General features: G+C 26.1%; 3 protein-coding genes, 1 long non-coding RNA gene and 2 pseudogenes across 4 annotated transcripts; 3 read left to right on the top strand and 3 right to left on the bottom strand.

Moving 5' to 3' along the window:
• The first annotated feature begins 25,722 nt into the window (after window positions 1–25,722).
• On the top strand, window positions 25,723–32,590 carry LOC132926094 (uncharacterized; annotated as a pseudogene).
• Window positions 32,591–41,056: 8,466 nt separating this feature from the next.
• Window positions 41,057–43,226, bottom strand: LOC132926085 (uncharacterized; the record flags this gene model as incomplete). Its single annotated transcript, XM_060990433.1, has 5 exons — window positions 41,057–41,470; window positions 41,562–41,721; window positions 41,805–42,049; window positions 42,118–42,201; window positions 43,115–43,226. Coding segments are annotated over 5 exons (771 nt in total), but the record flags the coding sequence as incomplete, so codon positions are not given.
• On the bottom strand, window positions 43,128–47,694 carry LOC132918145 (uncharacterized; annotated as a pseudogene).
• Window positions 47,695–47,858: 164 nt separating this feature from the next.
• LOC132926063 (uncharacterized) lies at window positions 47,859–53,365 on the top strand. Its single transcript, XM_060990412.1, is given in 11 exon segments — window positions 47,859–47,975; window positions 48,042–48,108; window positions 50,549–50,780; window positions 50,925–51,080; window positions 51,178–51,285; window positions 51,358–51,459; window positions 51,525–51,629; window positions 52,403–52,674; window positions 52,804–52,942; window positions 52,945–52,962; window positions 53,067–53,365. Coding segments are annotated over 9 exon segments (1,218 nt in total). The 5' UTR covers window positions 47,859–47,975; window positions 48,042–48,108; window positions 50,549–50,584; the 3' UTR covers window positions 53,189–53,365.
• Window positions 48,601–49,197, top strand: LOC132926074 (uncharacterized). Its single transcript, XM_060990423.1, has one exon. It carries the CDS (start codon window positions 48,601–48,603, stop codon window positions 49,195–49,197), a length of 597 nt encoding a protein of 198 aa, XP_060846406.1.
• Window positions 53,366–65,742: 12,377 nt separating the features above from the next.
• Window positions 65,743–67,902, bottom strand: LOC132918717 (uncharacterized). The gene is made up of 3 exons (XR_009660536.1): window positions 67,037–67,902; window positions 66,367–66,602; window positions 65,743–65,886 (listed from the first exon to the last, which is right to left on the bottom strand). It is a non-coding gene; the product is annotated as an uncharacterized LOC132918717 (long non-coding RNA).
• Window positions 67,903–72,089: the final 4,187 nt, after the last annotated feature.

The following is a 72,089-nucleotide window of genomic DNA, read 5'->3' as shown; positions in this document are numbered from 1 at the left end:
AAAATATAAGGATATTTACGGCATTATCATGGAAATATGGAGGATTTTAATGAATTATATGGATATTTACGGCATTTTAATAGAATTATGGAGGATTATAATGAAATATAAGGATATTTATGGCGTTTTAATAGAAATATGGAGGAATTTTAACTATTTTATAAATATTTACCCTTATTTAATGGGAATACGGAGGAATTTTAATTATTTTTAATGAAATATATGTATTTTTACTGCTTTCAATGGAAATATGGAGGAATTTTATGGGTTTTTCTAAGAAATTTGTGGATAATTATGGCTTTTAATGGAAATATGCAGGATTTTAATGGATTAAATGGATATTTACGGCATTTTATTAGAAATATGGAGGAATTTAATGAAATATATGGATATTTACTTTATTTTATGGAAATATGGAGGAATTTTAACTATTATATAAAAATTACCATTATTATAAGGGAATGTTATGGATATTTACCGTTATATTATGGGAATATGGAGGAGTTTTAATTGTTTTTAATGAAATCTATATATTTATTACGGCTTTTAATGGAAATATGGAGGAATTTTAAAAATTTATATTTTATTTTATAAATATTTACCTTTATTTAATGAGATTACGTAGGAATTTTAATTATTTTTAATGAAATATATGTTTTTTTACCGTTTTTTAATAGAAATATGGAGGATTTTAATGAATTATATGAATATTTACGGCATTTTAATAGATATATGGAGGATTATAATGAAATATAAGGATATTTACGGTATTTTAATGGAAATATGGAGGATTTTAATGAATTATATGGATATTTACGGCATTTTAATGGAAATATGGAGGATTTTAATGAATTATATGGATATTTACGGCATTTTAATAGAAATATGGTGGAATTTTAACTATTTTATAAATATTTACCGTTATTATAAGGGAATACGGTTGAGTTTTAACTGTTTTACAGCTTTTAATGGGAATACGGAGGTATTTTAATTATTTTTAATGAAATATTTGTATTTTTACCGTATTTTAACGGAAATATGGGAATTATATGAATATTTACGGCTTTTTAATAGATATATGGTGGATTATAATGAAATATAAGGATATTTACGGCATTTTAATGGAAATATGGAGGAATTTTAACGGTTTTACAGCTATTGATGGAAATATGGAAGAATTATATAGGTTTTTCTCAGAAATTTTTGAATATTTACGGCTTTTTATGGAAATATGGAGGAATTTTAACTATTTTATAGATATTTACCCTTATTTAATGGGAATACGTAGGAATTTTATATTATTTTTAATGAAATATATGTATTTTTACTGTTTTTTAAAGGAAATATGGAGGAATTTTAAAAATGTTATGGATATATGGATATTTACCGCTATATTATGGGAATATGGAGGAGTTTTAATTGTTTATAATGAAATCTATATATTTATTCCGGCTTTTAATGGAAATATGGAGGATTTTAATGAATTTTCTGGATATTTACGGCATTTTAATGGATATATGAAGAAATTTTAATTGTTTTTAATGAAATGTATGTATTTATTACGGCTTTTAATGGAAATATGGAGGATTTTAATGAATTTTATGGATATTTACGGCATTTTAGTAGATATTTGGAAGAATTTTAATAAAATATAAGGATATTTACGGCATTATCATGGAAATATGGAGGATTTTAATGAATTATATGGATATTTACGGCATTTTAATAGAATTATGGAGGATTATAATGAAATATAAGGATATTTATGGCGTTTTAATAGAAATATGGAGGAATTTTAACTATTTAATAAATATTTACCCTTATTTAATGGGAATATGGAGGAATTTTATGGGTTTTTCTAAGAAATTTGTGGATAATTATGGCTTTTAATGGAAATATGCAGGATTTTAATGGATTAAATGGATATTTACGGCATTTTATTAGAAATATGGAGGAATTTAATGAAATATATGGATATTTACTTTATTTTATGGAAATATGGAGGAATTTTAACTATTATATAAAAATTACCATTATTATAAGGGAATGTTATGGATATTTACCGTTATATTATGGGAATATGGAGGAGTTTTAATTGTTTTTAATGAAATCTATATATTTATTACGGCTTTTAATGGAAATATGGAGGAATTTTAACTATTTTATAAATATTTACCTTTATTTAATGAGATTACGTAGGAATTTTAATTATTTTTAATGAAATATATGTTTTTTTACCGTTTTTTAATAGAAATATGCAGGATTTTAATGAATTATATGAATATTTACGGCATTTTAATAGATATATGGAGGATTATAATGAAATATAAGGATATTTACGGTATTTTAATGGAAATATGGAGGATTTTAATGAATTATATGGATATTTACGGCATTTTAATAGAAATATGGAGGATTATAATGAAATATAAGGATATTTACGGCATTTTAATAGAAATATGGAGAAATTTTAACCATTTTATAAATATTTATTGTTATTTAATGGGAAAACGGAGGAATTTTAACTATTTTATAAATATTTACCCTTATTTAATGGGAATACAGAGGAATTTTAATTATTTTATAAATATTTACCTTTATTTAATGAGAATACGTAGGAATTTTATATTATTAAAATAAAAAATGAAATGTATGTATTTATTCCGGCTTTTAATGGAAATATGGAGGATTTTAATGAATTTTATGGATATTTACGGCAATTTAATGGATATATGAAGGATCTTAATGAATTTCATGGATATTTATGGCATTTTAATGGATATATGAAGAAATTTTAATTGTTTTTAATGAAATGTATGTATTTATTACGGCTTTTAATGGAAATATGGAGGATTTTAATGAATTTTATGGATATTTACGGCATTTTAGTAGATATTTGGAAGAATTTTAATAAAATATAAGGATATTTACGGCATTATCATGGAAATATGGAGGATTTTAATGAATTATATGGATATTTACGGCATTTTAATAGAATTATGGAGGATTATAATGAAATATAAGGATATTTATGGCGTTTTAATAGAAATATGGAGGAATTTTAACTATTTTATAAATATTTACCCTTATTTAATGGGAATACGGAGGAATTTTAATTATTTTTAATGAAATATATGTATTTTTACTGCTTTCAATGGAAATATGGAGGAATTTTATGGGTTTTTCTAAGAAATTTGTGGATAATTATGGCTTTTAATGGAAATATGCAGGATTTTAATGGATTAAATGGATATTTACGGCATTTTATTAGAAATATGGAGGAATTTAATGAAATATATGGATATTTACTTTATTTTATGGAAATATGGAGGAATTTTAACTATTATATAAAAATTACCATTATTATAAGGGAATGTTATGGATATTTACCGTTATATTATGGGAATATGGAGGAGTTTTAATTGTTTTTAATGAAATCTATATATTTATTACGGCTTTTAATGGAAATATGGAGGAATTTTAAAAATTTATATTTTATTTTATAAATATTTACCTTTATTTAATGAGATTACGTAGGAATTTTAATTATTTTTAATGAAATATATGTTTTTTTTACCGTTTTTTAATAGAAATATGGAGGATTTTAATGAATTATATGAATATTTACGGCATTTTAATAGATATATGGAGGATTATAATGAAATATAAGGATATTTACGGTATTTTAATGGAAATATGGAGGATTTTAATGAATTATATGGATATTTACGGCATTTTAATAGAAATATGGAGGATTATAATGAAATATAAGGATATTTACGGCATTTTAATAGAAATATGGAGGAATTTTAACCATTTTATAAATAATTATTGTTATTTAATGGGAAAACGGAGGAATTTTAACTATTTTATAAATATTTACCCTTATTTAATGGGAATACAGAGGAATTTTAATTATTTTATAAATATTTACCTTTATTTAATGAGAATACGTAGGAATTTTATATTATTAAAATAAAAAATGAAATGTATGTATTTATTCCGGCTTTTAATGGAAATATGGAGGATTTTAATGAATTTTATGGATATTTACGGCAATTTAATGGATATATGAAGGATCTTAATGAATTTCATGGATATTTATGGCATTTTAATGGATATATGAAGAAATTTTAATTGTTTTTAATGAAATGTATGTATTTATTACGGCTTTTAATGGAAATATGGAGGATTTTAATGAATTTTATGGATATTTACGGCATTTTAGTAGATATTTGGAAGAATTTTAATAAAATATAAGGATATTTACGGCATTATCATGGAAATATGGAGGATTTTAATGAATTATATGGATATTTACGGCATTTTAATAGAATTATGGAGGATTATAATGAAATATAAGGATATTTATGGCGTTTTAATAGAAATATGGAGGAATTTTAACTATTTTATAAATATTTACCCTTATTTAATGGGAATACGGAGGAATTTTAATTATTTTTAATGAAATATATGTATTTTTACTGCTTTCAATGGAAATATGGAGGAATTTTATGGGTTTTTCTAAGAAATTTGTGGATAATTATGGCTTTTAATGGAAATATGCAGGATTTTAATGGATTAAATGGATATTTACGGCATTTTATTAGAAATATGGAGGAATTTAATGAAATATATGGATATTTACTTTATTTTATGGAAATATGGAGGAATTTTAACTATTATATAAAAATTACCATTATTATAAGGGAATGTTATGGATATTTACCGTTATATTATGGGAATATGGAGGAGTTTTAATTGTTTTTAATGAAATCTATATATTTATTACGGCTTTTAATGGAAATATGGAGGAATTTTAAAAATTTATATTTTATTTTATAAATATTTACCTTTATTTAATGAGATTACGTAGGAATTTTAATTATTTTTAATGAAATATATGTTTTTTTACCGTTTTTTAATAGAAATATGGAGGATTTTAATGAATTATATGAATATTTACGGCATTTTAATAGATATATGGAGGATTATAATGAAATATAAGGATATTTACGGTATTTTAATGGAAATATGGAGGATTTTAATGAATTATATGGATATTTACGGCATTTTAATAGAAATATGGAGGATTATAATGAAATATAAGGATATTTACGGCATTTTAATAGAAATATGGAGGAATTTTAACCATTTTATAAATAATTATTGTTATTTAATGGGAAAACGGAGGAATTTTAACTATTTTATAAATATTTACCCTTATTTAATGGGAATACAGAGGAATTTTAATTATTTTATAAATATTTACCTTTATTTAATGAGAATACGTAGGAATTTTATATTATTAAAATAAAAAATGAAATGTATGTATTTATTCCGGCTTTTAATGGAAATATGGAGGATTTTAATGAATTTTATGGATATTTACGGCAATTTAATGGATATATGAAGGATCTTAATGAATTTCATGGATATTTATGGCATTTTAATGGATATATGAAGAAATTTTAATTGTTTTTAATGAAATGTATGTATTTATTACGGCTTTTAATGGAAATATGGAGGATTTTAATGAATTTTATGGATATTTACGGCATTTTAGTAGATATTTGGAAGAATTTTAATAAAATATAAGGATATTTACGGCATTATCATGGAAATATGGAGGATTTTAATGAATTATATGGATATTTACGGCATTTTAATAGAATTATGGAGGATTATAATGAAATATAAGGATATTTATGGCGTTTTAATAGAAATATGGAGGAATTTTAACTATTTTATAAATATTTACCCTTATTTAATGGGAATACGGAGGAATTTTAATTATTTTTAATGAAATATATGTATTTTTACTGCTTTCAATGGAAATATGGAGGAATTTTATGGGTTTTTCTAAGAAATTTGTGGATAATTATGGCTTTTAATGGAAATATGCAGGATTTTAATGGATTAAATGGATATTTACGGCATTTTATTAGAAATATGGAGGAATTTAATGAAATATATGGATATTTACTTTATTTTATGGAAATATGGAGGAATTTTAACTATTATATAAAAATTACCATTATTATAAGGGAATGTTATGGATATTTACCGTTATATTATGGGAATATGGAGGAGTTTTAATTGTTTTTAATGAAATCTATATATTTATTACGGCTTTTAATGGAAATATGGAGGAATTTTAACTATTTTATAAATATTTACCTTTATTTAATGAGATTACGTAGGAATTTTAATTATTTTTAATGAAATATATGTTTTTTTTACCGTTTTTTAATAGAAATATGGAGGATTTTAATGAATTATATGAATATTTACGGCATTTTAATAGATATATGGAGGATTATAATGAAATATAAGGATATTTACGGTATTTTAATGGAAATATGGAGGATTTTAATGAATTATATGGATATTTACGGCATTTTAATAGAAATATGGAGGATTATAATGAAATATAAGGATATTTACGGCATTTTAATAGAAATATGGAGGAATTTTAACCATTTTATAAATATTTATTGTTATTTAATGGGAAAACGGAGGAATTTTAACTATTTTATAAATATTTACCCTTATTTAATGGGAATACAGAGGAATTTTAATTATTTTATAAATATTTACCTTTATTTAATGAGAATACGTAGGAATTTTATATTATTAAAATAAAAAATGAAATGTATGTATTTATTCCGGCTTTTAATGGAAATATGGAGGATTTTAATGAATTTTATGGATATTTACGGCAATTTAATGGATATATGAAGGATCTTAATGAATTTCATGGATATTTATGGCATTTTAATGGATATATGAAGAAATTTTAATTGTTTTTAATGAAATGTATGTATTTATTACGGCTTTTAATGGAAATATGGAGGATTTTAATGAATTTTATGGATATTTACGGCATTTTAGTAGATATTTGGAAGAATTTTAATAAAATATAAGGATATTTACGGCATTATCATGGAAATATGGAGGATTTTAATGAATTATATGGATATTTACGGCATTTTAATAGAATTATGGAGGATTATAATGAAATATAAGGATATTTATGGCGTTTTAATAGAAATATGGAGGAATTTTAACTATTTTATAAATATTTACCCTTATTTAATGGGAATACGGAGGAATTTTAATTATTTTTAATGAAATATATGTATTTTTACTGCTTTCAATGGAAATATGGAGGAATTTTATGGGTTTTTCTAAGAAATTTGTGGATAATTATGGCTTTTAATGGAAATATGCAGGATTTTAATGGATTAAATGGATATTTACGGCATTTTATTAGAAATATGGAGGAATTTAATGAAATATATGGATATTTACTTTATTTTATGGAAATATGGAGGAATTTTAACTATTATATAAAAATTACCATTATTATAAGGGAATGTTATGGATATTTACCGTTATATTATGGGAATATGGAGGAGTTTTAATTGTTTTTAATGAAATCTATATATTTATTACGGCTTTTAATGGAAATATGGAGGAATTTTAAAAATTTATATTTTATTTTATAAATATTTACCTTTATTTAATGAGATTACGTAGGAATTTTAATTATTTTTAATGAAATATATGTTTTTTTACCGTTTTTTAATAGAAATATGGAGGATTTTAATGAATTATATGAATATTTACGGCATTTTAATAGATATATGGAGGATTATAATGAAATATAAGGATATTTACGGTATTTTAATGGAAATATGGAGGATTTTAATGAATTATATGGATATTTACGGCATTTTAATAGAAATATGGAGGATTATAATGAAATATAAGGATATTTACGGCATTTTAATAGAAATATGGAGGAATTTTAACCATTTTATAAATAATTATTGTTATTTAATGGGAAAACGGAGGAATTTTAACTATTTTATAAATATTTACCCTTATTTAATGGGAATACAGAGGAATTTTAATTATTTTATAAATATTTACCTTTATTTAATGAGAATACGTAGGAATTTTATATTATTAAAATAAAAAATGAAATGTATGTATTTATTCCGGCTTTTAATGGAAATATGGAGGATTTTAATGAATTTTATGGATATTTACGGCAATTTAATGGATATATGAAGGATCTTAATGAATTTCATGGATATTTATGGCATTTTAATGGATATATGAAGAAATTTTAATTGTTTTTAATGAAATGTATGTATTTATTACGGCTTTTAATGGAAATATGGAGGATTTTAATGAATTTTATGGATATTTACGGCATTTTAGTAGATATTTGGAAGAATTTTAATAAAATATAAGGATATTTACGGCATTATCATGGAAATATGGAGGATTTTAATGAATTATATGGATATTTACGGCATTTTAATAGAATTATGGAGGATTATAATGAAATATAAGGATATTTATGGCGTTTTAATAGAAATATGGAGGAATTTTAACTATTTTATAAATATTTACCCTTATTTAATGGGAATACGGAGGAATTTTAATTATTTTTAATGAAATATATGTATTTTTACTGCTTTCAATGGAAATATGGAGGAATTTTATGGGTTTTTCTAAGAAATTTGTGGATATTTATGGCTTTTAATGGAAATATGCAGGATTTTAATGGATTAAATGGATATTTACGGCATTTTATTAGAAATATGGAGGAATTTAATGAAATATATGGATATTTACTTTATTTTATGGAAATATGGAGGAATTTTAACTATTATATAAAAATTACCATTATTATAAGGGAATGTTATGGATATTTACCGATATATTATGGGAATATGGAGGAGTTTTAATTGTTTTTAATGAAATCTATATATTTATTACGGCTTTTAATGGAAATATGGAGGAATTTTAACAATTTTATAAATATTTACCTTTATTTAATGAGATTACGTAGGAATTTTAATTATTTTTAATGAAATATATGTTTTTTTTACCGTTTTTTAATAGAAATATGGAGGATTTTAATGAATTATATGAATATTTACGGCATTTTAATAGATATATGGAGGATTATAATGAAATATAAGGATATTTACGGTATTTTAATGGAAATATGGAGGATTTTAATGAATTATATGGATATTTACGGCATTTTAATAGAAATATGGAGGATTATAATGAAATATAAGGATATTTACGGCATTTTAATAGAAATATGGAGGAATTTTAACCATTTTATAAATATTTATTGTTATTTAATGGGAAAACGGAGGAATTTTAACTATTTTATAAATATTTACCCTTATTTAATGGGAATACAGAGGAATTTTAATTATTTTATAAATATTTACCTTTATTTAATGAGAATACGTAGGAATTTTATATTATTAAAATAAAAAATGAAATGTATGTATTTATTCCGGCTTTTAATGGAAATATGGAGGATTTTAATGAATTTTATGGATATTTACGGCAATTTAATGGATATATGAAGGATCTTAATGAATTTCATGGATATTTATGGCATTTTAATGGAAATATGGAGGAATTTTAACGGTTTTACAGCTATTGATGGAAATATGGAAGAATTATATAGGTTTTTCTCAGAAATTTTTGAATATTTACGGCTTTTTATGGAATTATGGAGGAATTTTAACTATTTTATAGATATTTACCCTTATTTAATGGGAATACGTAGGAATTTTAATTATTTTTAATGAAATATATGTATTTTTACTGTTTTTTAAAGGAAATATGGAGGAATTTTAAAAATGTTATGGATATTTACCGCTATATTATGGGAATATGGAGGAGTTTTAATTGTTTATAATGAAATCTATATATTTATTCCGGCTTTTAATGGAAATATGGAGGATTTTAATGAATTTTATGGATATTTACGGCATTTTAATGGATATATGAAGAAATTTTAATTGTTTTTAATGAAATCTATATATTTATTACGGCTTTTAATGGAAATATGGAGGATTTTAATGAATTTTATGGATATTTACGGCATTTTAATGGATATTTGGAGGAATTTTAATAAAACATAAGGATATTTACGGCATTATCATGGAAACATGGAGGATTTTAGTGAATTATATGGATATTTACGGCATTTTAATAGAAATATGGAGGAATTTAATGAATTATATGGATATTTACGGCATTTTAATAGAAATAAGGATGATTTTAATGAATTATATGGATATTTACGGCATTTTAATAGAAATATGGAGGATTATAATGAAATATAAGGATATTTACGGCATTTTAATAGAAATAAGGAGGATTTTAATGAATTATATGGATATTTACGGCATTTTAATAGAAATATGGAGGAATTTAATGAATTATATGGATATTTACTTTATTTTATGGAAATATGGAGGAATTTTAACTATTATATAAATATTTACCGTTATTATAAAGGAATACGGTTGAGTTTTAACGGTTTTATAGCTTTTAATGGGAATACGGAGGAATTTTAATTATTTTTAATGAAATATTTGTATTTTTACCGTATTTAAACGGAAATATGGAGGATTTTTATGAATTTTATGGATATTTACGGCATTTTAATAGAAATATGGAGGATTTTAATGAATTATATGGATATTTACAGCATTTTAATAGAAATATGGAGGATTTTTATGAATTTTATGGATATTTACGGCATTTTAATGGAAATACGGAGGAATTTTAATTATTATTAATGAAATATATGTATTTTTACTGCTTTTAATGGAAATATGGAGGAATTTTAACTATTATATAAATATTTACCGTTATTATAAGGGAATACGGTTGATTTTTAACGGTTTTACAGCTTTTAATGGGAATACGGAGGAATTTAATGAATTTTATGGATATTTATTGCATTTTAATGGAAATATGGAGGAATTTTAACTATTTTATAAATATTTACTGTTATTATAAGGGAATACGGTTGATTTTTAATGGTTTTACAGCTTTTAATGGGAATACGGAGGAATTTTAATTGTTTTTAATAAACTTTATGTAATTTTACCTTTTTTTAATGGAAATATGGAGGATTTTAATGAATTTTATGGATATTTACGGCATTTTAATGGATATATGAAGGAATTTTAATTGTTTTTAATGAAATGTATGTATTTATTCCGGCTTTTAATGGAAATATGGAGGATTTTAATGAATTTTATGGATATTTACGGCATTTTAATGGATATATGAAGGAATTTTAATTGTTTTTAATGAAATGTATGTATTTATTACAGCTTTTAATGGAAATATGGAGGATTTTAATGAATTTTATGGATATTTACGGCATTTTAGTAGATATTTGGAAGAATTTTAATAAAATATAAGGATATTTACTGCATTATCATTGAAATATGGAGGATTTTAATGAATTATATGGATATTTACGGCATTTTAATGGAAATATGGAGGATTTTAATGAATTATATGGATATTTACGGCATTTTAATAGAAATATGGTGGAATTTTAACTATTTTATAAATATTTACCGTTATTATAAGGGAATACGGTTGAGTTTTAACGGTTTTACAGCTTTTAATGGGAATACGAAGGAATTTAATGAATTTTATGGATATTTATTGCATTTTAATGGAAATATGGAGAAATTTTAACTATTTTATAAATATTTACCGTTATTAAAAGGGAATATGGTGGAGTTTTAACTGTTTTACAGCTTTTAATGGAAAAATGGAGGGTTTTAATGAAATATAAAGATTTATTACGGCATTATCATGAAAATATGGAGGTATTTTAATAATGTTATGGATATTTACCGCTATATTATGGGAATATGGAGGATTTTTAATTGTTTTTAAAGAAATGTATGTATTTATTACGGCTTTAGAAGGATATATGGAGTATTTTTATGATATATAAGGATATTTACGGCATTTTAATGGAAATATGGAGGATTTTAATGAATTATATGGATTTTTACGGCATTTTAATAGAAATAAGGAGGAATTTTAACCATTTTATAAATATTTATTGTTATTTAATGGGAAAACGGAGGAATTTTAACTATTGTATATATATTTACTGTTATTATAAGGGAATACGGTTGAGTTTTAACTGTTTTACAGCTTTTAATGGGAATACGGAGGTATTTTAATTATTTTTAATGAAATATTTGTATTTTTACCGTATTTTAACGGAAATATGGGAATTATATGAATATTTACGGCTTTTTAATAGATATATGGTGGATTATAATGAAATATAAGGATATTTACGGCATTTTAATGGAAATATGGAGGAATTTTAACGGTTTTACAGCTATTGATGGAAATATGGAAGAATTATATAGGTTTTTCTCAGAAATTTTTGAATATTTACGGCTTTTTATGGAAATATGGAGGAATTTTAACTATTTTATAGATATTTACCCTTATTTAATGGGAATACGTAGGAATTTTATATTATTTTTAATGAAATATATGTATTTTTACTGTTTTTTAAAGGAAATATGGAGGAATTTTAAAAATGTTATGGATATATGGATATTTACCGCTATATTATGGGAATATGGAGGAGTTTTAATTGTTTATAATGAAATCTATATATTTATTCCGGCTTTTAATGGAAATATGGAGGATTTTAATGAATTTTATGGATATTTACGGCATTTTAATGGATATATGAAGAAATTTTAATTGTTTTTAATGAAATGTATGTATTTATTACGGCTTTTAATGGAAATATGGAGGATTTTAATGAATTTTATGGATATTTACGGCATTTTAGTAGATATTTGGAAGAATTTTAATAAAATATAAGGATATTTACGGCATTATCATGGAAATATGGAGGATTTTAATGAATTATATGGATATTTACTTTATTTTATGGAAATATGGAGGAATTTTAACAATTATATAAAAATTACCATTATTATAAGGGAATATTATGGATATTTACCGTTATATTATGGGAATATGGAGGAGTTTTAATTGTTTTTAATGAAATCTATTTATTTATTACGGCTTTTTAATGGAAATATGGAGGAATTTTAACTATTTTATAAATATTTACCCTTATTTAATGGGAATACGGAGGAATTTTAATTATTTTTAATGAAATATATGTATTTTTACTGCTTTCAATGGAAATATGGAGGAATTTTATGGGTTTTTCTAAGAAATTTGTGGATAATTATGGCTTTTAATGGAAATATGCAGGATTTTAATGGATTAAATGGATATTTACGGCATTTTATTAGAAATATGGAGGAATTTAATGAAATATATGGATATTTACTTTATTTTATGGAAATATGGAGGAATTTTAACTATTATATAAAAATTACCATTATTATAAGGGAATGTTATGGATATTTACCGTTATATTATGGGAATATGGAGGAGTTTTAATTGTTTTTAATGAAATCTATATATTTATTACGGCTTTTAATAGAAATATGGAGGAATTTTAAAAATTTATATTTTATTTTATAAATATTTACCTTTATTTAATGAGATTACGTAGGAATTTTAATTATTTTTAATGAAATATATGTTTTTTTACCGTTTTTTAATAGAAATATGGAGGATTTTAATGAATTATATGAATATTTACGGCATTTTAATAGATATATGGAGGATTATAATGAAATATAAGGATATTTACGGTATTTTAATGGAAATATGGAGGATTTTAATGAATTATATGGATATTTACGGCATTTTAATAGAAATATGGAGGATTATAATGAAATATAAGGATATTTACGGCATTTTAATAGAAATATGGAGGAATTTTAACCATTTTATAAATATTTACCGTTATTATAAGGGAATACGGTTGAGTTTTAACGGTTTTACAGCTTTTAATGGGAATACGGAGGAATTTTAATTATTTTTAATGAAATATTTGTATTTTTACCGTACTTTAACGGAAATATGGAGGATTTTTATGAATTTTATGGATATTTACGGCATTTTAATAGAAATATGGAGGATTATAATGAAATATAAGGATATTTACGGCATTTTAATGGAAATATGGAGGATTTTAATGAATTATATGGATATTTACGGCATTTTAATGGAAATATGGAGGAATTTTAATTATTTTTAATGAAATATATATATTTTTACTATTTTATATTTGAAATATGGAGGAATATTAATAATGTTATGGATATTTACCGCTATATTATGGGAATATTGAGGATTTTTAATCGTTTTTAAAGAAATGTATTTATTTAAACGGATTTTGAAGGAAATACGGAGTATTTTAATGAAATATAAGAATATTTATGGCATTTTAATAGAAATATGGAGGAATTTTAACCATTTTATAAATATTTATTGTTATTTAATGGGAAAACGGAGGAATTTTAACTATTATATAAATATTTACCGTTATTATAAGGGAATACGGTTGATTTTTAACGGTTTTACAGCCTTTAATGGGAATACGGAGGAATTTTAATTGTTTTTAATAAACTTTATGTAATTTTACCTTTTTTTAATGGAAATATGGAGGATTTTAAAAATGTTATGAATATTTACTGCTATATTATGGGAATATGGAGGAGTTTTAATTGTTTTTAATGAAATCTATATATTTATTATGGCTTTTAATGGAAATAAGGAGGAATTTTAACTATTATATAAATATTTACTGTTATTATAAGGGAATACGGTTGATTTTTAACGGTTTTACAGCTTTTAATGGGAATACGGAGGAATTTTAATTGTTTTTAATAAACTTTATGTAATTTTACCTTTTTTTTAATGGAAATATGGAGGATTTTAATGAATTTTATGGATATTTACGGCATTTTAATGGATATATGAAGGAATTTTAATTGTTTTTAATGAAATGTATGTATTTATTCCGGCTTTTAATGGAAATATGGAGGAATTTAATGAATTTTATGGATTTTTACGGCATTTTAATAGAAAGATGGAGGATTATAATGAAATATAAGGATATTTACGGCATTTTAGTGGAAATATGGAGGATTTTAATGAATTATATGGATATTTACGGCATTTTAATAGAAATATGGAGGAATTTAATGAATTATATGGATATTTACGGCATTTTAATGGAAATAGGGAGGAATTTTAATTTTTTTTAATGAAATATATGTATTTTTACTATTTTATAATGGGAATATTGAGGATTTTTAATCGTTTTTAAAGAAATGTATGTATTTAAACGGATTTTGAAGGAAATAAGGAGTATTTTAATGAAATATAAGATTATTTATGGCATTTTAATAGAAATATGGAGGAATTTAATTTATTTTATGGATATTTATGGCATTGTAATGGAAATATGGAGGATTTTAATGATTTTTATGGATATTAACGGCAATATCATGGAAATAGGGAGTATTTTAAACGGTTTAAATGGAAATATGGTGGAATTTTAATTATTTTTCATGAAATATATGTATTTTTACTGTTTTTTAATGGAAATATGGAGGATTTTAATGAATTTCATGGATATTTATGGCATTTTAATGGAAATATAGAGCAATTTTAACTATTTTATAAATATTTATTGTTATTTAATGGGAAAACGGAGGAATTTTAACTATTTTATAAATATTTACCCTTATTTAATGGGAATACGGAGGAATTTTAATTATTTTTATGAAATATATGTATTTTTACAGCTTTTAATGGAAATATGGAGGAATTTTATGGGTTTTTCTAAGAAATTTGTGGATATTTACGGCTTTTAATGGATATATGGAGGAATTTTAATTAAATATAAGGATATTTACGGCATTTTAATGGAAATATGGAGTATTTTAATGAAATATAAGGATATTTACAGCATTTTAATGGAAATATGGAGGATTTTAATGAATTATATGGATATTTACCGCTATATTATGGGAATATGGAGGAATTTTAATTGTTTTTAAAGAAATCTATTTATTTTTACTGTTTTTTAAAGGAAATATGGAGGATTTTAATGAATTATATAGATATTTACTTTTTTTTTTATGGAAATATGGAGGAATTTTATGGGTTTTTCTAAGAAATTTGTGGATATTTACGGCTTTTAATGGAATTTTAATAATTTTATGGATTTTTACCGCTATTTTATAGGAATATGGAGGATTTTAAATGGTTTTACGGCTTATAATGGAAATATAGAGGATTTTAAACGGGTTCACGGCTTTTAATGGAAATAAGGAGGAATTTTATCGGTGTTAGAGCGTTTAGTAGAAATATGGAGGATTACAATTGATTTTACGACTTTTGATGGAAATATGGAGGATTTATAACGGTTTTATAGCTTATAATGGAGAATAGATGGATTTTAAATTGTTTTACGTCTTTTAATGGAAATATGGAGGATTTTAAACGGTTTACGACTTTTAATGGAAACATGGAAAAATTTTAACGTTTTTACAGCTTTTCGTTGAAATATGTATTATTTATAACGGTTTTACAGCTTTTAATGGAAATTTGAAGATTTTAAACGGTTTTACGGCTTTTAATGGAAATATGGAGAAATTTTAACAGTATGTGGCATATAATGGAAATATGGAGGATTTTTAAGTATTTATAATGGTTATTATGGATTTCTACGACTTTTTTAAGGAAATTTTAAAGAATTTTTATGACATTTTTTATGGAATGATAAAGAAATTAATAATAAAAGGTTTATGAAATTTTACCTGTTTTTATGGAATTATAAGGAAAATTATATATAATTTAATATTTTTACTGATTTTTAAGTATTTTTTCAAGAATTATAGTGATATTTATGGATTTTTAAGAATAATTATTGCTTTTAATAAATTATAAGGAATATAATGGATTTTTATTGGTAGTTATCAAAATACAATGTACTCCACGGATACACCGTCCGGGTAGCAGATTGTTCATAAATATATTTTATTTTAAATTTACATTATAAACTTAAACCCAACAAAAAAAAATAATAAAAAAGCTTATTAATTTATTTATTATTATTATTATAATAAATTTATGGATTTTTAAGGATTATTACGGCTTTTAATAAATTATAAGGAATATATGGATTTTTATTGGTAGTTATCGAAACACAATGTACTCCACGGATACACCGTCCGGGTAGCAGATTGTTCATAAATATATTTTATTTTAAGTTTATAATGTAAATTTAAACCCAAAAAATAATTAAAAAAAACTTACGTAATCGTCGACTATTCCCGGAAAACCACGAATTGTATCAATCTAAAATATAAAAAAAAAAAAGAATTATTTTTAATATCGTTATGTTTCTGAGTTTTTATTTTAATTTTACAGCAAGTTCATATATTTTCGAAAATATTGCATTTATTATGTTATTTTTATTTAATTATTATGATAGTATGTATTTTTACCATTTACATTTTAACTTATAAAATTAAAAATTTAATTTAACATATTTTTGTGAATACTGTAAAAATAGGATAATAATATAAATGAAAGTAATATCATTATAATATATTAAAACCATAATTGCATTGAGTATAGTACAGTTACGTAAAGTCTTAAGTTCTCGCGTATATGTTAAACATTTAAAATTTTAACAAAATAATTAACATCGATAAATTAGGTAATAGGTATTAAGTATCGATATTTATCGTTTAAATCATAATTTCGATTTATAATAATTTTAAATATATCATAAAAACTTATAGGGGGCCTTGTTTTAAATTTTTGAGATTTTGACTCAGTGAATATTTTTTTATTGACACTTAAAGAAAACAAATTATCGTAAAAATTGTATGCATATAAATAGCTAAAAAATAATTAGTGTTTAAAAAATAATACCATGTATAGAAAATGACTATATAAACTTTGGTAACATGTTTAAGTATATACGATTATTCATTATTGAAATACAACAAAAAGTAAAAATCGTTTAAAAAATTGTTTATATTTTTAACTGAGAATTGAATTTTTATCAGGAACCGTGTATTACATTTACAAGCATTTTTTCAAATTAAATATATATACTTTTTATCGGCATTTATTAAGAGAAAAAAAATACCAAATATAAATTGAAACTGTCTTTTGCCTAAAAATATTTTAAAAAAAGTTAACATACTTGAAAAATTATATTATATATAAAATATTGAAATGCAAATATAATCATTTATTGATTATTTCAAGTTTCTATGGTTATTCGTTTTTGAGTCACATTGAAAAAACAAAACTAATTATGTTAAAAAATCGATTTATGAAAAAAATACAGTTTTCCTTAAATGTTTACTTATGTTTATCAATAATTTTGAAAAATACATTTTGTAATTGACCTCCCTAAAGTACAAAATAATAATGCTTTCGAAGTATTTTAACTATTTTTTATAATGATTTTTAATATTTATTGTTTTGTGTAATTAAAAAAGAATAAAATTTAACAATACGAATGATTTAAATTATATATTTGAATGAAAACGATAAAAGTATTTATCAATGCTAGAAATAAATATACAACGTATACTCCATACGGACACGACCGTGTACATTTATTTTTTACAGAGAATAACCGTTAAATCAGGACACAGCACATATTAATAGATGCCTATAATACTCTATTCTAATATAATATAATCGCGAATAATACGAATACATCTTTGTTATCTATCACAATTTTTGTCTACCATAACTAATGGGTAAAATAAGCAGGCGTTGTGTACTATTTTTTTAATTGGACCCAGTAGAATAAAATATGTGTTTACGTCGATTAAATCGTCCGGGTAGCGAATTGTTCATATAAATAAATATATTTTATTTTAAGTTTAAAATGTAAATTTAATCCCAAAAAAGAATAAGAAAAAAAACTTACGTAATAGTCGACTATTCCTGGAAAACCGCGACTTATATCAATCTTCAGTCTATACGTAGTGGTGCACCGCCGCCAAAGAAACTTCAAATTGTCTTCATATCGATCTTCGTCGTGATTCTAAATGAGAATAAAATATATATTTATATTTATTTTTTATAAATAAACAGCGCAAAATGAAAATGAGAGTACTTGTCATGTACTGTTCATTAAGACTATTATACAATTGTTAATCGTCTCCAACGAATTTCGTCGATTGTCATAGGTATGCCACGGATGACGAATATTATAATATGTTAAATATATGGTTTTTTTTATAGAATTCTTTGTGATATAGATCGTAAAATCTATTTTTCTATTTTAGCTGTTTGACATACGTAAAATTGAAACATATAAACTAGACCAAATCTTTATAGATATTGAAAAGTATTCATATTTTATTTTAATGAAGATGATTACAAATTATTTAATTTAATCTATGAAAATAGTGAACTAAATAAAAATAATTATATTATTAAATATTAAAAAAAAAAAAAAGAATTATGATTAATATCGTTATGTTTCTGAGTTATTATTTCTGCATTATTTTGATTCTAATCACGCAGTGCTTTAACTTAATCTTACATATTGCATTAGATGCAATTACCTCTGTTTGTAGATATTGTGTCTGAAGACACCTATCATAATAGAAACAATTGCATACGTTTTGTTTATTATGGTTTCTCGTAACAAATAGTACCTAGTCACTAATCAATGCTTTGGGGAATCAATTTAAGTTTTAAACTTAAAATAGAATATACTCATTTTTATGAAAAATCCGCTACCCGGATGATATAATCGATGTAGACGCATATTTTATTAATTTATAAGTTAGGTATATAATACTGAACTTCAAACAGTCATAATGTGAGTTACCAGTAAACAGTTTATTTTTGTTATTGCATTAAAAAAAACTAATTAGAATTCCTATAAAACATTTTAAAATTGTAGATATAAAAGAAAAATATTTATATGAATACTAACGAAAAAAATAATTTGAAAATTTAAAAAAATTGTAATAACTAATAATAAAAAAACCAAAGAACATTGTTTTTATATATAATTTCAAAATATTTTTAAAATAATAACATAAGTAAGAAATACTCTCATAAAAATTTAGTTAAAATACTTTAAGTTATCAGTATATAAGAATATTTGTTTTTAAACTATAACTCAATATAAAAATCGTTTTAGAAGAATTAGTTTTTTCGGGGGGATGAATAATTAATACTCAATAAATCATAAAATATTGAACTTTAAACAGTCATAAAAAATAATGTTTTCTTTCCAGTAAACCTTTTTTGTTGTTGTTATAGGTAAAAAAAGCTAATAAGAAATACTATATTAAATTTTTAAATTTTTATATAAAAAGACAATATTATATGAATATCAGATGAAAAAATAATTTTAAAATTGTACATATTTAGACAAAAATTGTCAACATTTTAATTTAAAATACCTATCTAAAAAATTTTGATACGCATTGTCAATATATTTAAATTTATAGTTCATAGATTTTACTTATTGTATGGCTTATAGGATACAATTATGTTTCATAAGTATTAATGTAATATTCTTTATAATAATTGTATTATATTGGATTGTCTAAATAGGCAATTCAGATTAAAAATGTGTTGAAAATGTATTAGCGTAGGTATTTTTTTTATAAAACACTGTTTCATTAATATATATTATACAAATTGAAATGAAATATAAACAATGTTTTAAAAAAATGTAATACTCCAGCCTATGTTGATGTATTAACTTGATAATAGAGTATAACTACTAAATTAACTATTGAATGATTATGTAATCATTTATTTATTTAAATTATTTACGGGCATTTAGTCCAATTACAGCATGTAATTTTAAGATTAAACATTCAGAAAAATAAAAAGTTTAAAAATATGCACATATAATAATAGAATAACACTTTTATGGTAATATAAAAATAATCATAATAATTAGTAAGAGAAAGAATTACTATCAAAACTAAATTATTTTGAACATATTAAAAAATAATAATGAAGAATATGTTTCCTGCAGATAAATTTATTTAAATATAAAATAAAAATTGACTATAATAGAAAACTTAGGTCTTAGGTATTATCAAATTTTTACAAGATTTTATAAATAATTTCTTATATTGCAATGTATTAAATTTTCAATTTTAACACCTAATTTTTGATAATTTAATACAAGATTCCTCAATAATTCATATTATAGAAACATTCATAACCTACAAAAATCTAATAATCGTTCATTTTTTTTATAGACATCATAGGTCAAATTTTGAAATTAGATATTTAAATAAAAAATTTAGGAGTAAAGACAATGTCCACAACAAACATATTATGAAATTAAAAATATAAATGCAAATGCAATTATTTTTTATATGTGTAATATGTTATAGTATAGGTGTGGTCTGGAGTTTTAATTGACTGTAAAAGGTAAAACCATATAATTTCAATAATAAATAATTATTAAAAAATATCCTAGATATCGGGCTAAAGTTGAAATATATAGTATCTATATAAGAATGTTTTATCTAGTTTTATAAATTAACAAAAAATATTTAATAAAAAATATTAAAATTACTGATGAACAAATTTTAACGGTGCCAAAAAAAAGTAACTAAAAATTATGATAAAAACTCAATACAGAAAAAAATTCATATTAAAATAAAAAATAAATTAATAATTAAATTAGTAGAATTAGAAGTTTAAGAATACAGTCTATTGCGATTACTCAAAAAATTATTACTTAAAATGATTTCACCAATGAAAGAAAATAAAAATTTACATTACAAACTTATAGAATTTTATCTATTTTATAAAATATATACTATTTGAAATAAAAAATTGAGAAAATTTGTCATGTATCTGTACTGTACAACATCAACTGCAACTTTTTATGAACCTCACACTTTTTTTATTAATGTATGTACAACAAAAAATTTAAAAAAAAAAATTATATATTTGGTATAAACTGGTGACTGCAGTCTAATTTAATTTAAAACAATTAAAACCCTATACACTTTGAGGCTTTAATCTAATTTGTAAATTCTTAAACATAAAAAAGTTGGGAAGTTGGTAGCGCTCTGTGCATTTAGTGCCGAGTGAATAACAGTTATTTTATATAGGTGTGTTAAATAATGAAATTTAATTCAATAATATAATATAAAATTTGATACGAAAAACGATTCTTAGCGGAGACTGTCTGCTTGCATTTAGCATTTTTTTTATATAGCTATTAAAATCGTTTATTATAATTTTACAGCAAGTTCATATATTTTCGAAAATATTGCATTTATTATGTTATTTTTATTTAATTATTATGATAGTATGTATTTTTACCATTTACATTTTAACTTATAAAATTAAAAATTTAATTTAACATATTTTTGTGAATACTGTAAAAATAGGATAATAATATAAATGAAAGTAATATCATTATAATATATTAAAACCATAATTGCATTGAGTATAGTACAGTTACGTAAAGTCTTAAGTTCTCGCGTATATGTTAAACATTTAAAATTTTAACAAAATAATTAACATCGATAAATTAGGTAATAGGTATTAAGTATCGATATTTATCGTTTAAATCATAATTTCGATTTATAATAATTTTAAATATATCATAAAAACTTATAGGGGGCCTTGTTTTAAATTTTTGAGATTTTGACTCAGTGAATATTTTTTTATTGACACTTAAAGAAAACAAATTATCGTAAAAATTGTATGCATATAAATAGCTAAAAAATAATTAGTGTTTAAAAAATAATACCATGTATAGAAAATGACTATATAAACTTTGGTAACATGTTTAAGTATATACGATTATTCATTATTGAAATACAACAAAAAGTAAAAATCGTTTAAAAAATTGTTTATATTTTTAACTGAGAATTGAATTTTTATCAGGAACCGTGTATTACATTTACAAGCATTTTTTCAAATTAAATATATATACTTTTTATCGGCATTTATTAAGAGAAAAAAAATACCAAATATAAATTGAAACTGTCTTTTGCCTAAAAATATTTTAAAAAAAGTTAACATACTTGAAAAATTATATTATATATAAAATATTGAAATGCAAATATAATCATTTATTGATTATTTCAAGTTTCTATGGTTATTCGTTTTTGAGTCACATTGAAAAAACAAAACTAATTATGTTAAAAAATCGATTTATGAAAAAAATACAGTTTTCCTTAAATGTTTACTTATGTTTATCAATAATTTTGAAAAATACATTTTGTAATTGACCTCCCTAAAGTACAAAATAATAATGCTTTCGAAGTATTTTAACTATTTTTTATAATGATTTTTAATATTTATTGTTTTGTGTAATTAAAAAAGAATAAAATTTAACAATACGAATGATTTAAATTATATATTTGAATGAAAACGATAAAAGTATTTATCAATGCTAGAAATAAATATACAACGTATACTCCATACGGACACGACCGTGTACATTTATTTTTTACAGAGAATAACCGTTAAATCAGGACACAGCACATATTAATAGATGCCTATAATACTCTATTCTAATATAATATAATCGCGAATAATACGAATACATCTTTGTTATCTATCACAATTTTTGTCTACCATAACTAATGGGTAAAATAAGCAGGCGTTGTGTACTATTTTTTTAATTGGACCCAGTAGAATAAAATATGTGTTTACGTCGATTAAATCGTCCGGGTAGCGAATTGTTCATATAAATAAATATATTTTATTTTAAGTTTAAAATGTAAATTTAATCCCAAAAAAGAATAAGAAAAAAAACTTACGTAATAGTCGACTATTCCTGGAAAACCGCGACTTATATCAATCTTCAGTCTATACGTAGTGGTGCACCGCCGCCAAAGAAACTTCAAATTGTCTTCATATCGATCTTCGTCGTGATTCTAAATGAGAATAAAATATATATTTATATTTATTTTTTATAAATAAACAGCGCAAAATGAAAATGAGAGTACTTGTCATGTACTGTTCATTAAGACTATTATACAATTGTTAATCGTCTCCAACGAATTTCGTCGATTGTCATAGGTATGCCACGGATGACGAATATTATAATATGTTAAATATATGGTTTTTTTTATAGAATTCTTTGTGATATAGATCGTAAAATCTATTTTTCTATTTTAGCTGTTTGACATACGTAAAATTGAAACATATAAACTAGACCAAATCTTTATAGATATTGAAAAGTATTCATATTTTATTTTAATGAAGATGATTACAAATTATTTAATTTAATCTATGAAAATAGTGAACTAAATAAAAATAATTATATTATTAAATATTAAAAAAAAAAAAAAAGAATTATGATTAATATCGTTATGTTTCTGAGTTATTATTTCTGCATTATTTTGATTCTAATCACGCAGCGCTTTAACTTAATCTTACATATTACATTAGATGCAATTACCTCTGTTTGTAGATATTGTGTCTGAAGACACCTATCATAATAGAAACAAATGCATACGTTTTGTTTATTATGGTTTCTCGTAACAAATAGTACCTAGTCACTAATCAATGCTTTGGGGAATCAATTTACGTTTTAAACTTAAAATAAAATATACTCATTTTTATGAAAAATCCGCTACATTATCGGGACAATAGATTTACTATTAACTTAGTAAACGACTGATGAGGAAACCTGTATTAAATTTTAAATCATATTTGATTGGTTCATGGTTGTTCTTTGGTATAAACTTTCTCACCAAAAAATAAGACTATCTTCATTCTTCGACTAGCATAGTTTTACGTTATGACTCAATGTCGTTATATCCCAGGTGGCCAGGTAGCATTTAGAACATATTAACATATTGTGAAAATATCGTTTTCATATGTTTCTAGCAATATTTTCTAAAAACATATTGTGTCAATGTTTTAATTTTATTTTCTATGGAAATATTGTTCTCAATAACATTGGAACAACATTGTTTTGGAAACATTGTTATGATATTCATTAAAAGTTAATATAGAAATATGTTTTAGATGTCTTATTGAAAATATGATATTTCTCATTAAAAAACATCATTTGAACAATGTTGTTTTGGAACATTGTTATAATATTTATTAAAAGTTATTATAAAAATATGTTTTTGATGTCATACATTCATACATAGGTATACAATTTCACAAACCCAACAGTACTTATCAAAATAAATTTACTTCATAAGTATTTAACCCCAAATTTTAAGTATGCTTGTATAATCCACAACAATATTCACTGCATGATATTATACTATCTACAGGAATATGTATTCGAATATCGGAATATTTGACTTAGGTAGTTGGGTCGTGTACAGTGTGCACGATGTAATATGAGCGCCTATAGCTATCTATTTCCTAGGCAATTTAAGCAGTTTTACAAATGTTTGTCAAATCACTTAAATTTATAAGTATTAATATAATATTATTACTCTATGTCTCTATAATAAAATCAATAATCATGTAGACAAAATTATTATTCTTTGTGCATGTGCTATTTCTAGCGGGAAAATAATATTTTACGTTGTGCCCGCATAATCATACATATCGTAGGAATATGTTTTATAAACGTATACAAATATATTACCTACTATTATCTTGCGTGCGGACAGCGATCGTTGAACATTATCGCGATAATAGTCGCGACAATCGTATTGTGTATGGGTGTCTACTGCAGTCTACTGTCTAGTGTCTACTCTTTTCGTCACTCGTGCCTTTACTCTTTTACAGTTCTGACAGTTTTATAGTGCCTACCTCGCTATTATATTGTGTACCTACTCTGCCGTGTCGCCTGAGATCTGAGACTCAGTCAGTGGACACTGGATATTGGATAGTGATCATTATTCATTACATATTATAATAGTATATTGACTTTTGTTGAAATATTTACATACTATACTTGATATACTATTTAGTACTGTATACTTTAACGAATAACTTCTACGTTCTACACTACTATTTCAAATTCAATATTATCGTAGGTAAGTAATTTAGCTTGTGTCTATAATACATTTAAACATTATGTACTTTATTATATTATATTATTAATTTGATTGCAGTTCTGACAGTTTTATAGTGCCTACCTCGCTATCCATATTGTCACATTGTCATTTGTCATATTATTGTGGTTTTGGTCTTTTGGATAACAAATGTAAGTTCCTATATTTTATTTAATATTATGTCATTTAGGTATATAATATAATACCTAAGTATAAGCTGGGAAGGGGAGCAAAGCCCAGACTGAGCTTCGTGCTTTTCACTCATATTTGGGGCTTCACGTTAAAAAAAAATAGATAAATTGGTTTCAACAATTATTTTGGTATCTATTACAGTTTTTATAATTAATAATTGTTCTATAACATATTTTGGTTTGGCTTATTTGTGTTGTTTAGTATAGGCCGTTTTACAATTATATTATCTATAGCCTTGTTTATACTGTTTAGAGCTAATAATATAATATAATTAATAAAAATATATTCTAACTAAATGTAGAAATATATATTAAAAAACATATATGTTTTTACAAATAAAAATAAAATAAATATCACAGAACAATAACAAAATTAATGATAATAGGTAAGGACTTAGTTATATGCTAAAATATCTAAATGTAATTTATGTCATGTATGAGTCGATCAATTGCTAAATTTATAAAAAAAATATTAAACAATGTGAAAAATGTTATGATGAAATGAGGAAATCTGAATTGTTAAGCATCTCACCATCTATTTTGAGCCATTTCGACCACTGACTAGGACTATAATAAGCTATTTTTCTATATAGTTATAGTTGCTTTATAATATCTAATCTTACATTATATATCTTTGAAGGAGATGAGTAGGAAATTAAATAAAACTATTCTACTAAAAATTGCAATGGACAAATTTAATTTTAACTAAAAAAAAATACTATTCAAATATCAACTTCAAATACTAATATTGCTGCAAAATGTATTAAGTCATAATAATAATATATAAGTTTTGCATTTAAAAAATGTATATAGATCTATGATTGAATGTATAATCTATATATTATTGATAATAAATGAATTATTTTGAGTTCTCATTTAACTTTATGCCATCTTAATTATTTTTAATAATGTATTAATATATTATAATATGTATTATATTAACTATTATTAATAAACAATATTCTGATTTCATGAATTTAAATGAGAACACTCAACAATTAATTTACTATCATTGAATAAATTAATTGATTTTATAAATGCAAAACTTCTAACATTTTTATTATAATCATTTAATTTTCTTTCTTTTTTAGGTTCTATAATATTTATTTGAAAATATTAAATAGAAATACATAATCATGATTAAAAGCTGTAGTACTAAGCGAAGAAAAATCCAAGATGAAATTTGTTTATTAACTAGTAATAATAATGAAGCTTATAATGAAACCCGTAATGAAGTAGTCCTTAATACAACACAATTATTTAATTCCCCAGTACTTAATGATCAAGGATATAATAATAACATTTTATCTTCACCTGAGTTAGTTAATAATATTATTAATGATTCATCAAATTTGTCTTCCAATAATCCTACCACAAAAATTGATTTACAAAATAAAATTGCTAATTGGTCTATAGAATGTAATGTTCCTCATACAACACTAAACAAATTATTAAAAATATTAAAAGAAGAAGATTATTTGCCATTAAAATTATTACCATTGGATAGTAGAACGTTATTGAATATTAAATCATCAATTACTACTGATATAAAGGAAGTAAATCCTGGTAAATACTACCATTTTGGGTTAGAGAATGGAATTATCTATAACTCAAAAAAATTAAATTTGGATAATATAATTAAAATAGTGATTGGTGTTGATGGGCTACCACTATCTAAAAGCAACTCAAGTCAGTTATGGCCTATTTTAGGATACATTCATCCACATCATGAAAATGTTTTTCCTATTGGAATTTATCACGGAAATCAAAAGCCCAAAAATAGTAGTGACTATCTTAAATATTTCATTGATGAATGTAAAATATTATTAAAAGATGGGATTGTTGTTGGATGTATTTTAAAGAAAATTATAATTTTTGCTTTTTGTTGTGATGCTCCAGCAAAATCTTTTGTTATGAAAGTTAAAGAGCATACTAGATTTTCATCTTATACTAGGCGTTTTCAATCAGGAGAATTCTTACAAAATAGAACTTGTTTTCCATATTCTGCAATTCCTTGTAAAAAGAGAGATCATAACGGTTATCTTAATATGATACAAACAAATCATCATATTTACATGGCGGAGTTACATCTAATCTTATTGAATTGTCAAATTTTGATATAGTACAATCATTTCCACTTGACTATATGCATCTTGTTATGTTAGGTGTTATGCGCAAACTTTTAAATATTTGGCTTAGTAAAGGACCTGTTTCAGTTTGTCTACCTGATAAGCAAGTATCAGAAGTTAGTGAATTTTTGCTATCACTTAAATCATGCATTCCTATTGAATTTGTAAGAAAACCTAGAAGTCTGATAGAAATAAGTAGATGGAAAACTACAGAATTCAGACAGTTTGAATTGTATACTGGTCCTGTAGTTCTAAAAAAAGTTCTGTCTGAAGATTGTTATTCAAATTTTATGGCATTAAATATTGCGATGATCATTTTATTGAGCCCAAATCAAAATGATAAAATTGACTATGCTGAAAAACTTTTAAATTACTTTGTTAAGAGTTTTGAACATATTTATGGATCTCATTATATTTCTCATAATGTGCATGGTTTGTTGCACATTGTTGATGATTATCGTAAATTTGGTCCACTGGATCTGTTCTTGTTTTCCATTTGAAAACTTCATGAAGACTGAAAACTTCCATTAAAAAACATGATCTACCTTTACAACAAATTATTCGACGGTATCATGAGAAATATTCAAATGAAATAATTGCCACTGGTAGTTCAATTGAACTAAATTCAAAAAAAGTTTACCATCATGATCTAGGCCCTTTAATAGAAAATATAACTTGTGGTCCTCAATTGGTAACTTTAAAGATTAGGAATTTTACTATTAAAGTAAAAACTACTGCTGATAGATATGTATTAACTTTTGGAGGTGATATAGTAACTGTTGTCAATATTACACGCCTTATTGATACAAACGAGCAAGTTATTATTGGGTATAAGTTTTTAAGCAAACAACCATTTTATGAAAACCCATTGAAATCTTCAAAATTAAATATATATATTGTTCAGAATAAATCAACTGATTTGCAATACTGGAAAATAACTGATATCCATTCCAAAGTTATGATTCTGGTTTCTAATGATCAACATATTGCAATGCCACTTATTCACACATCATAAGTCTTACATGTTATAGATTTGTCTATATTTCAATATTTGTATATATTATTTGTAGATAATAAGTTGTAAATTTTTAATAAAGGTTTTATATATAGATCAAAGGTATATATAATTAATACACCTACATAATATAGTAAAATATACATTTTTAAACTTTTGATTTTTGTTTCAGTAAGTATAAAGATATGGATAGTTGTTGTTTTTGAAAATGACAATAGTGTTGCAGCAGTGCCAACAAATTGGTATAAAGACGGTTTTTGTGCCTGGCCAAAAAAAAAACTGTTAAAAACAAAGGTAACATGATTCAAAATCAGACTGAACCAACTAGGTCAGAATTTGACCGTTTTCCAGCTAGACAACTAAGTTCTTCACCAATAGGTTATTATATGGTTTATATATAGTAATTACTAAAATTAAAGCAATAAAAATTTAATAGTTTTTATTGCTTTAATTAATATAATATACATAATTGTAGTATATACTGGATACCTATATCAATATAAAATTATTTATTATTGAAAATTATATATCATATTTTATATTACTATACATTTTACTGATTTATTTTTTAGAATCACTGCATGAAGCAATAGACAAAGCTGCAAAAGGTTAGATTTCTTCAGACTTGTCATCAGCAGAAGAACATACCACAAATGACAGTTTTAACAGAAAAAAGAAACTATCCAAAGATGTCTTTACTTCAAAAGAAAAACATCAGTCTCAGCCCTCTAAAAAAAAGAGGTCCCTTAGTCCACCTCCAATTTTTGAAGAAAGCTCAGGTATTTAAATTATATGATTAACTATCTAACAAAAGTTTAATAATTTACAGTATTTATTATTGATAATAATATATTTTATAATTTACTTTAATAGTACCTAACCTACTTGTAAATAAACACAAATAATTAAATTTTAACATTTTTATAGATGATGAAAATGATGCAATCAGCAAAGATTTTTTACAATTAAAAGAAAAATATATTTCTCCTTTAGCAAGTAAAAGTAGTAAAGATCAGATTCTAAATATTTATAATGATAACATCGATTCACAAATTTGTGAACAGTCATCAAGCACAAAAAGATCACTATTTACTAAAACAGCAGATATTAGTGATGATAACTTAACATTGGCTACAGGTAAACTATGCTCACTTATATATAGGTACTTAATTATAATTAAGGTACATGTAATAGTTTTATTTAAAGTTTCAGTAGATCTTGTCAATAGTTTTTACTTAACTTTAGACTTATTCAGTTAATTAGTTTACTTTATAGTTTATTCAATATATAATATGGTTCTTTAAATTAAAAATATAATATATATATATATAATCAAATTTAAACTTATATTCTTAGACGTAAAAAAAGCCTTTGATTGTATAAATCATCAAATTCTTCTAAAAAAATTAAGTTATAGTGGTGGTTTGAGAGGAAAAATGCATGAATTGTTAAGTTCATATCTAACAAATAGAACACAAGTAGTCAGGGTTAATAATGCCTTTAGTAGGCCATTAGAAGTGCAATGTGGTGTACCCCAAAGTACGGTTCTAGGGCCTATTCTTTTTATTATACTTATAAACGGTTTACTAAATCTAAAGATAAATGCCAAAACTATTTGCTATGCTGATGATACTGCTATTTTGATTCAAGACAAATCAGTTGATTCACTTTTTCTAAACTCAAACATCATTATAAATAAAATTAAGGGCTGGTTTGATAACAATCTATTAGAGATAAATCTAGACAAATCAAAATACATTTATTTTAACATAAATCTTGAAAATATTTATCCGAATTATAGAATACTTGTTGGTTCATCAAACAATCATAATAATACAGGCAAAATAGCCAATAATAATACTACTGCTTTGCTTTCTGTAAATAAAATTAAATACCTTGGTATAACATTCGACAATAAACTTAAATGGGGTCATCATATAAATGCATTAACTAATACAATACGTAAGTTCTTTTATATTTTAATTTTTAATTTTTAAATATGATGTCAAAAATATATTTAATACACAAATAAAAAGGCAAATTTACATATCACTTGTTTAATCAATATTGAATTATGGAATAACTGTGTGGGGTCAGGCATATGACTCACATACAAATTCTTTAAAATCAACTATAAATAGCCTAACTAAATTGTTGTTAAATAAACCAAGATATACTAATAATGAATATGTGTATCGGGAACTAAATATATATATAACATAAAAGCTTTATATTTTAAAAATATCTTAGTTGCTTTATATAAATACAGACATGATGCTATATCTACCGTAAGTCATGAATATTGTACTAGATACAAAAAAGTAATTAACATTAAAATTCCCAATAAATTTCATAAACATTTTGGTGCAAAAAATTCTATTCTTGTCGCTATACAATTATGTAGGATTCTAAAAATTAATATATTTGATTTTCATAACTTAAGGCATTTTAAATTGTATTTAGATCACATAAACTTAAATGAAATTGATATTATATAATCTTTTTGCTATAAATTATTATCATTTGTATAGGTTCTACATAAAATATGACTTTTATATTGTAATTAAAACTCGTAAATGTAAATTAAATTGATATTGTATAAACTTGATGACTATGCATTACTATTATTATTTGTATACTTAGTATTTTTGTGAACTCTTCATTACTCTCCATCACAAGCTATCAGCTTATCGGAGGGTTGCAAATTTTTACATACACTTATTATTTTAATATATATCTTTAATTTAACTCATTATTATTGTCATTTATAATTTTCTGTAAGATATGTTCTATGTAAAAAGAAAATTATTTGCAAATAAATATTATTATTATTATTATTATTTAAAATTAAAAATAAAACCAGATGAATTTGATTATTCTAAACAGTATATCACGGTGGTTATAGTCACTATAATCTATTCTGAGGTCAAACATCGGCTATCGCCTACTGTGTAGCTATAGCTTCCAGATGGCTAACTACCCTAATTTGTTGTGATAAATTTTAATTTCATATACACATGTTCCAAACTGTACTACCCTCCCCAATAGTAAAAACCGACTAAAAAGTTCTAAACATAAAATATGATATGTTATGTGTTAGTATGAAAGAGTATTGTACTCTTATATGTATTTCTTTTAATAATATAGGTAATATCATTTTTTAATTTGTATTTTTTTTTAGACACTGTAAGAAAAGAAAAGAAATTTAATTCAACTCCAGACCATGAAATATCAACTGTTGTAGCTAAGTGGTTAGTACAGGCACCAAATAGAATTTCAAAAAAAAAAAAAGCAACTCAGCTAAAAGCACAAAGCTATGATCATAGCTAACAATATAAATATTATATATACTTAATATTAAATTCTTTTGACCATTAAAATGATTTTATTATGCACATAATTCACAATATGTAAACAGCTGTTTAATACCTTAAATATTTAAATATAATAAATCTGAAATTAACAGAATCATTAATCTATATAGTATATTTGATTATTTAATGCAAATTATAAATGTGTTTTATGTATCAATTAGGACTTAAAGGTTTGTTCTAAAAAGCATATATGTTTCACAGGTGTTATTTGAAATTGAACAGTCTTCCATAGTTTCTAAGTTGTTATAAAAACAAGTAATACTACAAAGTATAAAAATATGCATAAAGAAATATTGTTGAAATATTTAAAAAAGACATTGGTATAATAATGATATAAAAATGTTCTCACAATATGTAAAATTCACATTGTTACAATAGGGTTAGAAATATTGTTGAAATATTAAAATCAAGTATTGGGACAACAATGTTTTGAAATGTTACTATGATATTTAAAATTAATATTGATGCAATATTTATAGGATATAGGAATATTGATGAAATATTTAAAAAAAATATTATTACCACATTTTCTTAGCTGCCATGGGTTATTGTGACAACATCAAAACATATTTAAACAGTTTAAATAAAACCAATGAAACACATTCTGGAAATATAAATATTTCTTAGCAAATATGTTTAACATATTGTGAAAATATGAAATTGCTATCTGGGAGTAACATACTTAACCAAGTCTAAATGTAGTAACCTACTATAAAGCAGACAGATAACTTACTTGAAGCCTTTATTTTTATTTTTCTATTACTTTACGGTTTAGCTGAACTAAATGATAAATAATTTTAAAAATTTTGGAAAGTTTAATCATTATTATACCATTCTCGTTCGGTATCGCCCTGTTTAGGAACAATACATACTCATACACTATTTTTTACTGATTTTAAAATTGATCGATAGGTTCTAGTTAATATGCTCAGATAAATTGTTTAAAAGGAATATTATAACTAAAAATACTTGATATGTTCTAATACAATAAAATCAGTTATTTTATATTATTAATACCTATCTAAAAAATGTTGATACGCATTGTCAATATATTTAAATTTATAGTTCATAGGTTTTATTTATTGTATGGCTTATAGGATACAATTATGTTTCATAAGTATCAATGTAATATTCTTTATAATAATTGTATTATATTGGATTGTCTAAATAGGCAATTCAAATAAAAAATGTGTTGAAAATGTATTAGCGTAGGTATTTTTTTTATAAAACACTGTTTCATTAATATATATTATACAAATTGAAATGAAATATAAACAATGTTTTAAAAAAATGTAATACTCCAGCCTATTCTGATGTATTAACTTGATGATAGAGTGTAACTATTAAATTACCTATTGAATGATTATGTAATCATTTATTTATTTAAATTATTTACGGGCATTTAGCCCGTATTACAGCGTGTATTTTTAAGATTAAACATCCAGAAAAATAAAAAGTTTAAAAATATGCATATATAATAATAGAATAACACTTTTATGGTAATATAAAAATAATCATAATAATTAGTAAGAGAAAGAATTACTATCAAAACTAAATTATTTTGAACATATTAAAAAGTAATAATGAAGAATATGTTTCCTGTAGACAAATTTATTTAAATATAAAAAAGTGGGCATGTGGGTATCGCTCTGCTGTATAGTAGAGATGGAGAGTAAGTCACTGGTCGTGTGGATGTGTTAAATTTGAATGCAATGACGGGTATCATAGTATACGAAAAACGATTCTGAACGGAAATATTATATTATTATTACTTATATTTAAATTGTAATAGGTGTACGAGTATATCGTTATTTTACGCGTTTTCGTAAAAAATTAAATTTCATACGCTATCATAAAATGTTTTCTATATTGATGCTGGAATTTTTTTTTACAATCACTTAAAGTTTAAACCCAACTCAACGCCCCCAAAATTCCTCCGGGCATCCTACCGCCCCCCTAAAGGCTGCCAACGCCCACAGGGGGGCGCTATCGCCCATTTTGAGAAAGACTGATCTATAACAATATATTATTCACAAAAGTCGTAAGTCCTCGCGAACAATATGTTAAAATTTTAAACAAATAATTTTATAACATCGATAAATTAGGTTTTTAGTGTCAATATTCATTGTTTAAATACATAATTTTGTTTTATAACAATTTTAAATAAACTATAAAAACTTATAGGGGACCTTGTGGACATTTTTGAGATTTTGACCCAGTGAATATTTTTTTATTGACACTTATAGAAAACAAATTATCGGAAAAATGTATGCTTATATAAATAGCTAAAAAATAATTAAAGTGTTTAGAAAATATTAAATAATACCATGTATAGAAAATGATTATATAAACTTTGTTAACATTTTTAAGTATTTACGGTTATTCATTATTGAATTACAACAAAAAGTAAAAATCGTTTAAAAAATTGTTTATATTTTTAACTGAGAATTGAATTTTTATCAGGAACCGTGTATTACATTTACAAGCATTTTTTCAAATTAAATATATATACTTTTTATCGGCATTTATTAAGAGAAAAAAAATACCAAATATAAATTGAAACTGTCTTTTGCCTAAAAATATTTTAAAAAAAGTTAACATACTTGAAAAATTATATTATATATAAAATATTGAAATGCAAATATAATCATTTATTGATTATTTCAAGTTTCTATGGTTATTCGTTTTTGAGTCACATTGAAAAAACAAAACTAATTATGTTAAAAAATCGATTTATGAAAAAAATACAGTTTTCCTTAAATGTTTACTTATGTTTATCAATAATTTTGAAAAATACATTTTGTAATTGACCTCCCTAAAGTACAAAATAATAATGCTTTCGAAGTATTTTAACTATTTTTTATAATGATTTTTAATATTTATTGTTTTGTGTAATTAAAAAAAAATAAAATTTTACAATACGAATGATTTAAGTTGTATATTTAAATATATATTTGAATGAAAACGATAAAAGTATTTATCAATGCTAGAAATAAATATACAACGTATACTCCATACGGACACGACCGTGTACATTTATTTTTTACAGAGAATAACCGCTAAATCAGGGCACAGCACATATTAATAAAGATGCCTATAATACTCTATTCTAATATAATATAATCGCGAATAATACGAATACATCGTTGCTATCTTGCACATTTTTTGTCTACTATAACTAATGAGTAAAATAATTAGGCATTGTGTACTATTTTTTATTGGACCCTGGAGAATAAAATATGCGTCTAAATCAACTACATTGCCCAACTAGCGGATTGTTCATATAAATTAATATATTTTATTTTAAATTTAAAAAGTAATTTTAATTCCAAAAAAGAATAACAAAAAAAACTTACCTGAGCGTCGACTCTTCCCGAGAAACCTAGTTGTATCAATCTACAGTGTATAAGGAGTGGTGCACCGCCGCCGAAGAAACTCCAAATTTTCTTCATATCGATCTTCATCGTGATTCTAAATGGGAGTATAAAGATATTTTATGAAAATAAACTGCACGCAATGAAAATGAGAGTACAAGTCATGTACTGAAGACTGTTGTTTAACGACTGTTCATTAAGACTATTATAAAATTGTTAATCGTCTGCGACAAATGTCATCGATTGTCGTTTGCCACGGATTATGAATATTATAATATGATATACTAACCTATGGTTTTTTTTTTATAGAATTCTTTGTTATATTATACGATCTATTTTTCTATTTTAGCTGTTTGACATACGTAAAATTGAAACATATAAACTAGACCAAATCTTTATAGATATTGCAAAGTATTAATATTTTATTCAAATGTAGATGACTACAAATTATTTAATTTATTCTATGAAAATGATAAACTAAATAAAAATAATTATATTATTAAATATTAAAAAAAAAAGATATATGATTAATAGCGTTATGTTTCTAAGTTATTATTTCTGCATTATTTTGATTCTAATCCCGCAGTGTTTTAACTTAACCTTACATATTATTACATTAGATTCAATATTGTGTCTATTTGTAGATTTTGTGTCTGAAAATACTTATCATAATAAAAACAAATTCATAAATTTCTGCTATTGTGGTTTCATGTAACAAATAGACAATAGTAGTACCTAGTCAGTGCTTTGGGGGATTCAATTTTCAGTAGCATTTTACAAAATAATTAAAAATTACATTAAATTAAAGGTAAGGAAGTGATTAAAGCTGCTTTATACATTAGTGATTAAGTATATTACTATAGTTAAGAGTGTTAAATTTGAATTTGAAAGAGACGGCTAGTCAACCTTCATTAATAAATATAATTTTGATGTATTATGACTTGTAAATTATAATATTATATGTTGATTGATATTGCTAAGTAGTTTTTTTTTTGTGTGTGTTAAGTTTGACAGGCTATATTTTTCCGAAAACATTGCATTTATCATAATTATTATTATAATATTTTATAAATAATAAATATAATTTATACCGTATTATATTATTGTTATATACTTTTGAGACAATAGCTACAACCCTTCCGTAAAATAATGTGAATAAATAATATCTTAAGATTAATCTACGTATGTCAAAAATGTCATTGCGTATAACATATATATACAACTTTTATGTCCCTACAAATAATATTTTAAATAATAACAAAATATATAATATCCTAAATATACATAATTTCAAAATATTTTGAAAAGATACTATGTGTCAGAAGTACTCTCATAAGAATTTGATTACAGTTTTAAATATCTAAGATTATTTGTTTTTGAACCATAAAAAAAAATATAAAAATTGTTTGAGAAAAAATATTTATTTTTAGGGTGTATATAATTAATATTTAATAAGTTATATCATGTGTAATACTGAACTTCAGTCATAAAAAATAATATGACTTTTTTTTAATAAGTTAACTTATTATTTTTGTTTAAGGTTAAAAAAAACTAATGAGAATTCCTATATAATATTTTTAAATTGTAGATATAAAAAGAAAATAGCCGAATTTAATTAAAATTTTAATTTTAAACGTTTATAAAAATACACCGTGACTATACATTTTTTATTACAGTAAATTAGTGAACGATTGATGAAGAACCCTGTATTCAATTTTGAATCATATTTGCCTATCTATAATTTTTTTCGGCTTAATAAAAAAAAAATTTTAATTGTTTTAAATAGTGAAAATGCTTTTAAAATTATACAGTTTACCTTTAGAGAAATCATAATGTAGATAATCGGTAAATTTTTCTACATTACATAATTAGCATTTTTGAGTTAAAACTAAATTAATAAATTAATTTTGTCGATATTATACAAGTATACGTACCTATAGCGTAATAATTCCATTTGTTTTTTTGTTTTTTCGATATTATGACAAGATTCGAAATTTTTATTTTATTTTACTTTTAACTACCCAAAGTACTAAATAGATCATATTTGCTACAAGAATTTATGACAAAATAAAACTATATAATTGTCAAATAAATATACATTCATTGCTACGTACAGGATCCAAGGTATACTTGACGACTTAATTTTATTTTTAGCTATTTTATACATTGGACCAGTGGTCGGTAACCTTTTTGGACATTCGGGTCACATTCACAAATTAAAAATTGTTTGCAGGCCGGAAAAAAATAAAAATTTTATTTTCTTAAATTATTTATTACGCAAAAAAATATTGTCTAGAATTTTAAAATAAAAAAATATTTTTTTTAAAAATTCGTCGTTTTAGAATTTAAAGCGGTCCGTATACAAATAGCCCAGTGGTTGCCGACCATTGCATTGGACGATCGGAAATAAAATATAAGTCTATCATCCAAGTAGCAGCTTGTACACGTCAATAAATATTTATTTTAAGTATAAAAATAAATTTAATATTCCAAAATTATGGGAAAATAAACATACGTAAGTATTCTTCGACGCAGTTGGGCGAAATCGAGCTGTATCACATTTACAGTTCAAACGTGTACCATCGCCGAAGAAACAGTTAGTTTATTTCTTCATTCGTCTTATTTGCACTTCAGAATGGAATTAAAAATAATAATAAAAAAAAAAAAAATATTAAAAATACTCTATAAAAATAAAAGCACTTGTCATACACTTAAGGCTGTTGTTTAACGACTGACAACTGTTCAATAAAACTACTGACTAGAATTATTAGTCTTCTACAAATGACGACGATTGTCGTTTGCCACGGATGACAAATATTATAATAATATGATAGATAATATGTTTTTTTTTTATAAAACTCTTTGTAATATTATAGGATTTATTTTTCTATTTCAGCTGTCTGACATACAAAACTTTTGATATCTAATACATTGCATAGCACGTAAAATTATAATAATTGTACATCCGAAATTGTATATAGCTAAATCATAATGTTATTGTTTCAATAGTTGTTTGATAAATTTTTTCACCAAAAAATAAGACCAATTTTGACCAACATAATATTACATTGTACACAACGGACAATGGTCATATATTGAATTCAAATTAAACAAACTTGTTATAGTGGCATTCTTAACCTAGTCTACATGTAGTCATCTATACTATACAGCAGACAGTTAACTTATTTGAAGTCTTTATTTTTATTTTTCTCTATTATAGTTTACGATTTGGCTGAATTAAATGATAAATAATTTTAAAAATGTTGAACAGTTTAATCATTAAATTAATATTACATACCAGATAGTTAATAGATTATGACCTACGTATAATAACGACCTACAAAATCAATAAAATTAATTTCTAAATACAAGCAGTTATTCAGATTCGCCTCGTTATACACAAGTGACTATATCATTACCGTCCAGTTTATGAAAAATACATAGGTAGTCATACTATTTTTCACTGATTTTAAAACTAATCTATAGGTTCTAATTTATATGCTCAGATAGTTTGCGATACTAACATATGTAATACATGCATTTATATATGCTATTATGCTGTGTATATTATATCTTATAGTATAGTCAAAATATTTTGAAAATTATAATATATTGTGTAAAAAATGCAAACATTAATAATTGGTCAAGTTTTCAATAATAACTACAGTGATTTGATTTTAAATTACTACAAAAAACAAAAATCGGTTGAGGAGAATCAATAGTTATTATAGTCTATAAAAATGTAAAATTAATATCCAATGTCATCAAAATTCAAAATTCAAACAATTATAGAACATTAAAGTGACTTTTCGGAAAACTTTTTATTTTTTTAGGGATCTCACGGGAAAACATATTAGTCGGGTAGCGGCCGGTCAAAACTGTAAAACGCTATTTATACAATTAATATATAAATATAAATTATTATTCTAAAAAATGGGTCTGGGAATATGACGATTATGTATTTGCGGTCTCACGTATTTTATGCATTGCGCGTTTGTACAATATGTACATATACGTCACCCGGCGCGGCGTGTAGCAGATTGTCCATGGTGCAATAATTAGTATATATTTATTTTATGTTTAAAAAAGTATAAAACTCCAAAAGTATAGAAAAATCAAACTCACGTAAACATTGATTTTTTTCATGAAACTTAGTTGCGTCATATTTAATGTCCAAACGTGCAGTAATCACATTGCCAACGAAAGAAAAGTTTTTCTCATCCTTCTGTACCTCGTTTCGAATTGAAGATATTAATATAATTTATAAAAATAAGCTGAACGGAACGGCATATGCGTGTAAAATGTTATGTACTCATATATTAAAGTACGGTTTACCTAACAATTTGTACGTCTATTTTTTTTCTCCGTTGAAATTATTACAACTGCCAATTGTCTCCGACGAATAGCGATGATTGATTATTGCCATAGATAATAGATTAGATAAAAAAATTGAACATTAAGCTAAATTTGTTTGCGTGGTATTTTTTCGTGTCGACCTAATTTTTTGGTAAGCTTCTTAAGATCTGGTTGAATTAATTCCAGGAAACATTATAAGTTTAAACATTTAAATGCTATTTGTCAAATATTTGCTTATTATTTTAATAATTGTACAATATTCCTATAAAATTGTATTTACACTTGCAAACATCAATTAATGTTTGACAAACTTAATTATGTGATACAAAAATATGTTTTAAATTAAATACAAACTTTTTCCAAATATTTGTCAACAATTGTACAAGATTTACAAAATCATTGTTCATGATAGGTATCTATATATCTATATGTATCTATATATAATATAAAATATATATATAAATTTCATAACTAACATAAGTAATAATGCTTTGGTGTATGATTTACAGAAAGTATTATTATTTCTTTTAGGTTATTTGATTGCTATAACTTTACTTTAATATGATTCATTTCATTAATATACCATTAGAATAATGATTAAGTTATTTTATAAAAAAAACATACATTTTTAAATAAATCAAGTATTATAAACATACAAATTAAATATCATAAATAATAAAATATATTATTTATATATATTGATGTAGGTAGGTATATTAATATTATACATAGTTATTTATTAAATATTAATACCTATACTTAATGTGATTATATATTATATTTACTTTAATTGAAATACAAATATATATAATAAATATTATAGCGTACTACATGGAAGACAAGAATTATAGATGTAATCATCCACTAAAATACATGGGTTATAGTAAATATGTTTAATAATTAAGTAATAAACTACCACAAGATGTGTTATATTATTTAAGATACTTATATAATATATTATATTATATATTATGCATTAAAATATTAGTAGTATAATTAACTTTATTATAATAATGATCCCTTTTAAAATTATTAATAATTAACTGAAAGTTAAAAATTGTAAGTTGAAATATAAAGTTAAGACATAGATTCATTTGTGTTATTTATATCACATGTTGATCTATTCTTTAGTTTTCTGTTTTTAGCGTATTCACCGCGGAAAGGAGCTTGAGAAATCCATTGCTTTAAATATTGTTCAATTTCATTATCAGTTATGTTGAAGAAGCGTTTGTCTTTTCTGACTATTTCTGAGAAAAAAAACAATATTATAATAATAATAAATAAGATTTTGAAGTATTGGTTAATGGTTATACATAAATTATGTTTTGTATAACATACCAAATATAACTCTGTTTACCATAAGATTATTAAATGGTTTTTTTCCTTTGAAACCAGTATATGAGTATTGATTTAGAATAGCATCTGAAAATATGGTTGCCATGATTTTTTTTATTACTTCTTTTGCAGTTTTTCTTCCAATTCTACCCAGCTGTAAAATCTGTTAACATAAACCAAAAATATTTATAACTATTATAGTTATATTTTATTATTAGATTGTGTACTGTTTCTTTAAAACCTTACAGGTTTGTTTTTAAATTCTCTATCACAAAGCTTATTCTCAATCTCCTCAAGCTCTTCAAATGAAGAAATAGGCCAACAATAGGGTTCAAAATCATCTGAATGCTCAGTAGTAATTATATTGGCAGTGATCAATTTTTTTATTTCTTCTTGTCCATGAGCTAAATTTTGAAATTCTGTATTGCTAAAAGCCATAAAGTTGTACATTCTTTTGTAAAAATAATCCATTTTGGAAAAAACCTGATCAGCTACAACAATTTAAAAAAGAACTATCAATAATATTGTTTTAATTAATTAATATGCAAACTAGACATACCAAATTCTGAGATATTAATATTAGCAGTATTCATTGAATTTTGCATACGTTGAGCATTTTGTTCCTTTAATTTATCCACACCATCTGTAAGTGTGACATTAATTAATTATTGGGATTGAAAGCTAATTTTCTCTAACATACCAGGCTACCAGCAACATAAGATGTTAGATGTATTCTATTTCTAACTTACCAATTGATCTAGTGAAATAATAAGAATTCTAAAACCCAAAGCCTATTTGAGATTATCTCACATTTTTGATATTGTTAATTAGTCAACAGTTGAAATATTATCATTTTTAATGAAGTTTTTAGTATTCAAGGGGATAAAATTAAAATCAAAAAATGTAGAAAAGTCAACTAATTAAAATATGTTTTAAAAAGTTATTGATTTAATACAGGTTAATCCAGTATGATGGAAATAGACCATATAAATAATGTCATATGTGGCATGTGCGTTAAAATAGATGAATTTGAATTCAAATCCCCATAAAACTTAAATTAATTAATACTAATGGGGAATAATAGAAGGTAATAATTAAAAATAACTTTAAAAAAAATAAGCTAACAGTTTGAATTATTTTCTTCTAGAACAATTTTTTCACTAGAATTCGCCAGTAGTTCAGTAGGGGCAAGCTTACATTAGATTTATATCTGATATTATGTTGATCTATGTTTTCAGAAATGTCAATAGAAGCCATCGATAGTTGCTTATTCTTGTATTTATCTGTTTTAGTTGATTCTTTTATGCCATCAAATTTAAAAACAATATAATAAATATATTAATATATCTGTTAATATTTCAACAAAATTTAAATATTAATACTTGCTAGTTTTTTTTTGAGTACTACTTGATATAGGCTTAGTAATAAATAATTGGGAAAGATCTGAAGAGCGAAAAAAGTCTAAAATATATAATATTGATAGGAAAATAATAAATTGGTACAAAATATTTTTTTAGCTAAAAGCTATTTTATGACAATGCGTAAAATAATAGTACCTAATGAAGTATTTAAAGTTGGACAATCATCGTCATCATCACTTGAATGTTTAGTAACTGGCGATGATTCAGGCAAGATGATATTTGTATCGTACCTTTTTTTTTCTTTCTTTTTTTGAAAGCATGATTATGATCTTCAGATAATTCTGATATGAACTGTGCATCTTTAGATTTTGAACGGGCTTCAATCAAGGTTTCTGAAAAATATCACATAACAGTTAATAAGATCAAACAACCATTGTATACCATATATTTCTTTATAACATTTAACAAAATAATTTAATAATAATTTTGCATATGCGACATATTCCTCATGACAAGGGCTCAAAAGAATATACATAGCTACATGAAGACATAAAAAATGTTTATAACATTTAGAATTTGGATGATGTTTAAGAGTAATCGGTCCAATATATATACAAATTGTCTTAGTTCAGTTGCTTCCCACCTACCAACTTCAATTATAGGACGTGGTTTCCGTGGAAAATCTAGTGGTATATATGATTTTAATGAAAGTAAATAACATTTATTATTTTGGTTTTAAAATTAGGTAAGCGAACAGTTAAAGGTCCCCGACTTAACCATAGTTTTATTAATGTACGGGCCACTCCCAGACATACCAAATGCATATAATCTACAGAGAAACACTGGACTATATCTATATCAGGTAAATAGCAAAGATTAGACAATGTTTCAGAAGTAAGCTGTTCTTCTTGAAGTTTATTTACAAAATTTATATGAGTTCTTTTTTGACTATCTAGTTCTGGAAATCTTACCCCTTTATTTTTTATATATTCACCCTCAGCCATACATTTAAAACATGAAAAGTATCCACTGTATCCTTTACAATATAAAATAAATGATTTAGCAGGGACATCACAGCAAAAACCATCTAATACAACTTTTTTTTTTAATAAAATACCAAATTAATTTTTTAATATTATACCATCTGTTAATAATATATTCAATTCATGATCGATGGAAAATTTATCACTACACATTCTTTCAAGGAAACTCACACAACCTTTTAATATATCCTTATTAAGTTTCTTAATAATGAAACCGGAAATATATGAATGGGTAGCAATTTGTAAATGTTTAGTTGTTTCACTAAGTTGAACCGTTACCGGGCAAGGTAGACTGCAATAGAATGTTGGTGTAGCAGGCATTTCTTGGTTAAGAGTGAAGAAATTTTTGTATGTAGATAAGGCACCTTCTGTAAAATCTTCACAATTTGCACCTGGTGAATGAGCAGATACCAAGTTGTTCAACAGCAATGTCTTATAGGCCATAATAAATGACCCTCAAGTAGGTTTGCTGCATCCCAGACTTCTAAATGCCCCAAATAGGTTTTCCAATGGATCCTGATTTAAATGACGAGGTAATAATTACTTTATCCCTTTAGAGGATAAGAATTTGTACAAGCATTGAAATCCTTAAAACAAAAATAGTTAGTTTAGTACTTGTATAAATATTTAATGTAAATTATACAGTCAAACAATTTAATGTTGAACTAAGTACCTCTTATAGTGGTTATCCAATTCTTAGTTGTAGGAACACTAACTGATTTCTTGGTTTTACCAACAAAAACCATAGAAGAAAGAACTTTTAAGCTGTCTGCCTACAATTTGTGATGAACCGAGTTCTTTTTGACGGCAGTCCAGAAAATTTTACCATCTACTATTTTATCAAATGATCCGTTTAAGGAGTCAAATAGCTTGTCGAAAAATAATAAAAGAACAGCTGTATCTACTGCAGATGAATCAATAATATTTTTATCTATAATTAAAATTTTTATAAATTAATATTAATGACTTTTAACAAACAGTATTTTTGGTAGTGGTACCATATGACGCTATCTAACTCAATTAAACCAAAATTATTGTAGATCACATATTGAACCATTACCTACATTGACTTTTTATTTAACTCACTTGCAAGGAAATTGAGAACTGCAGACACTCGTTGGCTGAACACTTGAGTTGCACATTTAACTTTCATTTTAGTGATTTTATGTGGAAGTATGTGGCAATCAGTTAATCGGGGAAGCATTTTAGAATCTGATATTTCACCATCCACCTTATACAATTGTATTAAATGATACCATTTTGGTGTGCGTTTGACCCCGTTAATTGTAAAATTCAAGTCCTTTGTGAGTAAATTGTTTAGTATACATTTCATCAAGTGAGGAACATCAAACAAATGAACAATTTTAACCCTTTTAAATATGCTGTTTTTCATAATTTCAACTTCATAAACATCATTCCTATAATTGCCATTGGTTTGAAGGTAATAGCTTTTGGTTTCGTTTTTTAAAATGCTTATCGCTCCTTCAATTGCTCGCCTTTGATCAGAAATTGTTGCTACTACTTGCAAACCAGTTCCGTGCACTTGGAGAACAACCTATTAAAAATTGTTTTAATATACAATATTGTACTGTGCAAATTATTTAAATATATAAAATTTTGAATTACTTCTTTCAGCTGTTTCACTAGTTGATGTTGATTTGTAGCTCCTTGACAAAACGAATATGCTACAGGTTGTTTAATTTTTTTTTTTAATTCCTCTGATCATGAATACAAGGGCATGATCAGCCAGTTCTTGGTTTTTAAAACTACCACTATCAACAAATCCATCAATTTCATCTACCCCTGGTGTGTATTGTAGACCACTACTCAGACAAACTTCATCGAAGAGTATTGAGCAGTACCTACATATTATAATACATTTTAAATTAAATGTAATTAATTTTTACGAATGGCTTTAAAATTTTAAAATTTTTTAGATTGTAATAACATAATTAACCTTTCAACAGGCTTTAGTTTTTTCACATTTTCTTTCAAAATATTTATAACATGAGGACAAATCCCTGGTCGAATAGAAACACTGGCAAGAATTGTGTTTAATGTTCGTTTGCTAGGTAATGTGAATAATTTTGATAGAAGTCTATAACATTTTGGACTTCTTTTGTAAAGAGATAAAGATAACATTTTTTCATCAATGGTAAACCTATGACCACGACTTAATTTATTAGTTTCTCATAATTGTAACCGTGTAAATAGAGAAGTTGAGGCAGTCATTTTATTTGAAAATTTTTCTGCCAAGTAGCTATCAGTCAAATCTTCGGCTGCTTGTAACCTCTCTTTAAATTTGTTTTTGAACTTCCATAACGTTTTGCTTTTCTAATCATTTGTTGTATAAGCATACAATTTTTGACATTTTGGAGTAAGTTGATTCTTTTTATGGACTCCAACCATTTTCAACAAACCTAATAAAAACAAAAAATTCTTAGGTCCAACATAGAATTAAATAAAATATATAATTGTTAATCATAATAAAATTTCTTTTAACCGGTATTATATTTTTGTTTGCTGCTATTTTTTTGTACAACAATTCTGGTTACTTTCAAGCTATTACTATCATTGTCTAAATCTACAGAACAAAGTTTTAAAGCAGCTCATTAAAAAATTGAAAAAAGCAAAATGCATAGTTGAAATATAACAATAGCCAGTAGATATATTAATTTAGCTATAAAAGCGAAAATTTAAAATTCAATAAACATACCAACTAATTCATCATTTTCATCGGGATCTAATAGATTGAAACCAGATAAGTTAAACTTGTCATTAACAGATGCAATATGTAACACATTATCATCAGACGAACAAATACTATTGTTGGTAGTGGATTCACTGTTTACTATAATAGAAAAAAAAATCTATTAATTTAGTAAGGTACACATTTTTAAAGCAATTCTTTAATTGTTGATTTGATTTAAAATATTTTAAGTGTAAATACCTAGTAATGTATCATTAATATGTGCCATGTATAGAGTTGGGTAGGCATTGGCATTAAGTTTTTTTGTACCCGGGCTAGTACAATTGGCCGTAAAATGTACATGACAAATACGTATTTTTATAAACCATTTCAGGGCTTATATTTTCTAAACCAACTAGTTGCAACCATTTCAATAATCGAAGTCGGTGTTAGATGTAGGGAAACTATGTGTTACAACATCTACAAAAATATTTTTAACTTAACTTAAACATAAATAAAAACCAGTAATCATATATTCATATGTTACAACATCAAAAGTTATAAATATTAAATACAAAAATAACAGCATGAATAATATTTAAAATCATAATACATTAAATTAACAAACCTTTTGCTTTGCATCCCAAAACTTAACATTGGTATGGAATTTTCACCATCATTGACAAATAACAGTCGCAAACTCTAGGCTCGTACATGATATAATAAACTTTATTATATTATATCATGGGCTCGTAATAAACCATAAACATAAACTAAAGTATTGACGGTAAAACGGTGAACAAAATGTACAAAAAAAAAAATAGGTGAACGTTAAACGGACAAACGGTAACACCTAATAAACTGCAAATAGTATAGTACCATTACACATTTATACTTTCGTAAATATGGCAGACTGGCAGAGTCGTAAACATAGATAAGCATAGGGGTTTTAAAATAATTCTAGGCTTACAGCGGTTATTTTCCAAATTATACGCGGAAGCGCATTAGGTATTTTATGTACTGCACATAAGCGCTACCGGTGTATAGTATATAGAACTACGTTGTCACAATTGCTACATATGACAATTCAATGTATTATTATTTAATATTTACTTATAAATTATAATATTAGTGATTAATAATATTATGGGTACTTATTCGAAAATTCTGTTTTGTCCCGTTATTTTCCTGTAAGTTGTATAATATTAGTAGTGTTGTTATGGTGTATGTACTTGATTGACCGCCAATAGTTACAACTTGTATAATCGAGGTTCTGCCGTTCCTAAATTGTAAGTTTAGTAACTGCATTTTTCATCGCATTTTGGTTAGTAATTATTTAAATTTAAAATATTTGAAATTGAAACAATTCACTATACAATTTTTTTTTCAGACTAGTTTTGAGCTGACTATTGTGTATACAGTCGTAAATAGTGAACCTAACCATATTAGTTATTTTGGTGAGTACAGGTATATTATAATTATTTAAGTTTTAAGTATTTGTATTTAATTATGTCATACTATACTCTCAGTAAATCTACTAAACGTAGACAATTTTTAGAAGAAATAGAGACTGTAGATTTCCTGATGGATAATCAACTCGAGTTTATCAACCAAGTACATCTCATGACAGTTTTTCACTACCTTTGGAAAGTTCTAATTTATCTGATTCCATTGATAGTACTTCAAACAATTTGTTTTCATTTGAAATGCATCTTAATTATATTTCAAATAATAGTGATTTTTACCAAAATATTTTTTTATATAATTCTTGTTCTGATACTGATGAGTCTGATAATAATGAAATTGATATATTTAATGATGAACAACTAATATTGAATTCATTAGCTAAATGGAAAGTTAATTACTCTATAACATCTGTAGCTTTTTCTAGTTTATTAAAAATTCTTAAAGAGCATAATTGTTTTAATAGTTTTCCATTAGATTCTAGAATGAAAACTAATAAATCTAATATAAAAAATCAAATTCAAACTGTTAACTCTGGCTTATATTATCATTTTGGAATATCAAATGGTTCAATGTCAGTCTATGATCTAAGTGTTTTTGAGGAAGTTATTAGACTAGTTGTGAGGATTGACGGCTTACCACTTACAAAGAGTTCTTCTAGTACTTTCTGGTCAGTTTTAGCTTATGCTCGTTATCCTCTAAATAAACCTAATGTATTTATTATTGGTCTTTATTGGGGGAAAGAGAAACCTCAATGCAGTAATTTATGCTTAAGAAGTATGGTTGATGAACTAAAAAGTTTATCCTTAAATGGTTTTAAAACAGAATATGGAGTAAAATTTGTAGTATTAGATACAATTTGTTGTGATTTTCCTGCTCGTAGTTTTATTTCACGCACTAAAAATTTCAATGGCTATTTTTCATGTTCAAGATGTGTTGTTGAAGGGGATCGTGTTAACAATTCAACATGCTTTTTGGGAACTAATAATTCTAAAAGAACACGTACTGATTTTTTAAATCGTATTGATGATGATCATCACGTCACAAACGACATTTCTGTTTACAGAAATACCGCATATTAATATGGTTAATAGTTTCAGTTTAGACTATATGCATATGGGGTGCTTAGGTGTTATGAAAACACAAATTTTATTATGGTTAGGTATGATTAAAAATGCTCCATTATCTGTTCGTATACAAAGTCGAGATGTATCAAATATTTCTAAACATATTTTATCTTTTAGACCATTTGTAACAAATGATTTCCCTAGAAAACTGGAGGTTAAATGAAATGGCTCGATATAAGACTACAGAATTTAAATTTATTTTAGTGTATGTAGGAGCAATTATTTTAAAAGGGGCTATAACTGAAGAATGTTACAATCATTTTATATGTTTACATGTATCGTTTAGAATTCTATTATTCTATTAATAGTAATAAAAAATTTGTTGATTTTGCTGAAAAACTTTTAGTATATTTTGTTGAAACATTTAAAGACATATATGAGGCTCAGTTTTCATCTCATAATATTCATAGCTTAATACATTTAGTAGATGATTATAGAAATTACGGTTCCCTTGATAATTGCTCATGTTTTCCATTTGAAAACTTCATGAAATTTTTAAAGGTAATGGTCAGGAAACATGAGAAGCTTTTAGAGCAGGTCATTAATAATTTCAGGGAGTTTTTAACATTCAATGATCCAGCTGTTGACACAGATCAAAGTAAAATTATTTATAAAAATGAACACTGTAAAGGTCCATTAGTTGAACATTATACTAGTCCTCAATACCAAATAATTTTTAAAAACAACATTAAAATTAATATTAAATCTCTTTCAGATATTTATATAGGTTTTAAAAAACAAAATAAACTTTGTGTTTTTAAAGTATTTAAAACTTGTTATGATCCCAACATAAATAAATCTGTGTTTCTATGTAAAAGCTTTAATCAGGTTAGATAATTTTTTTGTAAACCTATTGATAGCTTAAAATTAGGTATTGCTATAGTTGATGATTTATCAAAACATTTTACTGCTATAAATATTGAACATACAAATTTTTGTAAATACATGATAATATTTGATAATCTTAATAATAGTATTGCATATCCAATTATACATTCATATGAATTTTAGAATTAGATGAACAAATTTAATTTGTTTATAAATTGTTTGAATTTTAAATGTTAACTTTGTTAAATCACATACTAGGTATTAAGTATTAGTTTTTAATAGTTGTACATAATTTTTTTTATATTTAATCTGGTAATATTTTATTATAAAAACATTTAAACCTATAATTTTGGAAAAAATGTTACAAAAAAATATGTGTTGTTTAATTTGTATTAATAATTGTACTGTATAATATGTATAATTTATTGCTTTATAAATTGTCTTAATTAATAACAACTATTGTATTTACTTAGAATAGTTTCATATATTTTTATTGAAAAGTATAAAAATCATAATGAATACATATTCAGTTGTGGAATTTATTGATGACTGTACAATTGAAGCTGTACCAACCAATTGGATAAAAAATGGTATGTGTGCATGGCCTACTACAAAAAAAGATTCTACTCTTAGAAAGCTGATAGAAAGAAAAAGTCTTCCAAATGACATAGAGTATAATCAATACAAAATTAAAGTATTAAAAACAACTAGTAAGTGATAAAAGTGGTATTTCTCAATTTATTCATTTAAAATAAAGTTAATATTTTGACTTTTATATTAAATTTATTTGCTACTCAATGTACTGACATACCTAAAAATATTACACATTTATTGACATATTTTTATATGAATAGATTCATTAATAAAAGCAAGAGAAATGACTAAAGAAGGACTTACAAAAACTGATATATCATCTGCTGAAGATTATGATTTAAAACATAAACGTAAATGCAAACAAAAGACAATACTTCCAATTACTATGGAATCATTATTATGTCCTACTTATTCAGGTATTGCATAGCTGTATAGTAAATACTAAATATATATTTATATATAAGTTAAATAATAGGTGGGTAGTAAATGTTTAATGTGATTTGTAATGCTTAGCATCTGAAGATGAATCCAATGACAATTGTAATGATGATATTGTTACTACATTTCTAGTCACTGAGCCACGAGTAAATGGTTGGTCACCTTCTCCGAAAAAATTAAAAAGTAAGATTAATAAAAACAAATTTAATTTACTTAAATTAAACATGAAACATAATATTTTTACAATAACAATTACTTTTCAGGTTTTCAAACTACAGACTAGTAAAAATAAATATTTATATTCAAAACCCTCAGTTTCCAGACAACTTTCATATGCTAGCACTGACAAGAAAAAAAGTATGAATTACTTATTATTGTAAAATACTTGGTTAATTTAAAATGAATATTATTTTATACTTTAGAAATTATGTCAAAACCTTTAACAAATGATAAAACAGATATTGATGATAATATATCATTTGGCAATGACGATTCCATAACAGCTCTACCATCTGAATCACAGTCAGGTAAATCTAGTCAATTTGTTTTTCCTTAATTTTTACTTAAAGTGTCTATAAAAATTAATTGTTTTTATATACTAGAAGAAATTTAGAAAAATGTAACCAACAAGATGAATATAATATCATCAATATAAAAACAAAAACTGCCGCAAGCATCACACATGATTGATATACCAACCACATTATCTATTTCAGGTTAAACAAATTGTCTTAATAATAGGCATATATCAAATAAATTACTAACTAAAATAAGAATAACTTGGGGATAAATAATTAAAATTAGTTTATATTAAGTTGTATTCATTTTTTCAATTGGTGTCATTCAATCAAATAGTCTTATTATAAAATAAAGTCCCTATATTTACTGCTTTAATATCATATCAATGATAACAAGCTGGGTTGTTCCGTAGCTCCTTGAATTTGTGTGTTTTATTATGGTGGTTTTAGATTATTTTAAGAAAGACATATTTGTGTTTTGTGAGTTGGCAATAATTAAATACACAAAATTTGACTTTGAAGAAAAATAAAAGATATTTTAAGAAAATACCATATATTTGCACATTTCTTAGCATTTTTGTTGCATTTTAGTATGTTTATAATTGTAATATTATTGGTCTATGTCCTGTTTAAATAACTTTTTGGGTATTTATTAATATTCCCATAATATTATGATAAACAAAATAAAACTACAAAACTAATCTATTAACTATTGAATGCTAATTGCTTCATAAACATATTTTAAATATCTTTATAATAAAGTATAGTTTCTTACTATACAGATCGTGATTTTCAAAAAGAGGTGCTGTATAGATTGGCTTATGTAAAACATGAACTTAAAAGACTTGTCAATAATCAAATGGACATTGCACAAAGAATTGAATCAATTGAAACACGTCTTGAAGTTAATACCATTTCAAATACAAGTAGCAACTGTAATAATACATCATCATTAAATGAAATAAGTGATTGCATTTTACCATTGGATAACACAACAGACCTTGATACATTCAATGACAAAATATCTGGAGATAGAGCCTTTCAAATTAATTTGGTAAGAAAACAATACCTACACCATATTTTCAATTTTCAATTATCAATATTGTTGATTTGCCTATAGATATCTATTATACTTAGAAAGTTGAATAAAAAGTAGATATTGTTATTTTTTGTTTCATGTAAGACTAATCAACTGAGTTATATTGGTGAAAAACATTTCAAATCGATGATGAAAAGAATTATGAACAAGCTATTCTCAGATGAGTTATTACAATACTTTTCATATTCTGGAAAATCTGGAAAGAAGTTAAAATTTTCAAATTTAGCTGTTCTGTAATTTTAGGTAAGATAATTTAAAAAATGTCCTTACATTTAATGATTAAAGATGTTTATAATTTCAATATGTATTTAAATAGGTATAATAATTTAGCAAATATTATGTTTTAGATGCTGTTAAACAACAATCCAAGTATAAAAATAAAGTTTCTGAAAATGAAATGGAAGAAGTGATTAAAAATGTCCTAGCTCAAGCACCTTTTAATATAAAAAGGAAAACACAAAAATTATAACCTACCATTTGTAACAATTGCAATATTATAATATTATTATATTTAATATTTTTATTATTTTATTGTGTAATCAAATATGATATTAAGTTTATTATATATCAATAACAGCTGCAATGTAAAAATGTTAAATATTACATGTTGTAATAATTATAATAAATTAAACAATAACTGTTCAAATCTTATATATTTTAATATTTGTTATTTATTGTTAGTCAATTTTTTTAATTTTTAAATCTAAAATTAAAATTAATTAAAATTATAGCTATAATACCTATAATAGGTATAATATAAGTAATGATTAATTTAATACGATTTTCAGTGTATCATAAAGATATTTTATTGAATTAAAGTCTAGATAGGTTGGTACATACACAAGTTTTTTATAGTTACAAATGAGTGTAATTAAATTTAAAGCATAAATAAATCAACAGATACAATTATGATATATTATAATACCACACTTGTTGTTTAAAATAAATTATTAATTAACAGTTGTCTTAACTAGCTTAATACAATTTTATTAGGTTAATTCAGCCAGAACATTAATGCTCTTGAGAACTTATAAAAAATATCTAAAGCCTAAATTATAGAGTATAATATAACTCAAAGTATTAAATCTAACTGTAAATAATTTTAGTATTTAAAATTTTTTTATTATTCAAATCTTAAAAAGTGCATTACAGGGTAATAAATATAATAATGGCGAAGATGAGCTTGAATTCATGTATATTAAATTAAATATTTGAGCACAAATTTTATAAAAGACAAAATATGTTTATTTATTTAAAATTTAAAAACCTAAAAAAAACTTTCTTTCCAATATTTATTAAAAATCAATGAAAATTATTATCAAATGTTTAATAAATAAACATTGATGGTTATGGAACATCCATTCAATGTTAGAAAATATAAATACAACATTTGTTTACCAATATTTAATAAATACATTTAACCAATGTTTATGTAATCTTGAATTTTAAATGTTTATCTCAAAATGCAAAAAGGGTTCAAAAAATGATTAATAATTGTTAACTAAACATTTGACAATTAACCATTGATCAAAATAAAATATTTAATAAATATGTTAATTTTTTTTCAAATGTTTAATAAATTTTAAATAATGATTTTCTTGCCGTGTGGGATAGAATACAAGAAATTAGTAGTGTAAAAAGTTTTGGTGTCCCAGAGTAAAACACGAACAATATGGGGTTGGTTGAATTAAGAATAATATATTATAATACGGTAAACTGATGGATGACCGTAAGTCCGTAAACGTGAATTATTATATTATATTCGACGGTTGTATTACATATTATATGCATTTTTAAATGAAAAGATAAAACAATAAATAATCACAAAATCATCTACGTCATATACATATTAGGTTAAGAAATTCAAAATCGTCGATTATTTTTTGAAATTAAAATACTTTGCTAAATAAACAAACAACAACGACATCAAAACATTTGCGTTGTTATTATGTTATATTTTCGTTGCCAATCAATCGATCGGAAATAGCTCACAGATGATATAATAATATATTAAATATTTATCATTATATATTCCGTGGAAATATCCGACGTACGAACGCGTATTATATAGGTATTAAAGTATTAAACTTATTGACTTTACAAAGTCAGTAAGTATATATATATGTATATAATATAATGTCTATTAGTTCATGATATAGATTAATATAAATCGGTTAGTGCTGATGGAGTAATGAGTGTATATTGCTACACTCAAAAGTCAAAACAATGTATAGTTTTGGACGTTTTGGTGCGTAAAATTCATGGCCGCCCGACGATGCACCATTCATTTGGTGTTCGCATTGCTTTTTCATCAACAAATATACCTACCGATCGTTTGTGCGTCGGCCGAGTTTTTTTATCGGCGATACATAAGTTTTGTTATCAATACGGCCTTTAAATGCACTTTTTCCCGACGACGCCTCACGCCTAAATCGAGCGTCCTCACACATAGATAATACATGGGACACGCCAGTGGCGAGGGGAAGAGCATAACTTTCTTTTTCGTCGCGAGGCGGACCGAAGCCGACCGGGTCGCGTCCATCCGGTGGTCGCCGATTCCGCAGCTCAAATTAGCTTCACTCGCCCTGTGCCGTTTTGGTCTTCGTCGCTGGTCTAAGAGTAGTTGTCGTCTTCACCGCCATCTGACGCGCGCATGACATCGCGCACCAGCCGTTCTCCGTCAACCATCGCTCACGCGGCCGAAGCTGTCGCGCCTCGGCTTGCCGTCTAGTGGTTGTCGTATCGTGCGTCCGAGCGAAACGATCACGAGTCACTCGTCTGTTTGTGGGCCGGTCGGAAAACGTTGCGGAGGCGACCATTATAGCCTGTAACACATTGCTTTTTTGCACCGAATCGCCATCTCATATCCTCCCCCCTTGACCAGTTTCGCGTCGTTCTACTGATGTTTTTTTTGTTTTCCTTTTTTATTATCATTGCTGTTATCGTTGTTTTCTTATTATTCTTGTTCAAAATTTAATTTTTTTTTCATTCAGAAATATTGTTTTATTTATGAAAATGTATTTTACTTACTCATATTAGCCCATATGGCAATTGTTATTCCTGATTTTTTTTTATCTCATTCATTTCACTTATCAAAATTGCTTATACTATTTTGTACACTGTTTTATTTATCAAAATGTGTTATATCTACTGTCAGCCCATATGGCATACTTTTTTCTTATCAAAATATATTAAATTATATTGATTACTCTTATGGCAAGTTTTTTTCTGAGATTAAAATTTGTTTTTCATTTGTTTACACTTTTTTTATAATTAAAATTTTTAATGTTGTTAGCCTTGTAAGCAAGCTTTTTTTTAAGGTTATTGTTTTTTTTTTGTATCAATTATATATATATATATATATATATACCTTGATTTATTATTATAATATTAATAAATTTCAAATTGTATTTATAAATAAATTGTTGTTTTTTTTTTGTATTATTGAGTATATTATAAATCAAATGTTAAAAAGAAGAGACAGTGAAGTAGGTTCAATACTTAGTAGTTCGAACTGCTATACTACTTGTATAGTTTACTAAGTATACTACTTGTAAGAATACTCTGGAAAGACTATGAGAAAAATATATAACCAGATATTGGTACTAAAAAGTGTAGCACTGTAGAAGTTCAATGAGACTGATGTACAGGAATTTGCAAAATGGTCAAAATAATCGAGAATCTTCCTCCCCAGAATGTAGGTGTATAATGCACTTGAATATTGCATTGAACTAAATGAAATTGGTATTTATAGTCTTATAAGAACGAACATACGTCTATAATAAATACATTGTATTCAACTTCAACCTATTTAATTGATAAAGTGGTTAGTAACGCACTAACTCATCTCTAGTAGTATAGTTTTAATTTATGGTAACAGATTTAGTCGTCTCTTTTCTCTGGCTGTAGTGTAATACTGCCATATAATATAATCTCGTAAAATACGACTTCTAGATCACAATGATCAGAGATTTGCGTCTCTATAAAATGTATGTGCTATGTATTTCTTTAAATTTAAGCATTGTTAAAATATATTAAAAAGAAAGATCTCATTCTTTCTGAATCAAGTGAAGTCGAAGATTAATAACTAACTGTAATTAAAAATTGTAATAACTTTTAATTAGTAGATAATCTATCTTGTAATATCATGTAATATGCTGAAACATTTTAATTTTAATAATAAAAAAAATATTTATATATTATATAGTAATTTTAGTAACTTCTATTTTCACTTTTTTAACTGTAATTACTGATTCAAAATATCATTCATTATTGTTACGTATGAATAAAAGGACAGACACGATTGCGCGCAGTCTTAATCGGCGGTATTTTTTTAGGCGTACGATTGCGCACGCTATATTATTTTTACTTTTAAGCAACGTTGTCAAATATATAGGTTAATGACTTAATGGTAACTCCGTTTAATATTTCCAAAGGAATAATCAAACCAAAATCGAAGGAAGAGTTACAAAAAATTGAAAATTTGAATATTGTACATAAACATTATATACATAATAAAACACCATAAAATGCACTTAAGTATTTGGCCATAGTTGGAAATAGGTACGGGGCTTTAAATTTTTATTTAAATATTATATTAAAAGCATTATGTCCACTTTTTGAAATAATTAATTTTTTATTTGATGTTATTTACGTAAATTCAACGATATACTTTTAACGATAATTTTTTTTAAATAATAATTTTTTACTTTTAAGACGGTATAATAACTTTTTTCAATGAGATATGTAGATACCATAATCTTAAAATTAAAAAGGCTAAATAGTAAATATGGATTGGATGTTATATTATTTGGTAATGAAGGTGGGTTTGCACCAAATATTCTTGATAGCAATGATTGTTTGCGTTTAATTCAAACAGCTATTAAAAACGCTAGTATTATATGGGAAAAATCAAAATTGGAATAGACGTTACTGCTTCTGAGTTTTACGTGTAAAGCAATTTATTTTGTTTAAATTTTTATATAATAACTTAAATTATGAATAATGTGATTTATAATATAAATACTACGAACTTTAATAATAATTGCAATGATGGAAAGTACGATTTGGATTTCAAAAATAAGACGAACAAAAGACAAAAGTCAAATAATATCAACTGAAGCTTTAACAGAATTTTACAAAGAAATAATTAAAGAATTTCTAATAGTATCAATTATTGAAGATCCATTTAATAAAGATCATTGGGAACCATGGACTAATTTTATTGCATCCATTGACATCCAGGTATATTTTTTACTAATAACATTTTTTAAATATAATATCATTCTTAGTTTCTGAATAAATGTATTTGTGTTGACGCCGCGTCCGATCCTACTTTTGGAAATTCGCGGTTATCGGATACGACTCGCGAGGTGTTGGAAACGGGAAAAGGTTACTCGGTATATGTGTACATACAAATAAATTAATGGCATTAATTACATTAATAAAACTGATACAAATATACCTATATAATAATAATAATCGAATCAACACCGTAATATACAACAAAGTATAACTATATAGTATATAATGTCAGACCTAACGGGCGCCCTGTAATAATAGATTATAATAGCTAATAAATAGTAATAATAATATATTATTATATTAATATACACACTCCGGCCAATATAACAGAGTATATAAAAAAAATACAAATACTAATTGATTAAAATAGACAATAGAATATAAAATAACATAACACGACCTGATCGCGTATGAAGCTGGGCGAACACGCAGAAGACCTCTCCGCCGGTTACACCTGAACTCTGGGGAATGCAATGGGTTCTTCAATTCGGCACTTTCTCCACGGGTAAGAAATTGACCTGGTAGATAACTACGTATTATGTGAACAATCGCGGATCCAACCGCGTGGTACGCAATCCACGGGATGATGAACAATAATACACGATATGTATATACGGTGTGTCCGGCTCGTAAATTCCGACGACACGTAATATATAAATATTAATTACTGCCAAGTAACGGAGCTAACTGGCCGCGACGTTATGAGGGCGATAGACTTCGTAGCATCCGACGAGTTCAACCGCGCACTCAAAGGTATTGAATTGTAGGCGGCGACGCAAACAGGGACGCGTATAAATTGGCAAAAACGGCACAACGGCTTAAAACACGAACAAACGCGTTGATCGCACACGCGGTTTGGCCGCACAACCCGGCACTAGGCGGCGAACGGACGCAACGATGCGTCGGGCCCGAACGCCAGGAAAAAAGTGTCATATCTCATAATAATATAAAGGCTGGCCGCTGGCGGCACAGCTTATATAAAAATTAGCACTCACGGCAACCGGTACGATGGCGAACTTCGAAGAGGGAGAGGGTAAAACCGGCCGGAGAAGGTTCGCCACCCGTTGCATGATCCGGGGGGAAATTGATAAGTCGCGATAATGCGCTTTAGTAGATCCGCGTTCGAACAATTTGTATGTGTATTTAAATATTAAAAATAACTATGATATATCTTAATTTTTATGTAATAAAAATTTGGCAACGTCGCACCCAATTTCACGAGCAATCGTACGCCTTTGAATAATTAAAATCATGTGCTGTTTTATTCTGGCACTGCGCGCAATCGTATACCTAAAAAGGTAAAACGCGCGCATTCGTACTCCACCGATAAAAACGTTGTAGCGTGCATAAGGGACCGTTTGACATTATTTTTATATCAATAAAATCACGAACAACCAAAAATTTAACACTTAAATCCACTAAAAACCACTTTTTTGAAAAAAAAACTCGTATCTATGCAAGTTTTCGCGGCGAACGATTTGTTTTTGAACTCCAAAACGTTACACGTATCGTTAGATGAGTTGAAGATACATTTTGCGCGCGAAAAAACCCTTAATAACAACGAAAAAAGATAAATTAAATTTCGAGTTATCAAGAGCAAAACGCTATTGCTTTTAAGTGTAATGGTAGTTTTAAGGGGATTTCCAAGTAGTTCGAGATAACGAAAAATATTGACGTTCGAAATAATAAAAGTCAAATGAATAATAATAATACATTATGTGTATAACATGACTCGGCTTGTCCAGCAGATTGTACAGATAATTTTAATAAATTTAATATTTATACATAGAGCAACACAATAATGATGATATATATATATAATGTCTAATCGAAGTATTTCAACATACTATGTGATATGTGAATCATGATTGCAATTAGTATAATAAAAGGGTTTGACGATGACACAGTAGAGAATAACATTTAGATTCTCAAATACGAGTACACTATGAAACAAAATTAAAAAACTATAAACTAAATCTTAAATTATTAAATATGGTTATGATTATACCATTTTAAGAATAAATAAATCAAATATTCGTTGGAAGTGTTCAAAAAAGTAACTTGTACAGGTAAAGTTACTACAAACCCGTATGGACCAGTGAGTTATAAGTTATAATAAATCATATATTATTTTATAATATAACATAAAAAATTAGAATATTAAATTATTAAATTAATACACATGTATATAGGTACTTGTGTAAAATGTAACAGGTATAATATTACGTTATAATCGTTGAATATATATATATATATATATATATATGTATATATGTTTAAAATATAATGTATATTAGTTCTTGATATACATTAATACAAATCGGTTAGTGCTGATGGAGTAATGAGTGTATATTGCTACACTCAAAAATCAAAACTATGTATAGTTTTGGACGTTTTGGTGCGTAAAATTCATAGCCGCCCGACGATGCAACATTCGTTTTGGTGTTCGCATTGCTTTTTCATAACCAATATTATACCGATCGTTTGTTACGGCCAAGTAATTACACTTTTTCCGGACGACGCGTCATAACAGTAGAAACTCGGACAGGTCACCCGTTTAGTCCGTGACACGATGTCAGTTATATAATATTATGTCGCTACAATATCTTGATATATAATAGATAAATATATATCATCATAACTGCCACCGATAGGATATATATAAATATATAAAATACATTATACATGGATCTCGTTCAGTAATGTCATGCCACCACAACTAGACGTCGTCACTGCAACACTCAAAAACATGCTGACCATTGTTTGTGAGTACCCGTAATCCCACATCACACGATATTTGATTAATTTTTAATTTTTTACTCAATACCATTTGCGATTTCGATCGGCTTCTTTATCGGTAGCCGTATTATCTGCGTCTCCGATTGCGTTTGGCCATTGGTCAGCGGTATACGTCATATACCGGCCCGTTATAATATATTATTATGACGTGCATCTTCATGGTGCAAACTGTTACTGCAACCCGTCGTAAGATACGTGTAAGGTTCAGAGTCCAAAAATAAATCCTTCAACGTGAAAACTTGCATACGCGTTATTTTCAAAAAAGTGGTTTTATCGTACTTATAGGTGCTTAATATTTTCATTTTCGAAATTTTTTTGCTGTAGAAAGTTTGTCCGTCGGTCCCTTTTGCGCGCTGCAACGTTTTTAAAGCAATCGGAAGTATGCTTCTATGTTAAAAAATCGAGTATTTAGTTTTTTAGGTGAAAAACAGCAAAAAACAAACAGGTGCCGTATCCGGCCGTAATGTAAATTAAAAATCACGATTATTTCGAGTTTTCTTGCTTGGTAACTATTTCGGCAACCCGTCTGACGATTCATTTAAAGTTTCAGAGATGAAAAATAAATCGTTCACCGCGAAAACTTGCATAACAGTATTTTTCAAAAAAGTGGTTTTAGGGTACTTAGGTTCTTAATATTTTGATTTTCGAAATTTTTTTGCTGTAGAAAGAAAGTACGACGGTCCCTCTTGCACACTGCAACGTTTTTAAAGCAATCGGAAGTATGCTTCTATGTTAAAAAATCGAGTATTTAGTTTTTTAGGTGAAAAACAGCAAAAAACAAACAGGTGCCGTATCCGGCCGTAATGTAAATTAAAAATCACGATTATTTCGAGTTTTCTTGCTTGGTAACTATTTCGGCAACCCGTCTGACGATTCATTTAAAGTTTCAGAGATGAAAAATAAATCGTTCACTGCGAAAACTTGCATAACAGTATTTTTCAAAAAAGTGGTTTTAGGGTACTTAGGTTCTTAATATTTTGATTTTTGAAATTTTTTTGCTGTAGAAAGAAAGTACGACGGTCCCTCTTGCACACTGCAACGTTTTTAAAGCAATCGGAAGTATGCTTCTATGTTAAAAAATCGAGTATTTAGTTTTTTAGGTGAAAAACAGCAAAAAACAAACAGGTGCCGTATCCGGCCGTAATGTAAATTAAAAATCACGATTATTTCGAGTTTTCTTGCTTGGTAACTATTTCGGCAACCCGTCTGACGATTCATTTAAAGTTTCAGAGATGAAAAATAAATCCTTCACCGCGAAAACTTGCATAACAGTATTTTTCAAAACAGTGCTTTTTACAGTACTTAGGTGGTTAATATTTGGATTTATCAGATTTTTTTGATATAGAAAGAAAGTACGACGGTTCCTCTTGCACACTGCAACGTTTTTAAAGCATTCGGAAGTATGCTTCTATGCTAAAAATTCGAGTATTTAGTTTTTTAGGTGAAAAACAGCAAAAAACGAACACGTGCCGTATCCGGCCGTAATGTAAATTAAAAATCACGATTATTTCGAGTTTTCTTGCTTGGTAACTATTTCGGCCACCCGTCTGACGATTCATGTAAAGTTTCAGAGTTGAAAAATAAATCCTTCACCATGAAAACTTGCATAACACTATTTTTCAAAAAAGTGGTTTTTACAGTACCTAGGTGGTTTATATTTGGATTTATCAGATTTTTTTGATATAGAAAGTTTGTCCGACGGTCCCTTTGCGCGTTACAACGTTTTTAATGTTAAACAGGGTACGCTTCCATCTGAAAAATACGCATATTTTATATTTTGTGTGAAAAACGGCAAAAAACGACAGGGGCCGTCGTAAACTTATATAAAATAAAAATCTTGATTATTTCGTGTTTTTTTTCGCGCAAACTGTTACTGCAACCCGTCGTAAGATACGTGTAAAGTTTCAGGATCGAAAAATAAATCCTTCACCGCGAAAACTTGCATACGCGTTTTTTTCAAAAAAGTGGTTTTAGGGTACTTCGGTGCTTAATATTTTTATTTTCGAAATTTTTTTGGTATAGAAAGTTTGTCCGACGGTCCCTTTGCGCGTTACAACGTTTTTAAAGTTAAACAGGGTACGCTTCCATCTGAAAAATACGCATATTTTATATTTTGTGTGAAAAACGGCAAAAAACGACAGGGGCCGTACGTCATATACTTATATAAAGTAAAAATCTTGATTATTTCGTATTAATTGTACAAAAAATGTACATTTTACTGTCGATGTTTGATTTTAAAATTCGAAAGTGGCAGCTCTGGCGATGCGCACCTCTAAAAATGTATAATATTGTATAATATAATCACTATAGGTCTATATGGTAACTGATATAGCAATGGCCGGCATCCGAAGTGTAAAAGATTACCATCTTGGCAGCGTTAACAATAACAGTGTGAAATTACACAAAGATAAAATGTCGCGCTGTTGACGAACTGACGACGTACGTAAAATTGTGGTACTCAGGTGAAACCTTCGCATATGGTGACTGCGGTGATGCAGGATCGGGAGTACGAAAATGAGGAGGCACTACAGAGTGTGGCGACAAATCATCAGCATTTACCTTCTCCGGCACCCCGACGTGTGACGAGTTCACGGGTGTCACACGCTCGTATATAGACGCGTTAGACCCCTGTGCATGGCGAACAGCCGAACGATACCCGCCTTCTACAATCGAGCGGCCTGGCGACGATGATGGCCAGCGGTACCGGAGTGGATAGCGATGCTGACTCGATGACACCAATACAGCAGTTATGTCAATCGTTACTAATTTACGACAATTAATCGTTATGGAACAATATGACAGACTGATTGATGGAGACGAAATGTCACATTGCGCGTACAATGGTAACGACAAGCGGAAGAGAAGTTGGTGTGTGGCGATGGAACAAACGGCGAAAAAGTCGGATAACAAAGATAAAAATATTAAAAACGTACTGAAGCGTTTAACACCGAGTAGGTTGCCGCGAAGTGGTGGCACACTCGGACGCACGTCAATATAAAAACAGCCTGGTGGTGTACGACGTTTACGCGTCGTAACGCGAGAGCTGACTGACGAACGGCCGAACGCAATCGGGGACGCATAAAAATAATACGGCGACCGTTAAACAAGCCGATCCAAATCGCAAAAGGTATTTTGAGATCGTAAAAAAATACAATGTCGGTGTAGGACGTAGGAGACATCTCACCAAGATATATTATAAAATTAAAAAAAAATACAAATAAATCAAATATCGATTGATATGGAATTACGAAAAATCACGACCAATGGTTAGCAGGTTTTAGAGTGCTGCAGTGACGATGTTTAATTTTGGTGGCACGGCGGTACTGAACGATATCTATATAGTAAAATATATAATATCCTGACTGAGACTGTGGCCTCACCGGCCGGTAATTTGATTGGGAATGCCGTTAACCATCACAACGCTGACCAGTGAAAAATTTTCGCCGCATCCGTAACGTGCCACTATCACTGTATTATTTGGTACTATAGTCGGGCGGCGTCTTTAACCGCGTTTTCACGGCTATAACCACCATGCTGCCAAAGTCTTTGGGTGGCCGAATAAAGTGCGTAGTTGACTTATACTGACATAATAAGCTTACTTATTGCAGTGGCATCATTTGTACCCTGCACGGTATACATTTGAATATTTAAAATTCAATATTGTAATAATTAGAACCATTTTATAAATTGATTGGCTTGAAAAATTGATAGTATTTTCGGTTTAAAGTGGCCTGCTTTATATGCCATGCGTAGTAAAAAAAAATTGAATGACGCCACTGATTTATTGCAGCATTTTCTCCATGTTGAAGTCGTCCTGTTCGACGATAACACACGAGGTCGATGCACAGACGACCAGTATAATATATGTGATAGCAATGCAAATATTGCAAATTACATACCAAGACGAATGGTGAATTGTTGGGCGGCTAGACATTTTACGCACTAAAACGATATAATATTATTTTAACTGTACCAATACACTCGTCACTTATTCAACACTAACTAATTTTTAGTTACCTATACTTATTCTTATAAAACTTTAAAACGATAATAATCTTTCAACAAAAAAGAATATAATTAGTACCTATAAGACTTAACATTCTTTTTCAAAATACTTAACTAAAAATATCCTTTCAGCTATTTATTATTATGTTCTCGACTAACGGTATACTACATCGAGTGTCAAGTTAAAGTGCAGATAGTATGTTAAAACACTGTCGATTAGAGATTGTAATATTATATTATTATAATTAATGTGTTGCTCTACGAATAAATGTATAGTGAAATTGTCTGTATAATGCACCGGACAAGCCGAGAAATGAGATACAATATATTATATTGTATGTTATTATTATATTTATATTATTTGATCATTTTAGCTTTAAATACAGGTATCATTCGTTATAGATATAGTTACTATCCTGGATTTGAAAATACAGAAAGTCAATCACCGCACCGGTTCTGATACAGGATAATAATCGCCCCGTTGTTTATGGTCTGCATATTCTGTAAATTATTTTTAAGTTATAAAATAAGTGCTAAAATCACCAATTTATTAATCTGTGTATAATATGCAACTAACATGAATTGTAATATGCACTATTACACGTGCACAAAGTATTTTATCAAATAAACTAAATTATATTTTTCTTAAAACAATTGAATATTTGCCTTACTTTCAACATATTATGTATTACCACGTTAAGCAGTGATTGATCAATATTTAATTTAATGTATAATAACTCATTCACAAAAGTGTTCCTATTAACTTATTAATTTTAAATAATCAACTCTATTAATATTCGTTATACATTAACAAAAAAATTAAAATGATAATTTCTAAACTGCTATGTATAAAATTGCACAATTATTATAATGGAATAAATATAAATATTATACAGATATTATCTCAAGCTTCATCATAAAGTTTTTACTTTTATAACGCTATTTGTGATGTCTCAAATTCAATTCTATAAGCAATTCTTATAATGTTTTCCCGTTGTACTTTCCTTCGGATCATTCAGCCATCCTCACGGACCACGGTTAACTCGTTGTTATGTTAACCTAAATAATGATAAATCTGTTAATAAACATTCATTTCGTTTCTATACTTTATTATTGTTGATTAAACGATATTTATGTAAAAGATATTTTATTTTTACGAAAAATGTATAAGCCACTATGGGTAAACCGTATAAATTTCTACAACTTTGACAAAGACGTGTGAAAATTAAAATCAACTCATAGTTTTAATAAATAAAACGGGATTAATATTTCAACTATTTTTATACTTCCATAATATTTTGTACTTATTAAAAACATAGATATCCAACAATCTCGCCGTACCTACGTATTATACATGGGTATAAAGAGAATAGCCACTGCAAACGTCAAAGATGACATTGTTACGTTTTATTAAATAATTAGACTAGATATGTTAAAAATAGTAAAGTTTTATAAGGAATTTTAAATTTTCCACACAGTCGGGTCGTGTAGAGGCTTATCCTGTCATGTCCGTCGATTTTATGTCCGTAAGCTTATTACCTTATTGATTGGGGATTCTGGTCGCTTCGTAGATTCTATTCGTCACAAATATGACTGTGAAAGACTCCTCGAAGTTTTCGAGGATGATTCATGTACTATGCACATCGTTCATGAATACTATTCATCGAAAACCCGTCGAATAATTGGATAATGTCAAAGGGCCGAGTTCTTGGCCAGCACGATCAACATTCTTTATGATTATTTTGTAAGATCGACTTGACATTGGCAATGAATTTCTATAACATACAAATTTACATAATTGAATACAAAATTAAACGTTTTCTGTGTTGGTCATTAATAAAATAAAAATTCCGTTTTACGTTGTCATAATATGAATATTTTAATGTTTTATGCGTTTAATCTAAATAGAAATAGAAATTGTATAAGATCACTGATGACTGTATTAATATTATTATTGTAAAAAAAAATTTAAGATTATTTCCTAGTTTTAACTAATACATTTATATAGTTTACGGAAACAATGTAAAAAAAGTTAGCAGTTACATATTTAGTAGAATGCCGTTTTATCGAATTATATATTAAAAAAGGTACATAAGATACAATGCTTTGCTTCACACGGGGCTTATATAATATGGATAAATTCTGCAATATATTATAAATTAAGTTCATATTAAGTTGTCATCGATGGCTCGATGTAAGCAGAATTTACCTGAACTGTAGCTAATACAAATTAGTCCGCAATGCCATTTTTACTCATTTTCATAATTATTATACGTATCGGGTACTTATATACGCGTAGACGTTTAAAACACATATTATTGGCATATTTTGAATCATTGTGAAACCCGATCTGATCACTGTAAACGAAAATTTCAGACCGACAATGAAATGATATTAGGTACGCGTGTTGCACTAGATCTGTATAAATTTGTGTTAGACCAAAACAGTAGAATGAAACCTGCAATCACAAATCATAATGTTGTATTGTGATGTTAATGTTAATTGGTAAGTGTTATAAATATTATTCAAAGAATGATGATACTACGCATGCAAAACAACAGCTGCAGTAGATCCTACGCACACACGTCGTCCGAAGATATTATAATTGTAGAAGTCTTACAAATTTGCATGACTCAGCCTGAAGCCGTCATTATTAAAACACCGGAGATTGAGACTGACTTGTCTGTTCGTTGGTCAGGTCGGAAAACGCTGCGGAGGCAACCAGTGACCTGTAACACATTGCATTTTGGCACCGAATTGCCATATCGTATCCTCCCTCGCCGCCTTGTTTTGTGTCGTCATGTCGATATTTTTTTTCCTTTTTTTGTTATCATTGTTATTATTGTTTTCTTGTTATTCTTGTTCAAATTTTCATTTTTCTTCATTTATAAAATGTATTATTATACCAACTTTTAGCCCCTATGGAAAATTTTTTCCGCAAATAATTTTTTATCTCATTCATTTCACTTTGTAACTTATTAAAATTGTTAATACCATTTTGTACACTGTTTTATTTATCAAAATGTATTAGATCTACTGTTAGCCCATACGGCAAATTTTTTTCCGAAAATTATTTTTTGTTTGTGACTATTTTTCACTTTTATTATAATAATATATATAAGAAGAAGATGTCAAATCTATGAGTGGTTTTTAAACAAATTTTACACTAATTCACTTTTAACAGCAATTGGCCACAGTTAGTTAATTGCTCATTTTTTTATAAGAAACTAAGTGAAACTAAGTGAACGTGGATATTACTAAAGAAGATCTTGTATCATAGACAATTATTATAAGTTACAATTTTACAAACACTACCAAAAAAGAAATTAACGTTTTCGTAACGTGTAAAATGTTTCAAACAGATTCGTATGTTATTCAACGGCGTCACAGCCACTGAATAATCGGATCAGAATCGAATCGTACGCGTTGTCAGATCATTACAGCGGCACACAGACGCGCAGCTCAAACGAAAGCGATACACCAGTACAAGGAAATCGTCAGAGTCACTGAAACTGTGCCATATGCTCGCTAGATCCGACGTACGCACGACTTGTCATTTCTGCGGAACGTAACCCGCCGTAGATCTGCGCATATGTCGACATGACGATAACGCACAGGGAAACGGGGTTTTTACGAATATACGTTCTGTTTGGGAAACATACTTGAACACTTACGAATAACATATTCCTACGAATGACTGTTTATCGTATAACACGGAAACAGAAAAATAGAAATATGCTTTAACGCAAATATTTAATACAGATGTGACGATCAGTGTTCGCGCAAATGCAACAAACAAACCACTGACGCACTGCCCGAACGATGTCAGACGTATATTATAGGCCACGGTCGAATTTCGTTTGGCGTACCAGAGCTTGAGCTAAGGAAATGTTAGAGCTGCGAATAGGTATGAATAAAATCACTATTTAATAATACGAGTACAAGCAATGTAATTTACAGGCAACATAATATGTTAAAGATCAAAAAGTATAGATACAAGATGCCTTCCCTAATCGCGCAAGTCTGCCCGGGGAAGGTCTTGCTACGGCGGAGGACAGACAGAGAATGTCAATGCTAGTCGTTTCTCCGGGCCTTTTATAACTGGTTTATTAGCGATTACATAGGACCGGTATCATGTTCTGTGACAGATAACAAGAAACCATAGAAACCCCAATAGTGCAATCACCAATAAACACACAATTTAAATAAAAGTTATTGTAAGAATAAAATAATTTTAATAATAAAAAAATAGTAATATTAATAATAATAATTAGATTAGGAATAAGAATAATAAAAATGATATTAATAAAAATGAAAAGAAGAATCTAGAACCTTATCCGTGTATCCCACCACACCGAACGGAAAAATCCCCCCAAAAATAAACAAAAAATTAAAAGTTAAAATTTTAAAAAATTATTTATTATGTACAAACTTTTCATGGGATTATAGGACTTTTCCAGAGTTTTTCCAACCTGTTCTTTTCGTATTCGCGTAATTTGCATCTTTTGAAAGCCGTGCGTATATACGATTTGTTCGCCGTTCTAAAAAAAATGTCCATGTATAGTTTTCTAGTGTTATTGTTATGTATAAATGCTATTATTCAATATAAATGTGTGCAGCGTTCTATATTTAATTTACTTTGCCCACTTGATTCCGAGAAAGGTACATATTTCCCGGGCAATCTTGTGCCATTCTAAAATGAATATTAGGTAGGCATAACTACAAAATTATGCGCAATTATTTACGTATAATATATGTTTCGGGCAAAGTTGGAATAAGTTAACATTGTCCGGGTATTGTATACAGTAACCAATGCGATTTGAGCACTATAGGTTAAATATTGAATATATTAGAAATATGTAAAAAATCTTACAAGGTACTTAAATAATCATAAAAAAAATCTAAAATAGACGCTATATAAAATATTTTCATGACAGTTTAATTAAAACTATTAATCATTATGATTATTATTTATTATTATATTCTAAAATTATTATGTACTATAACACACGAAATTGCCGCTGTCTAGTCTAGGCACACGCTCCCCGTATTGGACAGGGACGACGGGTGGTGACGGCGATGGGCTCGAGCGTTTACTGTCACATTGTCTACTGACGAGTGACGACTATGTCGATCGAGGTCAGACGGCGGTTATCACGTGGATAGATGATATATACAATGGGAGCGGAAAATATCGCACATATTCACGAACAAACTCATCTCGAGCTCGGCGAGTTCGAACACTGCTATCACAATACGACCACTGCCTAGGAAGCGTCTTCAGGGTTCTCATCGTAACGGCTGCGTCACGTTCCGTCGTCGTCCACGTTCGACGGGTAAAGATCTGTCCGCTTCTCCGTAGTGTACCAGCCGGCTTCAGATCGGAAACCAAATACATTCGCGCCGGAAATACGAGACCTTCCGGAATACAGCTGGTGATTGGAACTGCAGCGACTACGATTGCACTGTTCTACGCGCCGCTGTCCAGTACGGATATATATAATTGACTATTGGCTCGGTGACAGGTCTCGTCGATGTATACCGATTACTGTCTGGATTCTGTTCCTTCCGCGACAGCATATTTTTATATCCACCGTATATAACTGAATTATAGGTCACATCGTAGTTGAAATCAGTGACGGTTCGGACAGTTTTTCTACACCGAGTTTGATACCAGTTGCTTATAAGTTATAAAATATGTGATAAATGATGCGTGTACGTGTCTAAACATTTATAAATTTATTATTCGTATACATTTAATTAAAAACAATTATAATCATATTAAAATCATATGTTCGCTATAGACATAATATAAAAAATAAACTATTTATTCAAATTTAGTATTATAGTTTATAATAATAAATGCTAAAAAAATAATATGCAGGCTAAATAATGTTTGTTATTAATTTTAATTACTAAACTAATAAATCTATTAAACTCTTTATTTCTTATTGTTGTTCTTATTTTTTTGGTTTCGTTCACTAATATACATCAGTTTTTATTGTCTGAAGTTATATTCTTCAAAACACAGATCCAGAAATAGTTTTATATACCTACCTCAATGTTACATTATAGTGTAACGTACACTGTAGAAAAATAATTGCGAGTCCATGTTATGGTAAGAACTAAGAATGTTTATTTTACTTTTATATAAGTTTTGGTATGATTATTACCTACATATCTGTAAAATGACTATTATAAATTACAATAATATATTGTCTATTATCTTGTTCGTCAGTTCTTTTTAAATATTATATATATATATATGAGTATAGTAGGTCTAAAATAGGATCACACTGATTAGCTGACTAGTTTGCGATCCATAAAACATTTATACATCATTTTGTGAGTAATATTTATTTATTTTAGTTGTACTATTATAAACTAAAATTTAGAAAATTTTTCTTTAAAGTGTTGTATTTTTAATAGTTCAGCTCAAATAGCTGTCTATCTAATCTAAATATTTACAATAAAATATTATTATATCATAGGACATTGACAGTTATATTTATTATTGATTTATATAGGTAGAAGGTAGTATATTGTATATCTTTTATTATATAATAATATTTATTTATTTATTTATTTATATAATATAAAGTATAATTCTAAAATTAGAAATGTGTTGAATTTAAATAATAGTAACCGGAGGATGGGAATTATATTTTATGTAACTTGATTACGTTTTTTTCAGATAACAATTTTTTTCTATAAATTGTATTTTACTTACACAAATACTTGCGATGTATGCATTGAAATATCTAACTATTTATAATCCTACACCTTTGGTTATTAATGATTTAAAATGAATGTTATTAATATATCATAATGAAACTGAACTAAAATTACGATGTGACTAATAATTCCTCAGCATCTGCAGCCTCACTTAACACTGTATATGTTAAGACACGTATTTAAATTCAACACTAGTAAGCTGGAAATGAGTGAATGCCGTGCTACGACAAAACTATAATTATAAATTTAAATCAATTAATACATTATTAAAAATGTACAATTCGATATTTATTTTTTTATATTTATTTATTATATTGGTGTGTAAGACGTCTGTTACTATTCTAGTTATATGTATAACAATTATTACAGACGATCGGCGTTCGCGAGTTCTCGCTTACTATGTGGATTAGGCCTACTGGGGACACCACAAAAAAAAAAACGCGCTTCGTGTAGTACCTCATAAAGTTATTAAACAATACGGACGATGTTATATTGTACGCCGTTTAATAATAAAGGTGGTGAGGAAA

This window comes from Rhopalosiphum padi, chromosome 1 (assembly GCF_020882245.1).
Source record: "Rhopalosiphum padi isolate XX-2018 chromosome 1, ASM2088224v1, whole genome shotgun sequence".
NCBI lineage: Eukaryota > Metazoa > Arthropoda > Insecta > Hemiptera > Aphididae > Rhopalosiphum > Rhopalosiphum padi.
The sequence above is the reverse complement of the archived record's forward strand: the minus strand, read 5'-3'. Positions and strand labels throughout refer to the sequence as shown.

Bases quoted from the DNA above. Each gene is read 5' to 3' on its own strand.
- LOC132926074 (XM_060990423.1), top strand. From the start codon at position 48,601: ATGAAAACTAATAAATCTAATATAAAAAATCAAATTCAAACTGTTAAC.